Here is a 70,351-nt window from a genome sequence, read left to right as displayed (position 1 = left end):
TTGTGTAAAATACCACAAGTGATCTTTCCATTCACAATAGAAGGGATTTGACTTCTATTCCTTTTTTGGACTTTATGAACATTCTTATGCATGAGTTTTGGTGTATTGGGGTTCGAAACCCTAAGGCATATGATCAATACTGGAATCACTATATCAAAGACTATTAGTATCTTAACAGCTTTAATGGACAAGTCCAAAGGTTGTTTTCCAAAGGGGTTGTGATGTTGTGCTTATTCCTCTCATCCTACTGATGAGGAAACTGAGGCTCAGTTCCTTAGTAACTTAGGGTCACCAGTTCAATCTGATTTCAAAACCTATGCTCTTGACCAACTCACTGTCTACCCTCTTTTAAAAATTAAGTTACATCCAACTGGTATAACTAGGAAGTCAGTAATAACTCAGTAACTTAAATAATAGAAATGCATTTTTCCCCTCACATAATGACCCAAAGAGTGTTTCAGGTCAGCAGGCAGCCCTGTTCCATATGGTCATTAGAAATCAAGGATTCTCTACTGCCTTGTTATAGGGGGCATGGTTGAGGTCAGATTGTTGCCATGTCTGAGATCCAGCTGGGAGAGTGTGGGAGTATGAGCAAGGTTTAATGTATGTGTAAGGTTTTACAGACATAACACTTGTAAATGAAGGCTAAGGGCATGTGGTCAGACACAGTTAGCTTAGAATCAAATCAGTCTCAGCTATCCAGCCATACTCTCCTCAGCAAGGAGATATTCACTTAGCATGCGCAGAGAAGGTTGGATTTGAAGGAGTCTACACAGGGAAGGAATGTGGACCCACAAAGGATGGTGCTATGGGATGGCTTTCCACTGCAAATGATCTCCATTCTACTCAGGATTGTATGTAAGAGCCTGGGGCCTTAACACCAATACATCTTAAGGGACTTGGTCTGTGGAAATTGTGTTTGCTTACATCCCAATAGTTCTATACAGTGGTCTGTAGGTCTCCTAATGCCAGAGGCATCTTCCACTAGAAGAAGCTGTGCCTGTCTGGGAGGTCTGCATAGGTAAAAGACTGGACAAGACGACGTCTAGGTCCTTTCCCAATCTGGGCCTACATTCCAAAGTCAAATGGAAATTGTTCTAAAGTGTCTGGCATTCTGAATCAACTTTTTGACTTTTTTCCTGCCTCATGGTAAAGAAAGTACCTTTCTCTGTCAGGCTTATGATCTATCCTGGAACCCTAGGGGAGAAGCTGGAGGGGGCACTGGTGGGAGAGCAAGGTGGTAGGGATTGGGTAAGGATCACTTGGATAGATCTCTTAACTACTCTCAGCCTCAGTTTTCTCATCTGTAAAGTGTGCCTATGTCTGAGAAAGAAGTAGTAATTATCCCTATTTTACAGATGCAGAATCTGAGGCTTGGAGAAGTGAACTTGCCCAGGAATTTGCTATGGAAAGCAGAATCAGGATTCAGGATTCAAGCCCAGACAGTCTGACTCCAGAGTCAGAATTGATAATTACCAAAGTATCATTGTTGGGGTGCCGGAAAGCGGGTGTGTGTGTCGGGGAGGGGGTAGGGTAAACTACTACATTTAATAGAACAACCATTGTTAGATGTTCTCTGGCTTCCCAGTCTATTAGAACGAGCGTTTTCGAATGAAGGAAACATGGTATTTGGGTACAGTGAGGATGAGGAACACTCCACCCCATCTGTCTCGCTCATGGTTGCTTTCTTGGGAGTAAGGCTGCATTGAAGCTCAATGGTATAGCCTTACCTAGCCCGGGCATGGCCCTGGGTTCAATCCACAGCACCAGGGAAGGCGGCTTGTTCTTTCTAGCGTTGGCAGCCTCTGGCAGGCCCCAAGTAGTGGAACAGCCACATTAACACGGCCTGGGGCGCCTGCCCCCCAGCAAGGAAGCCTTGGAGCAGCCTCTCTGCAGGCACTGAAGCTCCGGCCCCCAGCAGCCAAGGTTTGGAGGAGGGAGGAGGGGTGCAGCGGTTGCTACGGTTTATGCTCCTCCAGAGCTTCAGAGCAAGATTTCCCCAAAAAGCCATATTAAATAAATAAAAGGAAATTCAGCAGATGGGAACATGAATCAATGAAAACTCCCATATGAGTGCAAAGATTTATGTCAAAAAACAAAACATCAACATCTGGGAGCTGCCGCGTCTTCTCTTGGCTGCTCGTTTGGAATGGATTCTCGGTGTCTTTCCGCCTCTTTCTGGCCCTGGGAGAGGACGAAAAGAAATAAAGAATGAAGCCCATTTAAAAAGAGTCGTTTTTAATCAGAAATGAACGCTGTTTTCCCCCTCAACGCTGGAGGAGACGTGAAGCAGGCGCAGGGCTGCGGGCTCAGTCCTGGGAGGGAGCCCTCTGCCGGAGGGCTGCCGGGCGCCCCTCCCTGCCCAACCCGGGTGGCTCCCGGGTGGGATGCCTCCAGATTTCACAGCTGCGGTGGCAGCAGCAGCACCCGTCGCACTGCACCGCGCTGGGCGACAAGGCGGCGCCTGGTTGTCACGTGGACGGGAGCCCAAACCAGGCGACTCTGGCCACCTCTACAGGCGGTCGCCACTGGAGAGCACGGAGAGCACGTCTGACCAGGGCAAAGGTACCTGGGTTCCTCCAGTCTGGAGGATAAGCATCAGCAACAAGTAGCAAAGCTGGAATGTGCACCAAAGATGGAAGCCTGCGCTTAATTCTTAGACCCGGTGCAGGAATTATGAAGGTAGATGTTGGGCCCTAACGTGTGGGTTCAAATCCCAACTACGTTAGCACCATCTGTGTGATCCAGAGCAAGTTTACCTTCCGAGTCAGGATTTTCCTCACCTGTAAAATGGGAATAATAGCACCAAAAAGTGAAAAGTAACTGAGAAAACATGCATGCAAAGTACTTATATACATAAAATTGAGTAAATTTTAACTAGTATCATTCAAAAAAAAAAAAAAAAAAAGGCTCTGCATAACCTGTGCTCCCAGCTCTGCAACCTTCTAGAGGCCACCGAATTCCTCCATTATCGGGTTCTAGTCACATAAGCCTTGTTTTCCATCCAGCAGACTCAGTACCTTCAGCCTCAGGACTTTTGCACACTCCCTCTGCCTGAAATATTTTTTTCACCTTCTGCTTCAACCAAGCCTCTGTGTGTTTGTGTTTTGCTAGGGATTGAACCCAGAGCCTCTTACATGCTAGGCAAGTACTCTAACACTGAGCTACATCCCTAACCTACAGCCTGTCCTTTCTTTGGGCCTACATTACTTGTTACATGGTGTGGCAAATTCCTTCCAATTCTTTCCTCCCCCAAAAATGGTCCTCCTGTTCTATGCTGTCACAGCAGCAGGTTTCTCCTTACTTGCAAATTTCCCAGTTGAAATGTAGCATTGGTTTTGTTATGCGATTAATGTCTTTCACCCTTTGGACAGTTCACCAGGCTAGGAGCTCAGTCTGTTGCATTTGCTGTGGTATCTCCAGCCTCTAGGACAGCGAGGGACCTAGGCCCTCCACTTATGGGGAATAACCAGAGTGGATGATGGGACTCTGAGGCCGAATGAATCCTGGGTCTTCTATATTGTTTCACCACTTCCTTCCAGTAAACAAGTATTAAGATCATCCATATACCAAGTCCTATGCTGGACACAAGGGACATAGACCCATACAGTTCTTTGATTTAATGGAGGGAGCTTATCATCCAAAGGCAACGACAGATATGTAAACAGAGGACTAAACAGATGGAGTAGAGATGGCAGTCAGGGTGTGTGTGTGGAATGGGGGTTGTTACTCCTGCAAGGCCAGGGCCCTAGGGCTCAGATCAGGTAAGTGAATAAAACAGTGCTTTCCCTGCATTATCTTACTAAAATTCAACAATTAGACTAGTTGTTGAATTACCACCCCTTCAGTATCTCCAATTTTTGTTTGTTTATTTTTGTGTTGCTGGGGATTAAACCCATGATCTTGTGCAAATAAGGCAAGCACTCTACCAACTGAACTATATCCCCAGCCCTTCATCATCCCTGCAGTTCAGAGGAGACAGAGAAGTTAACTGACTGACCTAGGACCACAAAGACAGTAATGGCAAAGGCAGGATGCACAGGCACATTCTGACTCAGAGTCAGAGCGCTGAACTATTTGACAGGGCAGCCTCCCTGCCCCACTCCCCATCTCTGTGCTGGTGGGAGGGGAGCACTGCCCTCCAAGATTCCTGCTGCAGAAATATCTCCACCTGGGAGCAGAGAGCAGGCCAGTAGAGCAGGGCTGCTGAGCCCTAGAAAGCTGTACACTCTACATGTGGGGCTTGGTGATGAATGTTCACAAGGGTGCAAAGGGGATCTGTAATAGCTCAGCTAAAAACAGGAGCGCTTCTGGCCTCCAGAAGTGCACCAAAACCCCAGCACTTGAGGGAGGCCCCAGCCTGAGCCTGGCACAATGCCCTGAGGATGTAGCTCACACTTTTCACACACTCTTGAAGCACTGAAGATCCTGCGACATCTCTCACCACCCCAAGCTGTTTTAGATTGGATTCCCATCCTCCATGTGCCTCTAATGGGAGCCCTGCCTGCCCTCCTGAGTCCCAAGAGTCAGCCAGCACAGGACTTGGGGGCTTACAGGAGCACTGCTCTTTGGAGTCTTCTCTCCTGAGGCCTGACTGAGGTCAGGTTCCTTCGAGAATTTGATGAGACCATCCATCTTTTTCAAGCCCTCCACCCTCAGTTCTCTTGGGGGAAGGTGCATCTTCCCCCAGTATCTGGAGAATTCTGATAGGTGGATATGAGATCCCAGCAGAACATCTAAGGGAAAAGGCTAGCAGGGGATCTAGGACTGAAACTCGGGAAAGAGGACAAGGTAAGGCTAATCATTGTTACCACCGATTGAGTCCTTTCTGTGCGCTGGACATTGTGCCAACTAAGCACTTTATATGCACCTCAATTCACAGATGAGGAATTAAGGCTCACAAATTCGAGTAACTTTCCCAAGTTTACACAAACAGAAAGTAATGGAAGATTCAAACACAGGCTCCTAGGATTCTAGAACCTAAGTTCTTAACCACTATATTCTCATTTAGGAGTCAAAAAAACAAAAGGGAGCTTCAGAAAAGAGCAAAGAACTGAAATGTGATGCTTGCGCTAGGGGTCAGAAGAAGGAAGAAGCAATAACAGAGACAGAAAAATGATCAGATGGTTAACAAACAAGCAAGATGCAGTACAAGGGAAACTGCAGAGGAGACAGACTCCAGCCCTGATGCAAAAGGGTGATTTTTAATAGGACCTCGTGACTAGCTGGGTGTGGGAGTATCTAACACCTTTGGGGTGTCTATGTAGATCACAAGAAATCCACAAGGAAGGAAGGAAGGAAGGAAGGAAGGAAGGAAGGAAGGAAGGAAAGGGAAGGGAAGGGAGAGGGAGAGAAAGAGATTGCTCAATTTGTTGACTCCTGAGTCTCTAGTTCTGGTTTTTCCTGGCTGCCAGCTCTATCCTAATCATGGGGTTCATTAGATATCCCCCCTGCCACCCTGTATCCTGGTAAAGCTTTTCAAAAGCTATCCTCAATGAGTTTCTAGCATTTGCAGTGAGAGTCAAAACTAATGTGGGCGTGGGAGGGACAGAGGGGAATTGAGTCACCCCTCTTTCTTGCCTGGATGGCTTAGAGAAATGATACAATAGAAAATGAAGGAGCAGGATGATGAGGTTCTGTATGTAAAATTTAAGGAGTTGAGTCAAGTTCTCTGGATCCAAAGGCCCACTGGGGATTAATGAGGTGAGCTTTGATGATCCTTGTGACCCTGCATCAGAAGAACAAGGATAAAAGCTGGGAGACATGGATGAAGAGCAAGGAAGTTGTATAGAACTGGGAAGCAGAATGTGTGTTGACTAAGAAATCTGGTGGTAGAGAGAAATGAACAGAATAGGAGCAGAAAAGGGCAGGAGGATCAAGTAAACAGCTTTTCACCCAAGATAAGTAAGCTCTGGTCTATTTCATAGGCAGAAAGAAAAAAAAATCTAGTAAAGAGATGTATGCTTTAGCATGAGGAAGAGGATAATAATAGCACAGGGTTCTACAAGAGATAGGAAGGGAATGGACCTGAGAAAAAACAGGGTTTGGCCTTAGAAGAAAGGGAAGACTCAGACCTCTCCAACTGAGTCCACGTCCTTGTCATTTCCTGGAAGCCATAATCGGGCCTTACGTTTATTTATATAGTATATGACTAACATCAGAGTACGCTCACAGCGCCTCTCAAGTTAGTCCTCATCCATCATCATCATCATCATCATCATCACATGCAGCTACTATTCATTGACTGCACTGCTCCATCTTACAGATGAGAAAACTGAGGGAACTATTATAATTAACTTGACCAAGATAACCTGGCTGGTTGGTAGGAGAGCTACGTTGGATGTGAGACATGCCAGTTTCAGAGCCTCTGCTCTTCTGCCTCCTGACACTTCAAAGGGTTGACAATGGTTGCCTCTGGGGAGCAGAACTAGACTGGAGAACAGGGAGCCGAAGTCTGCTGGGTTTGATATAAACCTTTAGTACTATTTGACTTCTTACTGGAGTAGTAGCTCTTTCAATGACCTTCTATGCCCTCCCCTACATTATCTTTTCATTGGTAATGAAAAGATAATTTAAATTTTATATATCTTTTCATCTGAGGGGTCAAATCTACTGAACTTGGCATGCTCCCTGATCCCTACCAGCAGGCTCTTCCTTAACACATTTCACACTTAAATATAAATTGTTTGACCGTCTGACCAAGCCCATGTCCAGATCCCTGCCAGGTAGCAGGCTTTCTACATGTCCTTTTAAAAATAAATGAAACAAAACATTTGTATAAAGGAATTTGCATTCCCATATAAAAAAAAAAATCCCCACTAATAAAAAACATTTAAAGAACCCAAGTCAGTGCTGAGGTGATGACCCAGCCTTCTCAATGATGAAGGTGAGGCCGCTGGCCTAGAAGAGACAGTGAAAATGAAGACTTTCTCCAATCTGTCCCCCACACAGTAGCCAAAGGCCTTTCTTTGTTCCTCTGGCTGGTTACTCCTCGGCTAAAACCCTTCCTAAGTGTTCCTTGCTCTCTGACCAAGTCCAGACAACTCTAGGGCTTTATGACCTGGCCCCATACCTCTTCAGATGAAAGGAGTGTCACTATTCTATGCCCCCAACCCACCCGTGCCAACTCTGACCCCCTATAACCACAGTAATTGTTTTTTTGTTTTTGTTTTTTTTAAATCAGAGATTGAACTCAGGGGCACTTGACCACTGAGCCACATCCCCAGCCCTATTTTGTACTTTATTTTAGAGACAGGATCTCAATGTCTTAGCTCAGCACCTTGCTTTTGCTGAGGCTGGCTTTAAACTTGAGATCCTCCCGTCTCAGCCGCCCTAGCCGCTGGGATTACAGGTGTGTGTCACCACGCCTGGCTCACAGTGATCTTAAGTTGTGCTTTCTTTGCGAAGCTGTGTTTTCTGTGTCTCCCTGAGACTTTGCATCAGCTTTTTCTGTACTGTACCTTCCCTTCATCATCACCTGGCTAGTTCCTAATCCTCACCATTCAGGCTGGTCATTGTAGATGCAGCTGCTTTGGAGTTTTCCCAACTTCCATGCCTAGGTCTGGGTCTCTCCTTGTTCCAATAGTGCTGTGTGTGTGTGTGTGTGTGTGTGTGTGTGTGTAAGAGAGAGAGAGAGAGAGATTATTTTTGGTACTGGGGATTGAACCCAGGGGCACTATACCACTGAGCCACATCCCAGTCTTTTTTGTATTTTATTTTGAGGCAGGGCCTAGCTAAGTTGCTGAGGCTGGCTTTGAATTCAAGATCCTTCTGCCTCAGCCTCCTGAGTTGCTGGGATTACAGGTGTGTGCCACCGTGCCCAACTCCAATAACCTATACATTCCCCACACTGTAGAATTTGGTAGTATCCAAAGAACCAACTTCCCACCTTGTGTCTTTCACTCTCACTTTGATTCTGAACTGGCCTTGTAAACTGCTATAACAACAGAGTACAGAAGTGATGCCATATTGGTTCTAGGCTTAAGCTTTAAGGAGCCTGGCAGTTTCCACTTTGGTAATTTCGGAAGCTCTGAGCCATCCTGTAAGTTCTGCTACCCAGCTGGAGAGGCCATGTAGAGCAGAGAGGCCCTGAGACTACATGGAGAGAAAATGAGGCCCTGTCTTTCCAGGGCACCACTTATCTACATACAACTCCTGCTTCTGCTGCCATCTGACTGCAACCTCTTAAGACCCCAAGAGAGACTAGCAGAATTGCCCAGCTGAGCCCAGTCAACTTGCAGAACTATGAGAGATTAATAAAATGATTGTTGCACTATTTGCTGTGTTGCAATAAATAAATAAAACACCATTCTGTATTTTAATTGCCTACTGACTTTGCCCCACTACACTATTTTCTCTGTGAGGGCAGGGATCACAGTCATTTTTAAAGTTGTTATACATTCAGAACATTCTCTAAAACTGAATTAAGCTCTCATATACTTGATTAATGCAAATTAAGAATGTCTACAAAAAGGAAAGTAATAACAAAAGTCTAGAACATTCACTGAATACACAGTAACACGAGTATTTATCACAAGAGGTGATTAACTGGGTACCTGGACAATAGGTTCCCAGTGTAAGATAGCTTACCTTTGAAGAGGGATTGAATCAACCTGACTCTGTGCCACAATCCAACCACAGTTTGGGGAACAGAAGAGAATGGCTGATGGTTTGGAGCCTGGGCAGTTCAGGCAAATCCAAAGCTCAAGGAAACAAAGTTGCCTTTCCTGACAGTGCACCTGGTATGCCAGTGAGGAGGTCAGCTGCCTTTGACATCTATCCCTTGTTCTCTGGCGTCAAGATGCCATAATGCCATTTTATACACGGCAACAAGCACCTTACACATGTGTCTTCTCAGATCCTCTCCTTCAAAACCTTTTAACTAGCTTCAAACAGAGAAAACACTCAATGAATGTGTGCATGTGGAGTAAAGACATTTCCATTCACATCAGTAAATCCCATAATTGGGCTCTGGTACACATGGCTATATCACCATCAGCACAAGGTATCCGGTCGTCAACAGGCATTGCTTGAACATATTCTGTGGACTTAGTTTATGTCAGCCCCATATAGGACACAAAATGGGAAAATGCTATCTCTGCCCTGGAGAACTGGGGAGACTAGACTTACACAAATGAGGTAATTAAATAACAGGACAACATGTAATTACTGCTAAATCATATAGTAAGAAATTAAGTGCTACAAGAAATGGGAAAAGCAGAAAGCAGGGAGGTCTCAAACAGTTGAGGATTGGGCTGACCCTTGGAAAAGAAAGCCAAGTACAGATAGGTTGAAAGGAAGGGCACCAAAGTCCCAGGAAGAACCAGAGCACTTGTTGAGGCACCAACACAAGGAATATGAAAGGTAACTGCCCTAAATTTCAAATCAAGTTATTTCTGAATAGTTCCCCAATATTCAAACTCCTGGACCTTTATTCACAGTTTTTCTGCTTATAATTATTTTTTCTCATCTCTACCTCATAAATTCTTACTTATATTTAAAGGCCCATCTCAAATGCAACCACTTTTCTGAATCTTTCCATGGTACATCCCACAATCCATTGCTCATGCTTCTATTACAATGTTATCTAATACATTTGCCTACTCACCTCCTCCACAACCATAATAGCAATTTACATTGACTGGGCTCTTACTACATGCCAGGAACTATGCTAAACTTTTATTTTATTTAAGCCTCACAACAAATGCATGAGGTATTACTTTCTCTATTTTATAGATGAAGAAGAAGAGGCTTAGTGTGATTAAGGAACCTGCACAATATAATAAAGCTAGAAAATGAGAAAGCTGGGAATCAAACTCAGATTTGAGAGACTCCATCATCCACTCTAATCCACTGGATCATGTATTCCTGAAGGTCACAGAAGCTCCTTATTCAACTGATTTCTCAGATCCTAGAATGGCAGCTGATTTTTGGCTCAAAAACTGTTTAACAAATGAATATAAATTTTGTACCACATGCCTGGGTTTAAAAGTAGTTACATTCAGTACTCTCTCACCCTAGAGACTTACACTCACCGAAAAGGGGGAAGAGGACAAGAAGTCTAAGTCTGAACATCTTACATTTTAATTTGAGCTCTTTTATTTAATGGATTCAAATATAGTGAAAGGAGAGCTATTTCTCTCAAAAGAACACACTTAACATTGGCTGGGTCTGCAGACATGGGCTCTGATTAACAGGGCGTGTGGCTGGCTGCTCTTGGGATTTTGAAAGGAGCAAATCAGAGTCTCAGCCTGTTACACCATGAAGAACCAGGGGAGACTATTCCACCTGACCCCAACGTGGTACACAGACTGAGGCCTGATAAGGAGTCGGCCTTAGGCTACACAATGCGACAAAGCTGAGCCACAGCTAGAATCTAAGAATTGAAACCCTGCCTGGTGCATTTCTCATGGCCTACGGTGGGGTCGGGGCCTGGCATCGCTAAACGATGGCCTCGAGCGGGAAGCTGGGACTGCTAGCTTCTTCCGTGGGGCCCTAAGGCTCTTCTCCTCCGGCCTAGATCCACTTCGCCTCCTTAAGCCTAAGGGCCTGGGGAGTCTTTTCCTCTTCGGCGGCTCCGCGGTGTCTACAAGGTCCTCTTGCTCCACCGCAATCGTTCCAGCCCTGCCTCAATGGCCACCTGCGATCCCCGGGTCGGCGCGCTGTCCTCTCTCCAGTGGGGGTGGCAAATGACAGCTCTTTCCTGGGCCCACACCCCCGTGCCCTTGTTGCGGTTCACCTCTCGACTGGCCCCAGATACGCCCACATCCTCCACTTCCTCTCGCTGAGGGCCGTCCTTCCGGTGGAGCTCTTTTCTAATTGGCGAGCTCAAGAGTCGCGTGGGGATTTCCCCACTCGGGACACCACTGCGGCCGCTCTATCGGCTGTCCCATGGTTTGGCCTGGCTTTTTCGGCTGCGCTGTCTCTATGGTGCTGGCGACATGTGGCGACTGACGGGTCTCCTGGGCCGAGGTAAGGGGCAGCCCGTCTGCTAGCGCCCAAAGGCCGCAGAGACTCTGAATTGGAGGGAAGGGGCGCAAGGAAACTGCCCAAGCGACAGTGGGCGGGGCTAGACTGGAGGAAGGCGGGGCCTTAAGGAGGCGGGGCTACGTCTAAGAAGTCAGGTGATGTTGGAATTTGAGTTGTGCAGCAAAGTGAGAAGAAGGTGGAGCTTAGACCCAAGGAAATGGGTGGAGCTCTAGGAAGGGGAGGAGTCAATTAAAGAACTAGAGGCTGTGGAGTAGTGAAACCAATGAACAAAGGAGAGATTTAGAGACCGGGCCCGAGTGTGTGGATGTGTGGTCATAGAGCAAAGGTTGTCACCCATAGAGGGTATTAGAATCGCCTGGGTGAACTTTTAGAGAGTGTAGATGCTCATCCTGAGAGCCTTCTTTTTTGGTTCTGGGTTGGCACCTTAGAATCCCCACTAGGCTAAAGAGTTCCATGAGAACCAGTGCAAGGGCAGGGGATGTGGCTAGTGGTACACTGCTTGTTTAATATGGATGAGGTCCTGAATTCAATCACCAGCACTGCAAAAAAAAGAAAAAGAAAAAAGAAAGAAAAGAAAAAAAAGAAAAGGAAAAGAAATAAGAAAACACTGTAGAGGCAGATGCCAGTGATTCCTGTGTTTCCTGAGATAATGCTTTGTTGGGGCCACTTGGCTTCCGTCTTGTTCCTATTGAAGTAACTGATCCTTGTTGCTCTGCACAGCACTTCCCCGTCTGTTGGGACCTGACCTCCGGGGTGTGACCCCCAAGACCAATAGCTCAGATGTGCCTCAAGCGACCTCCTCCACCTTGCTGGTCCCTTTGCCCAACCTTGACAGGTGAGACACTGCCATTCTGTCACCCATCTTCTCCTCTGGCCTTCCTTTGCCCCCATTTTGGACAGAACTTGATAGTTTCTAATTATATCATCTAGGTCAGGCCACGATGGCCCGAGTACAAGCAGGGGCCCAAAGTTCCATGGATGGAAGAATGCCTTCCAGTGGATGTCTGCTCGTGTCTCCCCAAATACCCTGTGGGATGCCATCTCATGGGTAAGGCATCCCCAATCCTGTCCTTTACCTTCAGCATGGATGAGAATAATCCTGCATGGAAGAGTAGCCAGGTCTAGAAAGGAGAGCAAGGCCATCATTGTGTCTACACAATGAGGAACCCATGACACTGGAGTATATTCATGGAGGTAGTGTCACACCCTGTACCCTTGGTGTGGATTTAGCCCTCATTTTATTCAGTAAACATTTATCTAAAACCTCTGAGCCAGGCATTTTTTCTTGGCACTAGGGGACGTAGCAGAGAACAAGGTAGATATAATTCTTGCTTTCATGGAGCTTACAGTAAATAATAATAAATATCATTACGTACTAATGTAAACTATTATACATGTGTTATTTTGTTTAACATCATTGCAAAAATCTTACACAAAGGAAAATGTTGTTTTTTTTTTTTTTTTTTTTTTTGGTATTGGGGATTGAACCCAGGGGCCCTTTACCATCAACCTCCCTTCCCAGCCCTTTTAATTTTTTGTTTTGAGACACTATCTCACTAAGTTGCTGAGACTGCCTTGAACTTACAATTCTCCTGTCTCAGCCTTCCAAGTCACTGTATTTACTCCAGATTTAACTCTGGAGTACAGGCTGTATCACTTCAGCTACTATGACTTGTAAAAGTACCTACTACAGAATCTAGAAAGTTAGGTGCCCTGTAGTAAACACTAAGTATAATAGGGCAGAACCTTTGTCTTTCGGGCAAATTTTCAGGTAGAGGTTCAGCTTATAAGGTATTGTGAATGAAGTTGACACATGTATCACTTGTATCTATCACATCCCATCCCCACTACTTTCATGCTGTGCATTTTAGGCAATTGACTTGACCTCTTTGAGCCTCATTTTTTTTAAATATTTTTTTTTAAATGTTGATGTACCTTTATTTTGTTCTTTATTTATATGTGGTGCTGGTAATTGAACCCAGTGCCTAGGCAAACGCTCTACCTCTGAGCCATAACCCCAGCCCCTCATTTTTTTTTTTTTAACCTGTAAATTGGTGTCATCAGCTGAGTCTGGGATATTTCTATGATGGGATACCCATCTCTGGGTTTTTGAAGACTAGGGGCATATACCCTAAAGAGGGGAACGTTTTTCCATTTTGCCAAAGATCTGAACCCTAGTAAAGTTCCACACCAAGTCCTTTTGTGAACTAGGCCTGGATTCCAGAGGGCCTTATATCATCGCTGGGCTCTGTACTACTGTCCATATGAAAGGGCCTACATACAAGCTGTCCCCAATGCGATGGATACTTGTCCCTTCACAGTACTGCTGCCTTCTCTTTCTTCTGAACTTAGTTCATACATCACCCCCATAGGAAGGCTTTTCGTGGCTCCTTATCAGGCTTTCCTCTTACATTCTTTGTAACCTCAGAATTTGTTTTGTTTTTGGCATCTAGCATAATTGCAAATTATTGTATTTCTTTTTCTTATACAAGATATAAGCTTCCCCATGATAGAGACTGTCTTATTTGCCATCATATGCACAGTACCTATTGCAACAAACAAGTGTTTGAGCATCCCTCCCTGAGCATGACAGGAGTGGAGACAGGGAAAACCAAGCAGGCACTGGGTTAAGAGGTAGCTCAGGTCTTTTGCCGACCTGTCAGAGAAAGAGACACCTTCCACAAGCCTGCAGCTGGAAATGTGCATCATTTCCAACTTACTGCATCATCTTTTTGCTTGCCTAGATTTTCTTTGTTCAGTTACTAGTTGTGCATTTATTTAGTGTGCATTTATTAGGCCCATACTATAGCTTAGCACTGTGCTGGGAACCAGGGATACATTGGTGAGCAAAGCATGTACAGTCCCTGCCTTTGTTATGCTAACAGGAGCAACAGACCTTAGATGAGTAATTGTAGTGATGCTTATTAAGTACAAGAGGAAAAGTTTGCATGTTGTGAGCAGGGGAGCTGCCCAGCGGGAATCGGGAAAGGCTTCCCGAAGAAATGATGGGGGAGCTGAAGGCCAGCTCTGAAGGAGTTGACTGGTGGGGGACCATGTCCTGATGTGCTCTTTCCCAGGGCACTCTGGCCGTGCTGGCACTGCAGCTGGCGAGGCAGATTCACTTCCAGGCATCCCTGCCAGCAGGACCTCAACGAGCAGAACGCTGCTCTTGGCGCAGTCCCCTGGATCGTTTCCTCTCTTCTCCCTGGTGGCACCCGCACTCCTGTGAGTTCCCAGTCCTGGAGCAGGAGGGTTAGGCTGGGAGTTTCTCTAGGCCAGGAAGCTTTCTGGACACACCTCAGGAAAAGAGCCATCGGCAGCTCCTTGCCTTTCCTATCTGAAGTCAAGAGGAAGGGGAATGTGGGGAAGTTCTGTCCACCCAGGGTGTGGGCCACACCTGCCCTTCTGTGTCCCTCCCTGTCCTCCCATCACCTTCCATGGAGCTCCCAAGTCCAGAGTCCTTTAGAATCCTGGGTGTGGCTTCCTGTCTGACCCTCAGCAAGTTAGGTGATTCTCTGGTCAGTCATTCTGTCACTCATCCATGAAGTGAATCTTTATTGAGTATGTATTATGTGCCATGGTACAGAAGCCATATAGCCTAGTGGTTGAGGCTCTGAAGTCAGATTATAAGGGTTCACGCCCCAGTTCTATGCATATAGCCCTGTGTTCCTGAACAAGCCACTTTTTACTTTCCCATGTTTCAGTTTCTTTCTTTAGAAAATGGTGTAATAATAATAAATTCCATTGTAGAGGTTACTTAGGAACACTAAATGAGCTAATATATGTCAAGGACTTAGACCAGTGCCTAGCATATAATAAGTGCCTGGTAATTATCAGTTTAAATTCTTGCTCTTATTATGCTTATAATCATTACCAACATTGCCATTAAACAAAGTGCTAGGTGCTGGGGCTACACTGTGAATAGGTTAATACTTCCGTGATACTGAAATAATTCAAGCAGAGGAGTGATTTGCTCCGGATGGAAGATCAGCATAAATGTGGGTCCTGGAGGGAGTCCAGAAAGGAAATGCAGAAGGAAAAATGGAAAGGAGATGTCCCAGGAGTTTCAGAATTCTTCCTCTGACCCCTAAAACCTCAGGGAGGACTCTGTCAATCTGAACTATCCCCTCTGACCTGACTGTTCTTGCTGACTCTTTCCAGCACTAAGGAGACCCGTTCTCCCTGGCCCTGATGGCCCAGTTCCCAGATGTATTGGCCTCAGGGAACCCAGGCTGGGCCAGGAAGAACTCTCGGCTCAGTTCAGGAACTTTTCCTTGCCTAGCTCCTTGAGAACAACTGGTCTTCAGGAGCTTCCTGAGGAAGGTATATTCTCACCTCCTTGAATGGGTAGGGGGTGGCTTAGGGGGAGCTGGGCAGATGGGTACTTGTTGCTGTATATTGCCAGATAAGGGAATTGTCATTCCTGTGAAGTTTCTTGCTTTCTGGGATGATTCAGTTATTTTTGGACCCTGGATGGGTGCTGGACGGAGAGGCTGGGCAGACTGGGAGGGTAGGGGAAGTAGCAGTCTTCTCCCTCACACTGGCTGGGTATCTTTCCCTTGCAGGTCCCAGTAAGTTTGATTTCCTGTATGACAGCAGTAGCTTTGAGCCCAAGACAAAGCCAGCCCAGCCTCAACCCACTTGTGAAAAGAAGGTATTATCTAATTTTGGCCACCTGGATTCTCACAGCATTCTCAGGGGGAAGGGCCATCCCAATGAGCCATCTTCTGATGCATCTGGATATTTCTTCCCCAGGAACAAGATAAGTCAAAACCTCTCCCCCTTGAGGAGGCCGTGATGTCCATTCAGCAGCTCTTCCAGCTCAGTGTTTCCATCGCTTTCAACTTTCTGGGTAACTGGAGAGACCCTGCAGGAGGGTGGGACAATGGAAGGGGTATTTGGTAGGTGGAATACAGTCAGGGTCGGAAGTGGTTTAGACAAGAGATTTAATTTTCTCCCAGGTAGATAGACCAATCTAGCACCTGCTCAGTGATGTCAGGGACCCATTCATGTTCACATGTGCTCTGACATTCTTAAAACTGCCTCTCATCCTGAGGTTCAGTTTGGCTATTCTGGCTGCTACCCTCTGAACCATGGAAGGTGGGAAAAGCTGAAGGACCACTCCTTCCCTTTAAGGACATGACCTTGTAGGGAGTTGTATGAGCCAGAGTGTAGGCCACACCTGTCAGGCAGCTGAATGACCATGTGCTTCCCTGAAAATCCTTTTAAGTATGAGAAAATAGTTAAAACACAAGGTTAAAGGAAGAGGAAATGAGAAGAGTAGAAGGATCAGGGTTACTGATGAAGCCAGTGTGGGGACTGGTGACAGGGTGGGCTCCTTTGTCCCCTCAAGTCCTCTCCCCAAGGACAGAGGGCTCTGTGAACCTTGGACAGTGAGTTGTCAGGCAGCGGGGAGGCAACCTTAATTCACTGCTGGCTGAATGGAACCTGGTTTCTCCCTCATTAGTTTTTTGTGATCTTGATGGGCAGTCTCAGAATTTTCTTGCCCATTCCTTCATTCATATATTCATTTATTCAGCAAGTGCTAAGCACTGTGGCAGAACACAAAAGCAGCATAAGCTATAATCATATTTTGCATTTGTATAGAGCTTTCACCCTATGCAAAGTTATTTCTCCTACATTCTTTTTTTTTTCCTGCTCTGCCTCTAGGATTTTGCAGTCTAATTGAGGAGACAGGACTTGTATTCTTAAAGCAGTTTATTTTAGGGAAAAGTTTGGTATATTAGTAAAGTGCCAAAAAATTGTGTAAAGCCTGAGTGTGGTCAGAAGATTCTAGAACAGCAATGAGACGGGAGGCCTGATGGTGGAGGTGGAACGAGGGGTCCCAGGCAGGAAGCAGTTTGAACAAAGTTGAGAATTGGCTATTCCCTGCTCCTTTCCTATTTCCTTTTTGTTTGGGTGATGTGTGAGTTTGGGTTTGGATGTACCTGTGTGCAGGTATTGGCTGGCTTCATTACATAAGATAAGAAGTGTCACTTGTGTCAGGTGTGGCTCATTGGTTATAAGCTATTTAAATCCACTCAGGCTCACATAAGGCCAAAAGGAAAATTTTGACCTGCTAAGCCTCAGGACAGGAATCAGGGAAACTCCAAAGACCCAAGGGGCCGCAACCAATAGACAGTATCTCCACAGCTGCTATCAGAATAAACTTACAAGAGCTCTCTCCCCTCCTTGTCCCAACCTGATCAAGATTCAGATTCCTGAGAGGGTCTCATTGGTTAGGAAGAGCACAGGCACATAGACAGCAGTGTTCCTAAAGGGCAATCAGAATGTTATTACCAAGGGGAGGGATGGTTTATGGAAGGGCCGAACCCACTGTTGTCTATGGTAAACCAATGAGAAATTGGAAGATGGAAACATATGCTGATGTGTAGCACAAAGAAGAGCGAGCTTGGGATGTGGTAGGGAGCCGAGTGTGTCTGGTTGAGAATGTAGGACATTTCACAGAGGAAGTTGTGTTTATGCCCTGTGCTTTCTTATAGGGACAGAGAACATGAGGAATGGGGACTACACAGCAGCCTTTTCTTACTTCCAGAAAGCTGCAGACCGTGGCTACAGCAAAGCACAGTACAACATGGGCTTGTGTCATGAGCATGGCAGAGGCACCCCCAGGGACCTCAACAAGGTACTGTCCCTTCTGCCTCCAGACCTGTCCTGTCTCCTGTGCTGAGTTGCCCAGCATGATCTCCAGAAATGAGTAGTTGGCAGGAATGGGGGAAAGTCCAGCTTCTTTTCCTGACTTGGTTGCAGTTCACTGTAAAGAAAAAAAAATAAAAAAAGAAGCTCCTAACTTCCAGGAATTTAGACTCAAAGCTCTGGCAGGACAGGGATCTTGCTTTTCTTCCTTGTACCTATACCCTCAAGAGCCCAAAACGGCCCTTAAAAAATGGGATCATTCTAAAAAAGATAAGTACATAAAAATAAACATAAATGTGTTTCTTTTAATTGTATATGTAGGCAAGAAAGGGGAAGCCATCTTAAAATTCCTTCATTGAGAACTGGCAAATTAAATCTATGGGCCTTACCAATGATGTGATAGATCGATATTTATTGACAGGGAAATATATTCATAGTGTCTTGTTAAGTAAAAGGTTACAAAATGAGTAGTATGATCCTATTTTCTCTCTCTCACTCTCTCTCTCATATCTCTTGTCTCTCTCTCTCTCCCCCTCTCCTTCTGTTTGTGTGTGCATATGTAATACACATCTATGGGAAGAAATCTTCAAACCTATATACTAAAATTTTAACAGAGAGCTGGGTATGGTGGTACACACCTGTAATCCCAGCGGCTCTGGGATTGAGGCAGGATCACAAGTTCAAAGCCAGACTCAGCAAAAGGTAGCAATTCAGACCCTGTCTCTAAATAAAATACAAAATAGGGCTGGGGATGAGGCTCAGTGGTTGAGTGCCCCCTGAGTTCAATCCGTGGTCTGCAAAAAAAAAACCAAAACAATAATTTAACAGAGAATGATCTTTTGGAGGCAGGATTTCTCAGGATTTTAGTTTCTATTTTTAAGTTTTGGCTTATCTGACTAATCTATAATGATTATGTATTATTTAAATGATTTTTTTGAAAATTTCACTCAAAGAATAAGGTGCTTATAGAGTTACCAGCAGACTGGATATTTCTCCCTTTGCCCCCAGGCAATTCTTTATTACCAACTGGCTGCCAGCCAGGGCCATAGCCTGGCTCAATACCGCTATGCCAGGTGCCTACTGCAAGACCCAGCCTCCTCACATGACCCTGAGCGGCAGAGGGCAGTGTCTGTGCTGAAGCAAGCTGCAGATTCGGGCTTGAGAGAGGTGAGTGCCATTGGCAGGGTCTTTCCTAACTGTCTGGTGCATGTGGATCCTCTAAAGTGACCAAGATGTCATCTTCCTTTCTCCTTGTCTGTAGGCCCAGGCTTTCCTCGGGGTGCTTTTCACCAAGGAGCCACACCTGGATGAGCAGAGAGCTGTGAAATATCTTTGGCTTGCAGCCAACAATGGGGTATGAGATCTCTGGAAGCCAGACATGTTGGGATATTGAGCCTGATCAGAGAAGGGGTTTGGGAACTGGTACTGAGTTCTGTGCTTACAAAATTGTTTGCAAGGAGCTTTGGCTTGGCTCTAAGCCTTAGCTCTGGTGTACTTGTTCTGTGACCACTGGGCAGGTCCAGTACTATGCTGGAGGTGAAAATCATCCCTGGGGGAGTATTTACTTACACACCTTGCTGAATGCTGCAAAGTAGAGTTCCTTCCTGCCCATCCAGTTGTTGAACATTTATTAGCACATTACTGAGCCACTCACTTCTCGACTCAAACCTGTTTACCCATCTTTAAAACTGATATAATGGTGCCTTCCTCACCTGTCTACAACTTCACAGGGTTGTTGAAAGAATCAAAATCTAACCACAGTAACAGATATGAGGATGCTTTGTAAGCTATTCCCATGATGAGTGCATCTGTGCAAGTTGTGGTAGTCACTGGGAGTCACTGGTGGACACACTGAGCACTTTGTGGGAAATGGAATTTCTGGTTTTCTATGAACTGGGGGCCTTGGCATTCAGGTGTGCTAGCCCAGAGTTTGTTCAATAGAGCAGTAAGTAGTTCCATGGGATTTTCCGAATATTACAAGGGAATAAATAGTTAGTTGGGTTTGGGAAGTACTGAGTTATAACAGCTATTTTTATTGCAGAAAATCTTAAAGGTTTATGTTTTTATGAAACACCAAATTCTTTTCAATACCCTGATAGCTTTACTGAACTCTTAGACATTAGAATACTTTTTCTTGTTCACTCTGTGTTGTTCAAAGTAAATATAGTAACTATCAAAAGGGGACCAGTGTCCCTAGCCATTGCCTGGCACTATGTCTGCTTTTTCTTGCAAGAGCCCCCCCCCCCCCAACCTTCTTCAAGCTAAGTGGGCCTGCAGTCCATGTGCTGGGCACACCTGGGGGCACCCGGCTGGCTAGAGTCAGCAGACCAAGAAGAAAAGGATGTCTGTCACCCATATGGTCAGTTGGGATACTGACCTCACCCTCTTCCCACCTACAGGGAATGGTGTCTCCTTGGGTTTTCAGTGTTGCTGGGGTGGGTGCTTAGCTTTACTTAAGCCCACGCTGTGTTCTAACCTGGCTTGTAGCCCCAAAGCTACTCTGTTGCCAAGACTTTGGCATGTGTATAACAGAAGTGGGGGCAGAATGTGTAGTAACAAAATGACTGCAGAGGATAAAAGAGAAATGGGACCATAGTTGGGAATCTACAAGATGTCTTATTTTAACTTGGGATATGATGAAAATATTCTAATAGGGAGGGATTAATGATGTGGGCAATTAAAGAGGATGATAATAATAACAGCACTCATCTAAGCACTTTTCACAGAGTAACATAGCAAACTAATAAGGTAGTATAGTTACTAAACTCCACTTTATAGGTGAGGAACCCGAGGCACTGAGATGTAGAGTAACATGTCTTAGGTTACTCAGAGTGGTAGAGTCAAGATTGGAACCCGGCTGCACAGGCCAGGTTTGTAACCACTAATTGTTCTGCCTCTGAGGAGCATTGTCCTCAGGAGAGAGGACTCAGAGCTAAACTCTGTCGTTTCTGCTCCGCAGACCTCTTGGGCAGAGACTCAGGAGGGCACACAGGGCCTTTGGGAAGCTGATCTTCCATCACTGCCTTCTGCTCTTTCAGGAGAATGCAGGAGCCTGACTCCCAGGTTTCCCATAAGGGCTGCAGCCTTCTTTCAGGCAGCCTCAGCAAAAGAAGCCTCCTCACCACTCTGTCTGGAATCTCCTGGGTGGAGGGATCCAGTCTTCTCTGGGCTGGGCAGGCTCTGGGCCTCTGGCATTTCATGGTTGAGATCCCTTGGAATGGGGTGGGCCCGGGCTGGCCCTTGACCCTGCGTGGATGAAGCCCCAGCATGCCTGACTCCACCTCCTGGCTGAGCCTTACAGTTCTTCAGTCCTGCACGTGTGTCTGTATGTCTGTCCATTTTCTCCTTTAGGACTCACAGAGCAGGTACCACTTGGGAATTTGCTATGAGAAGGGCCTTGGTGTGCAGAGGAATCTGGGAGAGGCCGTGAGATGTTACCAGCAGTCAGCGGCTCTGGGAAATAAGCCTGCCCAGGAGAGGCTGCGCACCCTCTTTTCCACAGAGACAACAGGTACCAATGCAAGTCAAAGCCAGATGGTTCCTCCACTGAGCTCAGCACCCACCCTGTGGCAGACAAAAGTCTCCTTGTCATGTCCAGCCTCGGTGGTGGTTAAGAGCACAGCTCTTGGAGTGTTAACCCCTGCTTGTACTGAACTGGGTCTCCATATCTTTCAGCCTGTTTCTTCAGCTCTGAAAATCAGGGTGATAGTACCTCATTCATTAGCTTGTAAGGATTAAATGAGATGATGATAAAGGGCTTAGCACAGCCTGACTCACAGTAGCTATTGAACAAATGGTAGCTGCTCTGAAGGCTTCTCTGGAGAGCCAGTGCCCAGAGGCTATTGAATTACCCTTCTTGGGCTCTGGGAGTCCTGCTCACTCATGAGTCACTAGAGCGGGGCTGGGTTAACAGTGCCAGGGGAACCAAGTCCTTTAAAAAGTTCTTGCTCCAAAATAGGAGTTGGAGAATACTGGAGAATACCACGTGAGTAAGCCTTGCTCTTACCCCTTCTTGTAGCCCCAGGGCCCAGACACCCAGCAGCATCGAAATCATTCTCCAGCCCTTCCCTCTGCAGCCTGAACACTCTGCTGGCAGGTGCCTCAGGCCTCCCTCACGCCTCCAGCACAGGGAACCTTGGCCTCCTCTGCAGAAGTGGGCATTTTGGATCCAGCCATGGAGCCTCCAGTAGGGCTATTCCCTCGTTGGAAAGGAGTCTTGTAAGACTGGGTTTTGGCTAAGGTGAGATCAAACACAGTTACTTAAGGGCCTGGGGGTGGGGAACAGGAGGCTGGATGATAAAAATAGGGTGTCAAAGTCCCTTTCCCCTCACTTGGTAGCCTCATGAATGAGCATTCTGTTCTCAGTCATTTCTGATCCGTTCACCAAAAGGATGCATTCAGTGACTTATGAAAATCCACTGGAGATTCCAGAGACCCTGCTCCTCACCTTAGCCTGTCTCTGAGCCAGTTCCTCACCTTCTCCATCCCATGCCGAATTTTCCTCATACTTACACTGCACCATCTCTGGCCAGAATCTGAATTGTGTGACTCTGGTGATGCACAGGAGGATTTTAGTAGTTATATAGTTAAGGTATAATATAAAAGATGATGTCATATTGATCTCTAGTTTTTGCAGATATTTATAAAGCTAACTTCAAAAGGGGGAGAGGTCAATTTAAAGGAATAGAGATCCAAAGAGCTGGCAAAAATTATGGGGGTGGTGCTATGAGTGGCTAATACTTGGGAAACGACACATCAGGACATCCCTGGGACTAGCTCCAACACTGGTCTTTGTTCATCCCCAGTGGATTTGTCATGGTTCTCCTTTCACATTTGGTTTGGGCAGAAGGAGTTTCTTGCCTGCCTAAATGCCGACGTGGATCTGCTTGGCTTCTTCAGTCCTCACCTCAGCCCTGAAGAGGGAACCTGTGAATGCTCAGAGATATCAAAGCTAGAGTCCCAAAGAAGAGGCCAGTTATTCACTCACCTTCCCCACAACCTTGAGCAGCTCCCAGCACCATAAGAAGAAGAAAGTGTGAAGAACCCACTGGCTCAGCCTGCTTGCCTGGCCATGTCATCTTGAAGTAGTGGACCTGACTGGCTGACATTGTCTCCTGAATTGTAGAGCAACAGCAGCAGTGTGTGCCCTGCCTCCTACCTTACAGGCTGAAGCACAGGTGTTTTACTGTGGAAAGGATCTGGGTTCTTGCTGAGACCCCAGAGGCAAGGTGATGCCCGTGGTTGAGTGGCTTTATGCGTCACTAGGCCAGTATGAGAACTTAGCCTTCTGACTCCCGGCCCAGCCTTACGTTCTACTAGTCTACACTGTCACTTTACGTGAAAGCATTATTAGGGTCCTACCGCTGTGAGGGAATAAATGGAGATTGGGCACTTGGAGCCAGAGAGTGTAGATTGTGAGTCCTCGATTGGGAAAGGTGAGCCAGAAATGTATGGGTGCTTAATAAAGCAGATGGTGGATTATCTCATCAGTCTTTCTCTTGAATGTGTCGGGGAGGGCCAGGGAGACGGTCAGGGGGAGCTGAAAGCCAAGGCTCCATCCTCATCTCTAAACTCTCCATTAACCAATTTAAAGGGTCTTAAAAGCTTCTCCAAGAGAGAGACTTAAGGAAAAAAAATGATTTCTGAGTCAATGCTAATGACTCCAATTACTGAATTTGTGAATAGCTGTTCCCTGGCTTCTGGATGTTAGCCCAAGTTCAATAGCATAGATGTGGTTGAGGGTAAGGGGTGGAGGGAATTAGGACCAGCCTCTGATGACGGCTTGAATGGGAAAGAGCAGGCAGCCTGGCCAGTTTAACTTGGAGGGGGCAGTTGTCTACTTTTCCCTCTGCTGCCTAACCCCACTTCCCCAACCTCTGACTGGTCTGTCACACTTTTCCAATACCACGTTGACTGTTGGAGCCCCAGTGCCTCCCTACCCCTCGATCCCTGCTTGAAGCTGCCCTGCATATTATCCTCATCCCTTCTCACATGGCCACCTCCCCTACACAGTGCTCCTTGGTATTCCAGAACTTAGGGCAGTGCTCTGGGCAGGGTACAGGCTCCACATGCAGAGTTCTAAGCCAAGCAGTGCACTAATCTCTCTGCCAAAAAGAAAGAAAAAAAAGGTTTCTGTGGTCAAATAAGTTTGGGAAACGCTGCACTAGACATCCCCTTTTTATAGATTCACAGTACACATCAGCATATTCCAGGTTCCAAGAAGTCCTGCTGTAAGAATGTGGTTAACCCAGTGTGTTCCTAGCTTACGGGAGCACAGAGCCTGCCTCCCTTAGGTTGTCCTTCCTGAGCACCCTCGAAAATGTCACCATCTACCCTCCCTGCAGCCCTGCTTGCTAGCTTCTTCCCCTCTGGGGCATCTTGGGCTCTCTGACTCCTGCTTCCCCTGACCATGCCTGAGGGCTGTGTGTGGTTCAGACAGTGGACCCCGGTATCCTGTAATGATGGCTAATGCTGCTCTCCTCCCGCCCAGTCACTGCTGAGTTAAACAGACTCGGTTTGCAATGCCTGAGGTGGGGTGGGATGTTTCTGAGCTCGCCAATCTAAGAAGGAAGAGCCTCTCCCTGTGGAGAGGGAAGGGTGGAAGTCATAAGAGATGTTGTCAAGGGACCAAAAACTGTGGCTGTGCAGTGACTGCGGTCTTGATACAGCCCCAGGGGATAGGCTTCATGGGCAGACCCTGGAACGGCTGTGCTTCTGCCATTAAAATTCTGTTATTAATGACTCAGTGCCCTGAGAGGAAATGCAAGAGGAGAACAGGGAGGTGGCCCCATAGCAGGGCCAGCCTGGCTGAGGATGCTAAAGCACCTGATTGGGGTCTGCTGACTTCAGTCATGAGACCTTTGAGCAAAGCTCTACTGCCTCAGTTTCTCTCTCTAGAGATGCTCTTTCCAGGAAGCCCCAACACTGGTGGGAACAAGGCCATTTGCTTCATTAGATCTTCAGTGCTAATACAGTGTAGGCACTTAGTTCAGTAAATGTTTATTCATAAAATGATTATATACACCCACTCTCTACTCAAAGCCCAGCACCAAGCCTACCTTTAGCACATAGTAGATGCTTTAAACAATTGTTGAATATGATGGATGAATGATTTCACATGCCCTTTCACTGTTGATTCTTTGCTACTTACGGCACTTAGAAATTGCTCAATAAATACAAAATGTTTGATGGGTAAATATTTCTAATTGTGCCCTTCCATTACATTAGACTCTATTTAGTAGGGACTAGAAAACACTGTCCTATTTTCTAGGTACGTACTGTGTGCTGAGCTGATCCTGTGCTAAGTCTCCTTCCACCCTGTTCCTATCTTCTTTTGGGGATTTGGTTTTCTCTAGAGTTCCAAGGGAAGTGTTTTTCATCTCTGTTGTTTCAGCTGGAGCAGAGGTAGGGTCAGTGAGCTGCCTAGCTGAAGTTGGGTGACAGACAAGGAGGCTGCCTGTCAATCTCTGAGCTGCCCCCAGGCTCCAAGCGAGCACTGCATTGCATTCCTGATGCTGGAGAAAGGCTGACTATTGATAAAAAGTGTCCCTCTGTGCTTTCCAAATTAAGAAGACATTTAACTGAGTACTAGCTGGCTCGCCTGCTCCCTCTTCCTCCCAGGGGACAGAGCCCATCTTGGTTAAAATTGTTTTGAGCATGTCCAAAATCTCAGCTTTGACATCTTGGCTGATGTCAAGAAGTTTCGGTAACCTTCCTGTTCAGCACACCCAATTCTGTCATCATGTACACTGTCTCACTCTCTGGGTTCTGCAGAGCTAAGGATCAATCTGGAGGATTGCAGTGGTTTTTATTGTTTTTTTATTTTTTTAATTCTTTTTTCTTTTTTTTTTTTTTTTAAATTTGTTCTACTTAACTATACATGACAGTAGAATGCATTTTGACACATTGTACACAAATGGAGCACAACTTCTCATTCCTCTGGCTATACAATCTTTTTTGTTTATTTACTTATTTTTTTTTGTGTGTGTGGTCCTTGCAATGTGCTGTACCTCTTAGCTACATCCTCAGCCCTTTTTATTTTTAATTTGGGATGGAGTCTTGCTAAGTTGTCCAGGTTGGCCTCAAACTTAGGATCCTCCTGCCTCAGCCTTCCAAACTCTAGGATAACTGGCTTGTGCCACCATGCCCAGCCCTTAATCTTTTTTTCAGTCATAGACCCCTTTGGGAATCTAATGAAAGCACCTAGTATTTCCAAAGAAAAATGGATATGCTCCCAATTTTGAGTGCAGTTTATCAGGTTCATGTGTCCTGAAGCCAGCCAAGGACCCCAGGTTAAGAACCCTTGGTATATTAGAAAGAACACTATACAAAGTCCCAGATCCTGATCTCACTCTGCCATGTGGCCTTGGGCAAGTTTTCTTCCATTTCTGTCTTTTTATAACCTTGGATGTAAAATGAAGAGTTGAAATAGCTAAAGTTCAGACTCCTTATGACGACAATGGCCCTTGTCTGGAGGTTTAGACATAACCTTTTATAGATCACAAGCTCCCTTGGGAATCTGATAAGAACTTTATGCCTTTTGCCTAGAAAAATGCCTATATAAAAATTTTTCTGGTATTCAGGGGTCCAAGGACTATAGTTTGAGAGCTTTTGAACTAGAGTGATGGATGCAGTCATCCTGAGTATGCAATGAGCCGGTTGCAGCTGTGGTCCATCTTCCTCCCGAAATCTCCTCTTTTCTCCACCCTCCCAGCTGCAGATCTACTAGGAGTGATTGGTCAATGTGGGCTTCTCTAGTTCTGTCATTTTTGGACTTTGCTTTTACATAATTAAACATTTTTGGATTTTTTTTCCAGTGCAGTTCCACCTAGAGTTCCAGTCTAGATAAGAGAGGACTCTGAAGCATTTGTTTTACCAATTTATTCATTCATTCATGCATCCATTCAACAGGTATTTGTGAAGTATCTCTTTGTGTCAGGCACCTGGCTGGTCAGCAGGAGACCTCCTGGCCTCTTTCAGTGACCTGCAGAACCCATCTACTCCATGAAGCAGCTTGAATATCACAGCTCTCTTAAGGAGATCACTCTGGCCCAGAGAGAGGTGATCAGAGACCCCAGCTTCTCTGTCCCTGAGACACTTAACTTTTGGGGGCCTCATTTTCCTCATCTGTAAAATGGAATAATGACGCCACATGGCATCCCAGATATGGATGGCTTCATTATCCCTAGTTGGGAGTATGATTGGCCCATTTCTGTGTACAATGGACATGAGCACTGAGTTCCAAAAGAGGACAAAAGGAAGAATAGATAGAGAATCTTCTGCCTTTGGGGTCCGAGAGGGCCCCCACGCTATTCACAAACTAGCTGTGACTGTTTAGAAATTTCCTGGAAAATTATAAGGCTGAGCCTTGGGAAAATATTTGCTCTTTCTTCACTCCCTCCTTCCCCAGAAGGTTGGCTGCTGTCAGTGTCAATTTCATAGACCAAGTTCACATACAGTTCTCTGGGGCCTGAATTCATAGGCCGGAACCTGCTATGACAGAGGAAGATTTACCCTCAAACAGGGGTCAGGTAAGAAGACTTCAGCACCTGAAAGGCTACTCACTGGGAAAGGCAGGACCTGTGTCAGTATCAGATCCGATTTCCTTTCCCCCTGTGCTTACTAGTGCAGAGTTGTGTGAGCCTGAGTGACTTTGGAAGTGTCCATTTCAAGAGCATTTTTGCAGGGGGAACCGAGCGAGTCCACTGTCCACCTCTAGGGCTTTTCTTTTTCTTTCCTTTAACTGGCAGTCTAGTGCCAAATTTAAGGGCATGATTTTGGTGTTGGACCAACCTGGGTACAAATCCTGGCTCTGCCTCTACTCCTGGCTTGATGTTGGAAAGACACTCAACCTCTCCAAGTTTTGTATCCTTGTCTATGAAATGGGGATATCATACTTCCCTCCCAGGGTTGTAGGAAAATCCAATTAAATCCTATTGTTAAGCCGGTGCTTGGCTCATATAAGTGCTCTATTTATAGCTGTGCTTTTCTTAGTCTTAGTTTTCCAGCGGAGAAGCAGATTATTTGATAACAGTGAAGCGTGGTCAAGAACACGCACATCCATCATCTGCATACCTGTCACTGTGAACCAAGGTGGCTCACTCCTGTCTAGACCCAATGACTTTTTTGCCAGTGATTGGATGACAAAGAACTCTTGCTCTGTCACCCTTCCCTCCTCCCTCTCAATAGGTGCACACAGGAGAATGAGCAGCTACCTTTCCTTTGTTGGTAGGTCAGAGAGCATTGCCTGGTGCTCCAGGATCCAGCCCTTCTTCCAGTAGCCAACAAGGTCATCTTCCTGCTTGTGATACTCATAGCTTCCGTTCTGCCTGAAGAACCAATCCTTTATATGTGTTTTGCCAGCAAACACCTCAGCCACAAACTGTCCCTGTCCTCCAAAAACTCAAGTCAGAGCCCCTTACAAGGGGTTGCTTTGATCAGACCCCTCTGTGGGGGCCACATCAGTCACCCTAAAGTTCTGGGGCTACCTCTGGTTGGTGAGTTCCAAGATTTTAGAACCAGATCCGTGGCCTGATCCGTAAGGCTTCTGCTCACATCTCCTAAGGGACCTGGTTCTTAGATATGGAGGCCTCCAAGGTGTGTTCCCGGGCACTTGCCGCCCCTGGTCCTGCCCTCGGCCCCTTTCTTTCCACCTGGGCCCCCTGTGTTTCTGTGCCCAAGGCCGCGCTGGTGGCCAGGTCTAGACTGAGGGTCCTTCCACAGACGGAGAGTCGCCGCAGGGCCTCGGAGGCAGCCTCCACTGGCACACTGGAGCGTTGCTCCAGCAGCATCTCCAGCAGCGAGCTCATCTCTGAGAGGAAGGTGCTGGCCAGCCGTGTGCCCGTGGGGCTCAGCTCAGGCCCTGCCTCCTTGCCGAATGTCTGGAAGGTCCTTGGCTCCTCCAGGGCTGCAGCGTCAGGGGAGAACACGTTGTCTCTGTAATTGGTGGTGAGGGGCAAAGACAGCCTCGCCATCCAGGCTGGGTCAGGTGCACTCAGCCGGTCCAGGGCCAGGCCTGTAGGGGGAGGAAGGGAGTCAATGAGAGCCCTGCCCAGGGAAGGGCCAGCAGCTGACGGGGGCTGTGGGCAGGGCAAGGGCAATGGACAAAGGAGGGAAGGGAAATGTCAGGGGACAGACAGGGTGGCGAGAGGGGAACAGGAAGGAAGAGGCCCTGACAGGGAAGCTTGCTGGGCAGGAAGGCTGCTGACTGAAGCACCCGGATGAGCTGTGTGAAAAGGTAGCAGGAGGAAGAGGAGGGCCTAGAGTTAGAAACCAGCCTGTTCCTGAACAACTTCTACTCACTCCTGTGCAACCCAGGATTTCCACCTCCTTGGGGAAACTTTGTCCCCCAGGGCAGGGCCAGCTGAAGATGGGGGAGATCCCTTTTCTTAGCCAAGCCTGGGGTTCCTGACTTGGTGCTGTCCTCTGTTCATATTCATAATAACAGTGGCTACTTGTTAGGTACTTATGTGCCAAACAATTTACAAAATCATCTCATTTAATATCCTTATAGGACTTTAAGGTCAAGAGTATTATCTTCATTTTATGGATGAGGAAACTAAGCCTCAAAGAAGTTAAGTCACACATCTGCTAAGCCACCAAACCCAGATTTGACTTCAGGTCCAATGACTCTGAAGCCCCTGGGATTGCAACACCCTGTGTGCTCCCTCTGAAGAGCAGGCCCTTCCTCTCCCTAGATGCTCCAGGTGCCCTCCTCTAAAATTCCCAGGCCTGCCCAGGGCTGCACTGTCAACACCTGGCCCTGTACTCTGACCTCCTCCTCACACCTTCATCTCTCAAGCTGCAGGAACCCCTGGCCCAGAGTCAGGCTGGAAAGAGGCTGCCTAGCTGAGGGCCATCCCAGGAAAGGGACCAGGTCAGGAGCAGTGATAAGGCAGTCTGGGAATTCAAAGTTTATCCCTGAGACTCCTGATAACACCATCATTCTTCTTTCCCCATTTCTTCAACAGAAAATCTTGTCTCAAAAAACTAGTTACAGACCTGATGGCATATGCCAAACCAGAGGAAAGAAAGCATAAGTCTTATGGTTAAGAAACAGTGTCTGGAAGGACACACATCTACTTTAACATTTATTTAATGTTTGCATCAGGTGAGCTGCTTTAAAATTTGTGCAAAAATAAAAAAATTGGAAAAGGAGATAGGTCAAATTGTTAGCCAAAATTAACCTTGGGTAGAAGTATTTATTCTCTTTTTGTGTATCTGTATTTTCTACATTAACCAAATACTACTTTTGTAATTTGAAAATGTTATTCCAAAGTATAGCTAATCATTTTTCATATTGATAAATGACTCTGTCTTGCATTTGGTTTTGGTCTGTGCAGACTGTGAGATAGGATTGGGTCCCTGCCCTACTGGATCCTGGGGTCTGGCTCCATGCCTGGGACAGTGACAGTCTGTTGAAGTATTAGTGAACATAAACACTGACTCAGGACATTTGACCCTTGTTGCCTGAGACTCTGAGGCTGTCAGGTTGGATGGAGCTCTTAGTGGTAAAAAAATCAGGCCTTTCTTTTTACAAGGTTCAGCATCATAAGAAAATGAGAAATCATTGGGCATTTGAGAACAACTGAAAAGTGGAGTATTCACTCAGTATCATCCTCCAGTTCCAGCTGCATGTAGGCATTGGTCTCACCTGGTTTAATGTTCCAGCTTTGCCACTTCAGGGCAGTGTGACCTTGGGAAAATGGCTCAACCTCTATGATCCTCCTTTCCCTCTTTACAAGTGGTGAGAAAGTAACTTTCATTATTGTGAGAATCCAGTTAGCTCATGTAACCTGTAAAATTTTGTCATTGTCACATCCTCAAGTGGAGCTTTTATCTAAATATCCCAAGACTCCAGTCTCAGGCACCTTCAACAGGAGCCTCAGGGCAGTCCAGCCCTATGAACAGTGAAGGCTTTCCTGTCCCCCCACCCTTACTTCCTATCCCCCACTTCCTGTCCTGGCACCCAGTGCCCTCTCTGCTGTGGTGAGAGTCCCAGAGCTGGCCAATGGAGATAGAATTCAAAGCTTAACTGCTAATCCTCTGTGGGTATGGAGCACTTAAAATGTGGCTGGGATGACTGAGGAACTGAATATTTCATTTTATTTAATTTTAATTCATTTAGATTTAAATAGCCACATGTGGCCAGTGGCTGTCAGACTGAACAGCACAGCTCAAAAATTTAGAGGCATGCTACACAGCCTGTGTTAATAACCATTAGCTGCACACCCTTGACCCTCCATTTTTTTTCCTTTATGAAATGGGGATAATGAATAGCCCCTCTCTCTTAAGAGTCCCTCATGAGGAACTTAGGGACTAGCTGTAAAACTTACTCAGTAAATGTTGGCTTTATTTTCTTAACCAAGGAAAGGACCATCCCCTGTCATACCTTCTGCATGTTTGTACCAGATGGCGCATGTGAGAAATTGTTAACTACAGTGTGGGGATGGGCAGGCCCACACTGAGTTACCTAAAGGAGCCTGATCAGTGTCCACAGCAGGGGTTGGGGCACCTAGCAGATCCTTGAATTAAATTTCACACTATGCATTTATTGTTAAAACTACTTGTTTGACTACCCCCCAGAATTCTTTTTGTTTCAATTAGTAGTGTAAGCACTTAGAGAGTTGGCTCAGTTCCCAGGGTGAAAGGGTATTTAAACACAACAAAGAAATGCAAATGTGTGCTTTAGGAATTAAGAATGGCCCAGGTTTAGGCTCCCCTTCAATTGCTAAGGAGCTTGGTGACCCTGGGTAGGCTATTATCTCTCTCTGAGCCTCAGCTGCTCCTCTGTAAATTGGAGCTAATAAAATCTACCTTGAGAGATTATTTGAAGGTTTAAAAGATGGTACCACCTCAGTGCTGGCACACACCAAGAGCTCAGTAATCGCCACTATTTTCAATGATTTTTACAATTAATAGGCAGTTGTTAAATCCAGGAATACTTTCTGAGGCTCCAGGGGAAGTACAAGGTTGGTGATGTTCTTCCCCAGAAATAGAATGGATGTTTCCAGAACTTAGTAGATTGGAGTAGAACTCCGAAGCCAGAAGGGACCAGAGGGCAGAGGCAACATTGGGCAGTCCCTACCTGTATGGGGATCCAGCAGGCTTGACAGCTCTTCTTCAAGCAGCCGCTTCACAGAGAGGTCCTCTTCAGGATCTAAGGGCCCTTCCTCCTGGTCTGGTTCTGCCTGGCCACCAGCCCTGGCACCTGAGCCATCTGTGTCTGGGATTGCACTCCTGCAAAGGAAACCAACCAGTCTGCGAGTGAGGAAATTTCCACACAGCTTTGCTCATTCATGCCAGTATTTATTCATCTTCATGGGGAACCGGATCCACAGCCTGGCCTTCAGAGGCAGACCAGCCTGAATTCTGGGATCCCTGCCCTTACTTCCTCTGTTTCCTCATCTGTTAAACAGCAGTAGTAAGCAACACCTGCCTCATGGGGTGTTGTCAAATGAGGTGTTGGAGGTAAAGGGCTTAGCGTAGTGCCTGGCAACAGCAAGAACCCAGCAAACAGAAGTGAACATGAATTTACTCGTGACATCACTCACCCTTCTCCCTCCAATGCCTTTATCCTGTGTGGCACAGATCAGGAGCTTAGTAAACTTCTTGAGCTGAGGTAATCAACCTACCCATCGTTAGCCAGGCAGTGATATTTTTCTGTCTCATTCCCTATTCTCTCACCAATGCCCAGAACAGGGCCTGGCACACAGTAGGTGCTTAATAAAGCGTTTTTTGAATGGTCCTTCCTCCCTATTTAAGCCAAATCTTAGAGCAGAGGAGCAGGTCTATGGAGGATAGAGCTGAGATTGGTGTCTTCAAGCTGCTGAAATCTATCATCTCACCCCAGTCTCCTGCTGGCTCACCCTGGCCCCGGTACCTCATGAACCCTCCCTCCCTCTAATAGGACCCTCATCCCAACAGGTGAGAGGGCTCCCTGAGGCTGTAAAGCCTAAGAATCCTTACTGGTAGTTGTTCCCCACCCCTCTAATGGCCATTTTAACTGCTATTAAGAGATTAGTGGGGAGGTGGCCAGTTTGTGGGTAATAATGATCACTGGTATTGATTGAGCAATGACTGAGTTAGGCCTTATCCTGTGCAAGGTACATGCACCTTCTCATTCGAGCCTTTCACACCCTTAAGGGTGCTCTTTTATTCATTCCCATTTTACATATGAGAAAAACCAAGATTTGTGAAGATTTTTCAGCTTGCTCGACATCCCCATGGATTAAGCAATGAAGCAAGAATTCAAATGCAGACCCGTGTGATTCTGGAACGTGTGTACAGTTAGAGCCTGTTAGGGAAGGCCTCAGAAGCAGTATCTCTCTGACCCTGTCTGCCCTACTTGTCTCTCACCTCTCATTTTCACCTGAGGCAAGCCAGAGAAACTAGAATTCTTCTTTCCCAAGGTGGGTCATAGAAACCAGAGCCTCTTTTCCCTCAAGCTAGCCATAAAACCCCAAAATATTACTCTTATTTCCCTCCACCTTTCTGTGTAAGAGTTAGCCATAAAGACATTCTCTGATCTACCTTGTTTAATTATAGGTTATGAGACCCCCATTCCAGAAAGGGTCCTGCCCCATACCTGGAAGGAAAGAATGCTGCATAGAGAGGTGGAGAAGAATCTGGACAGGCCTCTCTGGGTTTTCCCCTCAGTGATTCCCATCAGCTCAGACCCTTTTGGCCACTCATATTTCTCACAGCTGTCTCTGCTTTATCAAACTTGAGCAGGTAGTTCACCCTGGGTCTTTGGGTCTTCCATCCCAGTCTCCCGTGTCATGGTAAACTATGATCAAAAAAATTTGTTATGGCTTTCCTCCTGTTAATCTTGTCTATTGCCAGTTTATTGCAGCAGACTTGAATATTGAAACTTCAGAGAGAAAATCTGAACTTTCCTCTGGTTCTACTCTCTTACCATCCTTGCAAAAAGAAGATACAAGTTATCAGAGCATGAGCATGGATCCAATCAGGATCCCTGAGAGCTGGGCCCAACTTTGCCATTCACTTGCTACATGACCTTGAGCAAAGCCATTTTAAGGGGAAGGGACTTTGCACTGCTTGTGCAATGCCAGGCATTGGGCTATGGACTTAGAATACATTTGATCCTTAAGTGTTTACTCCATCACTACAAGGGAAGTAGTATGGCCTCCATTTTCCAGATAGGGAAACCAAGGTCCTGAGGGATTATCTTATTTGCTCAAGTTTTCATATAGCTAAGTTGGATCAAACTATTGAGAGCCTCAGTTTCCCCCATCTACATGAAGGAATTGGGTTATATTTCTTCTTTTTCCTTTTTTTTTAAAAAATTAATATTTATTTTTTAGTTTTAGGTGAACACAGTATCTATACTTTATTTCTATGTGATGCTGAGGATGGAACCCAGTGCCTCATGCATGGTAGGTGAGCACTCTACCACTGAGCCACAACCCCAGCCCCATTTTTGCCTTTTTTTTTTTTCATTTTTATTTTGAGACAGGATTGCCCATGCTGGCCTTGAACTTGCCATTTTCCTGCCTCAGCCTCCCAAATAGCTGGGATGACTCTGTACCATCACACTCAGCTGCTCGATGTCCTCCTGAGTTCTCTTCAACTCTAGGATTGCCCAAAGGGGCACACCCACACATCCACGGCCTTCCATATCATGTTTGTGAGCCAAGAGAGAAAAAAAAAGGTGAAAGTTATAGATTTAAAGCCGATTTACAGCACCTCTGTCATCAGGGACAGATAATCAGAGGTCAGGATGAAGTCATTTCCTTAGTGACTCTGGGTCCTGTAAATTCTATAAATACAATAGTCCCAGGACATGGCCCCCGGGGTGGGGGTGGATGCTGTCTGCATCACTCACCCAGAGTGTCTAGGATGTGCTCATCCTCTCACCTCACTGAGGCTGCAGGGGTGAGGGGCAGGCAGGGGGACCTTGGGAAGTCCGTGGGGTCTACGTGCTGCTTACCTGCCACTGCCGGGCTTGGCCAAGTACTTATTTCCCCGGTGGTTTGGTTTGGGCTGGAATTGGCCCTGATGCAGTAAGGACAGCAGCTGGGAGATTTGCTACAAGACAGGAAAAATCTGTTGACTCCACACAATTCCAACCCAGCACACTTCCTTGCCGGATGTTTCCCTCAATGCCGGTGCTTTCTTTTTATAGTTTTTCCTCTGGCTTCAGATGTTTGTGTGATCAAATGGGGGATGGTCCCTTGTGACGGAGACAGGGACCTGTTGGGAGGGGGGCAGCTCTCTGCTTTGAGTATATAAGGGAGAGCGTGGGGACCCTCCAGGCTCATCCTCTCCCCATCATTCTTCCAAATGCCCCTCTCCTCGTGGACTCCGTGGGATGGGGTGAAATAGTCATTTCCTGATCATAAAGTCATTATTTGATATGGATTGTCTTCAAGTGTTATTTTCCCTTTTTAGCAGTATTCTAACACTCTGGCCAATTTGTGTGGGCCAGATGTAAGACTGCATTGTAGAGAAGACAAAAATGATAGCATTTAATCATTCATTTCTTCACCCTTTCATTCTCTGAACAAGTCTTTAATAATCACTTGCTCATGCCAGGCACAGGGCCTGCTATGGAATAAGAACAAGGAGACTCTGCTGCCCTTGGGACTCACAGTCTGTCAGGAAGGTAGGAAGAGGGCTCTGAGAGGGGGCTGCATGGCTGGGAAAGGATGGGAGACTGCAGGAGCAGGGGGAGGCCCCCATCTAACTTGGAGCAGGGAAGACATAGGGAGGTGGTACTGGGGGAAGTTTATTATTTTTCAACAAACGTTGAGTTCCTACCGCATTCTAGACAGCTCTGCTGAGACCCAGAGTCTCTGCAGGAGTTCACCATGTGGAAAGAGTGTGAGGGTCTGGGCAAGGCAGGTTTCAAGCAGGAGCACTGTAAGCCCAAAGGCCAGAAAGATGGTAGAGTTTCAGAAAGACTGGAAAAGGGGGCAGCAGGTGGGTGAAATGTCAAGGCCATGGGAGGGAGAGGTCATAAGAACATGTCTTGGGAGACTGAGTTCTAGTTCAAGATCATTGCTAGCTTCTTGCACTGTATCAGGCAGGTTTTTTGACCTACTCAGACCATCTCTGATCTCTAAAGCGGAGCCAGCCTTCTTCAAAGAGCTGTCAGAATTAATTAGAAGGTTTGGAAAACTTAAAAGTCCTTTGCAAATGCAAGAAGTTTGCATTGTTACTCCTAGAAAAGCTGCTTCTGCCTCTGGGTTCACCCCCACTCCTCCCTGGAAAGGCCTAGAAGTGCCAACCTCAGAGGAATGTTGGAAGGAGAGGTGGCCAGGACTGGGATTTCACTGTGACTTGGGAGGATCAGGGTGCCAATGCTTCCTCAGGCAGATCCCACCTCCTTGCTCAGGCCCCAAAGCCCTGGTAAGGCACCTGTACCCTTTGCCCAAATGGCATTTGGCAAACACTCCCTGTGTGCCAAGCCCTGTGCTAAGTGCTGTCATTCAGGGCCACTTCACAGTTACAGCCCAGACTCACACTCTAAAGCTATTACTGCCCTAATTCTCATCTTTGTGGCCTTGAGGAATTACTTAACCATCCTGAGCCTCAGTTTCCTCAATAGTGAAAGGGTAAATAAAAATGAGATGGAGGTCATGTGGTGATTATGAAGTTTAAATGAGAAGGTATTTAAATCACATATTAATAGACCCCCACAATAGCATATAATCTCATTTAATCCTTACAAAAGTCCAAGGGGCAGATAACATTATGCTTAAATTTCTAGACTGAAATTTGAGCTCAGACCTGACTCCACTGTGGTGCTGTGCTCCTGGAAAGACATGAGCACTGGTACCTTACTCGCTTACCCTTAGGTTGCTTCCAAATAGGGACTCCTCCATCTTACCAGTGGGGTCACCCATAGTGCCTGCTCTCTGCCAGCAGACAGCACAGTGTTTGGCACAAAGAGTTCATTCAAAAAGTGGTGCATGGATGGATGGATGGATGGATGAGTAGATGGCTCTGGGCAAACTCTGGGTCTGCAAAGAACCCACAACAAGATTCCTAAGAAAACAGCCAGGCCATCTCCAGGTGGCTTCCCGGGAAAGGGGTGGGGGAAGGAAGCTGTGTCCTTGCTCCACAGGAAACCTGAGCTGATGGCCTGGTCACACAGAAGTGTGCCTGGGGCAGGCAGCCTGGCACAGTGAAAACTCCCTGGAGTACAGAGGAGCAGACAGGGGTGAGATCAGGCACCATTCCTGTGACGATTCCACACATATGCAGTAAATCCTCGGTCACTAGACAGCTTGGTATCATTCCACTTCAACTCACCCTCCTGAGAATAGAAACAGGGCAAGTTTGGTGTTGGACTTCCATTTTACAGATGAAGAAAATGAGGCTCAGTTGTGAAAGATGTGACTTGCTCAAGGTTGCTCAGGTCCTAAGTGGCCATGTTGAAATTTAACTCCAAGATTCTAAGGTGATTTCCTCTTCTTCAGTTAGTAAGTTTTGTTCAGTTAGTAAGTTCAGTTAGTAAGTTTTGGGGTCTCAAGCAAGTCAAATGCAGCCCCTGAACCCAGAGACAATGATAGGCTAGCTTACTTCATAGGGAGGTTGCCCAGATGAGATGAGGGAAAGAGGAAAGCAGAGATGAAATACTTTGCAGAAGTAATAGTAATTGTTTGCTGAGCACCAAGTACACGCTAGATACGTTCTACAAGCACTAAGTGCATCGACTCACTTATCCTTAAGCAAACTTGGGCGATGGGTGCTATTAACATGGACATCTTTAACAGTTAGAAATTGAGTCATTTCTCTGTGGGTCACAGCTGGGATGAGGCAGAGCCAGGATTGGAACCCAGACAAGTTTGCTGTGAAGCAAGATAGATATTCACTATCTTTGCTATGTGTCTGCTTATGCCAGGCACTGTGAATAGGCACCCGATAAGAATTAACTGATCAAATCCTCAGGATGACTCTACAAGGCAGATATTCTTACTATCATTCCTATTTTATCATTAAGGAAACTAAGGCTCAGAGACAGTAAGTAACTTGGCCAGGATCACACAGCAAAGATCTGTTGGCCCCAGAGCTCTTCCCTGAACTATGGCTGCTCAAAGAAAGCATCATAAAGTGCTAAGTGAGCTAAGGAGTGAATGTGAGGAACGGGAGGGAAATGGGGACATCTGATGCTATTTGTAGTGGTCCAAGGGTGACCAAAGAAAGAGCTGCCCATGCCCGAGGTACCTGAACAGGAGGAGAATCCACAGTGAGCTCCTCCACGGGATTCCTCTCTGCAAAGGCAGCCACAGATAATCGGACCAGGCTCCGCAGAATCTGATGGGGGCCCGATTCTTTCTCAGGGGACACTTTGCCATTGAGATTCCGCTGCCGCCTCAGGGTTGCAGAAGAGGTGGGTGGGCTCAGTGGGGCCCCCTCACTGCCCTGGTCTCCAGCCAGCTTCCCCATGGGGCTGCCTGCAACCTTCAGAGGCCTGGCACGTGGCTGGCCTGGGGTAGACGGGGACTCAGGAAGGTTCAGGTTCTCCCGGGAGGCGTTCCTCTGCCTGGGGTGGTTGAAAAGGAGACTGACAGTATCTGGCAGCACCTCTTGGCTCTCTGCCAGTGCCCCCTTGTTGCCTTGGTTACGCAGGGTCCTGTACAGGGTTGGTGTGAGGTGAAAGGGAGCCTGTAGGCAGGGGTCCCAGCCTGCTTCCACCATTGCTTCCTTGCCTGTGTCCTTGTGGGACTGCTCGACTTCACCAGAGTCATCTGCCTGGCCCCTGAGCACGGGTACCAGGTGGATGTCCGCCTTCTGAATGTGTTTCTGGGGCCTCTTGGGCTGGTGGCGATAAGTGGACTCAGCTTCCCGACAGTTGTAGGCCCTGTTGTCCTTCTTCTCTGTTCGGCAGATGGACATGAACAGAGCCAAGATCGACCCGAAGATGGCTAGTAATACAGTCAGGCAAATCACAGTCAGTACCGATGTGCTCAGGACCCCAGGCTCATGGGCAGAGTCCCTTAGGTGGTCCACACTGGTGACAAACATGACCTTCAACAGGGCTCGGGTCTGCAAGGGGGGACTGCCATGGTCTTCTACCAGTATCTCCAGCTCCCACTCGCTCCCAATGAAGCTGCTGGCATTAGTGACATTGATGAATAGATGCCCCAGATTCGGGCTGAGGACAAAGAGATGAGCTTCATTTCCACTTCGGATGCTGTAGAGGAGCTCTCCATTCGCCCCGGAGTCTGCATCTCTTGCCACAATGGTTGCCAAAAGAAATGGCTGGGAGCTGGGAGTGGCCAGAGGTGGTAAGGCAGCACCTGCTGGACCCAAACCTCTGGGAGTCTCGATGGGTACCAGAAGGTGGCCTGTGGAGGCATTTACAAGCACCGAGAGGCTGGCTTTTCCATTGCTGAGCACAGGCTGAATCACTTCCGGGGCATTATCATTGGCATCCAAGAGGCTGACCCACACAGAGATGCTGGATGCAAGCTTGGGTTGGCCTCTGTCCTCTGCTATCACCTGGAATTCAAAGCCAGTCATCTCTTCATAGTCCAGTGACCTCTGAGCAGTGACCTCTCCGGTGTCTGAGTCAATAGCAACTAAGTGAGAAACTGGGGAGTCCTGGATGCGGTATGAGATTTTCCCATTACTGCCCAAGTCTGCGTCATGAGCCTTGATGGTGATGAGGTGAAGGGAGGGCAGGTTGTTCTCCCGAGTGGAGACCTCGTACCGGCTCTTCTCAAATACAGGTGCGTTGTCGTTGGCATCACTGATCTGAATGCTGAGCTGTGTTTTGGTAGACAAGGGCTGGGGTCCTTGGTCCTGTGCTAACAGAGTAAGGGTATACCTGGGCCACTGCTCCCTGTCTAGAGTGGCATTGGTTAGCAGCATGTATGTGTTGCCATTAGTCCTTTTCAGTCTGAAGTGGCCCAGCTCTTGATTCAGCCAACAGTGGACCAGGCCATTGTTTCCTGAGTCTAAGTCATCTGCCATGACAAGAGCAATGAAACTGTCCTTGGGAAGAGCTTCTGACACCAGAGATGGCTGCGAGGCCCACGTGATGTGGATGCTGGGAGCATTGTCATTGACATCCAGGACCTTAATAAGAACTTTGCAGTGGGCTGGGATGGGATTTGGACCCAGGTCCCTTGCCTGGACATCCACCTCATAGGCAGGATTCTTCTCATAGTCCAGGGGTTGGCGCAGAATGACCTGGCCTGTCTTGGCATCAACACTGAAGGTGTGTAGCACCTCTAGAGGCACGTGCTTGCCAAGGAAGAACTCTACCTCCCCATTGGGGCCTTGGTCAGGGTCCGTGGCAGTCAGGTTTATGAGGAGGGTGCCAGGGGCAGCATCTTCACGGATTTCTAGCGCCAGTGAACTCTCAGCAAACACAGGGCTATTGTCATTGGAGTCTAGGACATTGACCTTGACTAAGCTGGTGCCTGACTTGGGAGGGTTCCCACTGTCATAGGCAGTTAAAACCAGATCAAAAAACGAGTGGACTTCCCGGTCCAGCTCCTTCACCACCACAAGTTCAGCGTGTTTGGTCTCATCAGGCCCCATGATGACATCCAGGGCAAAGTGCTCACTGGGAGACAGAGTATAAGAGTACAGAGTGTTAGGGCCAGTGTCTGGGTCAAGAGCTCTGTCCAGGGGGATTCGCGTGTGCAGAGAGGCACTCTCAGAGATTTCCAGCTCCTGCTCTCCTTTGGGAAACTGTGGCTGGTGGTCATTGATGTCCAGCACTTGGATCTCCACGTGGATCAGAGTTAGATCCCCTGTGGCAAACACATCAAAGGAAACCAGGCAGGGATCCCGCTGCCGGCACAGCTGTTCTCTATCTAGCCGCCTCCCAGTGCTGAGCAAGCCATCCTCAGCGTCCACCTGAATGGGGAGCGCCTGGGGCAGTTGCAAGACCTGGAAGGCAGCCCCTGTCTGCCCATGCCTTTCCTCCCGGCCCAGTTCCCGGGACAGCTTCCCTATCACTGTACCAGGCGGCACCTCCTCTGTCACTTGGTATTTCACTGTGAGAGTGGCTACCTCCTGACAATCCCCTGAAAGGAACAAGTAGCCACCTGGCCCGAAAAGCCCCAGCAGAAGTTGCAGAAGTGGCATCATGCTTACCCCCAGGGTGGGCTAGGCTCAGAGGCCACTAGAGCTCTTCAAAGGTTGGACAGGTCCTCCAGTGTTTTCTGGGTGGCTCGATGAGCCCCGTTCTCCTGCCCCCAGATGTGCTGGCACAGCCTCGTCCCATAATTAGAAGACGATGGAACAAGCAGGATTTTCAGGCAAGGTCATTTTCATTGGAAGCAGTCTGAGAGGTCCAAGCACAGATGAAGTAAAATTGCCAAGGGAGAGCCCACAGCAGTAGCAGTTGGTCCACTTCAGCAACCATGGACAAGAGTGCTCTAAGAGGGACTTGACCCAGTAAAGCAGGATGTGGGGAGCAGACTTCCAAACAGTAACTAGGCTAGGGAAACAGAGAAGCAGCTTTTTCCTATGGAAACCCCACCTACAGGAAAAGGGAGGGCTGTGGATTTCAATGCCAATTAGAGAAAGAGCATTTCCTGTGAAGCTGAGTGGCCTGCCACTGAGGAGGATGAGGCCGGGGCTCCCAGGGACAGGCCGGATGGGAAGATGCTGTCAGCACAGCAAGACGGCGAGCCCTGCTGAGGGTCAGGGGGCCCCTGCGTGGCCAAGTGAGCAGAGAACTTGAGCCCCGCCTGCTGCCTCCAGACTGATGCCCCTCCTGGATAGGTCATGCTCACTGTCTCTCCTCCGTTCCTCATTCCCCTCATTCCTCCTTCCGCATCATTCCTCCTTCTGCTTCTGTCTTTTTCCTACACTTGTTTACTTCTCATTCTTGAACCAGCCCCGATCTCTCATGTGTGTCTCACGAGGATGCAACTGAGATGCACAGGGCAGCCCTCAGAACTAAACAGCCTGGGTTCAAGTACGAACTTTGCAACTTACCGGCTGGATCATCTGGGACAAGTCATTTAAACTCTCTGGGCTTTGGAGTAGGAATGGGGATAAGACGAGGAGCCCTCTGAGCAGGAAATTGTGAGGCTCAAATGAAATGATATATGAAGGCCTAGGCCTGGGTCTGTCCCTAAATCACAAGCCATGACAAGCAAGTTATTGCTGGGGAGAAGGTTGTAATCTGCACAACTTGTCTCACTCTGTGGCTGCCTCTGGCTCTTGCCCTGGTCCTGGGGCAGTCCTTGCTCACACTGACCTTTGAGGACTCCCATAGCTTTGGCTCCTGAAGCCCTGAGGACCTGTGTGCCCTTACTGTGTAACTTTCCTCCCCCTTCCCTTCCGGCCCCATCCTTGCGGTCCATTGTTCTCTGCATCTGGTCCAGCCTAAGTCCCTGTCTGGGGAACCCCCAGCCTCCGTTCCCTGTCTCAGACTTTTATGTCTCCCTCTCCCACACCTTCCTCTCCCTTTCATGTGGGTCTTTCCCTCCCTTCCTCCTATTCTTCTCTCCCCCTTTCTGTTGTTTATGACAAAGTCCCATAAACAACAACTCCATTGCTGCCCCCAATGGCCTCTAGACATGTTAAGAGGTGTCCTCTCTCCCATTCACCTCAAGAGGTGAGGCACAAGAAGAAAGAAGTGAGCAGTTTGCTTGGGTGGCCCTTGGTATGGGCTTGTTAACTTCTCACTCAATAGGTTGTCCCTAAAATTCTCCTAGCCTTACACCCTACCTCAAGATTGATTCCAGGGGTTTGTAAAGCATTTGAGGTGATGTGACTTAAGGCCAGTGCCCACTATAGATGTTTGCAACTAAGTCCTTGGAGCCAGAGATGCCCCATTTCAACAGTGATAGAAGCCAGGGCTTGTTGGTTTGTCAGCATGGAGGCCCATGGCTGTCAGGACTGGGTGGCTGAGGGACAGCCATCTGCACTCCCTCCCTTTCCCTGGTTTTTCTTTCTTTTCATTCTGTATCCACTCCTGAAGTCTTCCCCATCATCTCACTAAAACTCATTCATCATAGCAGGGGTCCTGAATCCTTTGGCATGACAGGGACTGACAGGCCCTTGTAAGCTCTGAGACATTGCATAGGTGACCTCTCAGAGCCTTGGTTCATTTCCTTCTCTGAGAGTGTGACTGTCACCCATCTCGTGAGTTGATGGTAAGGATTAAGGAGACCATACACATGAAGAGCTCAGCACAGGGTTTGGCACACAGCACACAGTGGACTATGACTTTACCTTTTGTCATCTCCCAGGTTTTATGCCCCTATGCAAATGGTGAAGGTAGCCTTACATTTGCCCTTTCACTTTTTTCCTTGTTTCCTTGGCCAGGAATCCTGTTTCCCAAGTCTCTCTCAGTTTGGCCTGGGCAAGCTGCCGGCACTAAAGGGGAGTCAAGTGGCCCTTCAGAGATCAGGGACACAGTGGGTCATCTACTGACAATGAGACCACTGAATGGCCTTGTTGTCTGGCCTGCATTCATCCCATTGTGTGCCAGCCAGTGAGCAAGGTAAGCAACCCCCAAGGGGCTTATAGTCTAAGGTGCTGTTGGTGGGGAATGGAAGAAGGCTGGTACAATGGCTCTGGGTCGGGGCCTGGTGGTCATGGAGAGTGGTTGCTGACTCCTGGTGGACATGGAGAAGTTGGCCAGAGAAAGGTGGGTGGGCAGGGGAGAGGCAGAGCAGGCAGAGGGAACTGACCCCCAAAGGGGCCAACTGGCTCCTGTGTACCGCAGTAGGATCCATGTGGTAGAGAGGAGAGGGAAAGGTGGAGCTGGGGATACAGGCACAGGTCATCAGATGATGGAGACTTAGGGCCCATGGTAAAGATTTGAAACTTGTGCTATAGGCCATGGGGAGCTGCTGGAAGGCTCAAAGCAGGATAATGAGAACAGCAGCAATATGCCAAGCTGGGTTGTGGGTGCTTTACCTATGTCCTCTCATGCCAGTCTCACAACCAAGCCGTCAGGTGGAAGAGGCTGAGCACAGGGTTGGGCAACTTGATCAGGGTCATGCAGTTTTGCCTTCTGGAAAGCCGCTTCTACCGCACTTTGGGAAGTGGGTTGGAAGGAAGCAGCGAGGAGGGAGGGAGGCTTCCTGAGAATGCTGCAGGGGAACTTGGATGCAGAAAACTCCAGTGGTGACAGTGTTTCCAGAATGCCATCTGGTGGCCAAAGGCAGGGAGAAAAGTCCAGAGGCACAGACAGGGGACAGCCACCAAGACCAGTCCTGTGCTGCCCAAAAGACCACATGCAAGAAGCTGCACACAGATGACATAAGTATCCATAATGGAGATCCTGATGTGGACCAGTGCCCCAGAGGGAATGAACGAAGTTCAGGATTTTACCTGTGTCATTTATATTCTTGAAAAGACATTGTTTTATATATATTTATTATATGTTTTTTTGTGTATATATGTAATGTAAATATATTTATGATATTATAAACATATATTTATTTGTATGTGTGTGTGTGTTCATGTTGTGTTGTCTTGACTGGATTTAGAAAAAAGTAATGAGAGAGCCTGGCACGGTGCACATACCTATAATCCCAGCAGCTTGGGAGGCTGAGGCAGGAGGATTGAGAGTTCAAAGCCAGCCTCAGCAACTGAGCTAGATGCTAAGCAACTCAGTGAGACCTTGTCTCTAAATAAAATACAAAAAGGGCTGGGGGGTATGGCTCAATGGTAGAGTGCCCTTGAGTTCAATCCCAGGTATAAAAGAGAGAGAGAGAGAGTGAGAGAGAGAGAGAGAGAGAGAGAGAGAGAAGAAAATGGTCATGAGAAAAGTTTGGATTTGGATTTCGCATGTGGTTTTTAACTTGCCATGTGCCTGTTCTATTCACATTAAGGATATAATGCTAATATAAAACTATGATTCCAAAGCTAAATAAATAAATTTTTAAAAATTGTAAAAGATTCCAAAGCTAGCAAAAAGGCATCAGACTTTTTATAGGCCTTTGGGATTGAGGTCCTGTTTAGTCATTTTCTCTCCTTGTGTCTGGCTGAATGGAGTTGTCACTAGTTTGTCTGTAAAAGGTTCATTTCCATGAGTTTTGAAAAGAGGTTTGAAGGGGCAGGAGTAGCAGTCTCAGATTTGAAACAACTAAGGACAGCCTCCCTTAAGTCCAAAATATTTTTAAAAAGAGGGCAGAATTGAGGTTGGTTTCCATAGGCCTTGCTCACCACCAACTTGAAGCTGCTCACACGTGACCCCTTGGTCACAGGGAGGGGCCAAGGGGTGGAGTGGGAATGGTGAAGTTCACAGGATCTTTTCAAAATTCTTGAGTCTTGAGCAACCTCAAGGGGTCAGACTAGTAGTGTGGGACTCTGCCCTTTGGGGCCTCACGAGCCAGCTATGAAGGCTGAGGTCCTGCTGGGCTGGCTGCCCACTCTCAGGGATCGGGTCTTCTGGACAGATTCATGACTCTGCCCAGCAGCTGCCACTGCACCATACAAGGCAGCTCTGATTTAGCCAAGAAGCATTGTCTTCGGGGTCATTCTAGTCCGGTAGGTGGCTGTACCGTCCAAAGTCAGCCTGCTTTTTCAGAAAGATCTTATTAAAGTTAAAGCCAAGAATCTTTCTTTTTTTTTTTTGTATTGGGGATTGAGCCCAGGGGCACTTTACCACTGAGCCACATCCACATCACTTATTATTTTATTTCATTTTTAAAATTTTGAGACAGGGTCTCAATAAATTGCCAAGGCTGTATCGTGGGTGCTTTTACCTAGTCTCACTAAATTGCTGAGGTTGGCCTCAAACTTGTGGTCCTCTTGCCTCAGCCTTCTAAGCCACTGGGATTATAGGCATGCACCATCCTGTGTGGCAGGGCCAGGAATCTTGACACAGGGGACTCAGCTAGATGTTCTGGGTCACCAGCTGGTCACCAGCTCCTGTCACAGCACTTTGTGGATTTTGTTGGGACAGATGATAGATGTTTGCTCACATACAATTACACCTCTTTCTGGGTCCAGTGCAGAAAGAAGTATGCATTTTCCAAGGAGAAACTAGCCAAGCAATAGAAATATTCAAGAAAAGAAAAGGGCTTATGTCTTAAGAGTGGCAGTTCTCTTTTTGCAAAATACCAGGGATAGGACAAGAAAATTCATACTTCTCCCTCTCCCAATCTGCCAGAGTATTCTATAATTTCCAGCCCAATTTAACCTCCTTCTAAAATGCTTCATCTTTCAGATCATTTGGGGCAGGATTGGGGAAGTTGGTTAGATCTTTTTACTGGAAAGAGTGCTTAGTTGGTCTCTATAATAAAATTATAGCTAGATAGGAGGAGGGGGGTTGCTGAAAGTTGAGGAAATTACAAAGAGGACTACACTAGAGAACAAAAGAGACTGGGAAGAACGTTGACTGGAGAAGGCAAGGGCTTTAGAATGAATTGTTGCAAACTACAGACCTCCTTCCTGATTTTCAAGAATGCAAGAAAAGATTGGTGTTATCTTCCAAACTTATTTTGTGCCTTGGTAACTATAACATGACTCCAAAATTGGACCACATGAGTTCTTACCCAATCCTCAGATTTTATTCTGATACATTCCAGGCAATTCAGACATGCAATCAATCTCCTGTCCAACCTCATTGAGAACCTTGATTAGAATTTCTCAGAAGCACCAGCAAACTTGTAAGGACCAAACTCTAAAGCCAACTATTATGATTTGGATCTGAAATGTCCTCCAAGTACTCATGTGTTGAAGGATTGGTTCCCAATGCAACAATGTTCAGAGGTGGGGATTTGGGAAGGTGATTGGATCATGAGGGCTCTAAACTCATCAGTGGATTAATCCATGAATGGATTTACACTTGAATGTACTATGGAAGGTGATCGGCACTGTAAGAAGGGGTGGGTCCTTGAGAGGACCATATCTTGTGCTGAGCCCCTGGCGCCACCCACCTCCTTCCTGGCCACCGTGGTGTGAACAGCCTTGTTCTACCATACCCTTCAGCCATGATATATTGCCTCACCATTGACCCAGAAACAATGGAGCTAGCCAAGCCTCTGAAACTATGAGCCAAAATAAATCTTTCTTCCTTTAAGTTGATTTTCTCACATATTTTGTTACAGTGGCAGAAAGTTGACCAATACACCAATTCTATAGCTCTATAAGGAAGCTGGATGCTTCCTTTCCTAGCCTCCTCCTGGACCCCACCTCTCCCTGACAGCCGTGTCACAGCTCATCACTTACCTGGTTCTGTCTCCATATGTCTGCACATTCTTCTGTCTACTTCTTGGACTCCTTTAGTTTCCCTTTCTTTTGACTCCCAGGTGCAGGCACTTCTCCCAGATACTGACCTCAGCTCTCTCTTCTACTTAGGTTATTGGCCCAGATAGAAGTTGCCAGATTTGGCCAATAAATATTCAGGACACCTAGTTAAATTTGAATTACAGGTAAACAACAAGTACTTTTTTGGTAAAAGTATTTTTATTTGACAACCCTTTTCAGAAATAACCAATGCTCTTAACACAAATTTCTTTCTTTCTTTCTTCTCTCTCTCTCTCTCTCTCTCTCTTTTTTTTTCTTCAGAATTTTGGGTTACACAGTGAATTTGAAAATGTATCAGTAAACACAAAAAAATCAAACATATTGACTGGGTGCATCATCTGTTCATGAATATTCAGAAGCTGACTCTGTTGATTGGCCTTGTTATGTACTCAGCATTTCTGGGTCACTCCAGGATCGAACTGTTCTCACACTGAAAGAACCACCCGGAGGAAGCCAGGATCACACTCAGTCATTAAATCATTCGGTCATCCAGTCACTCATTTATTTGGGGGAATTCAGCATGTTCTTCTCTGTTTACAAGGTCAGTTTTGTTGGCAAGAGAAGTAGCTCAAGTTGACCCATATTTTCCCTTCCTCTACACCACTGGTTTTTGTTTTGTTTTCTTTTCTTCATATAGAATTTAATCAGCCTAATTCTCTCCTTGCTTCCGAAAGGCTCTTACAGGAAGGAAAATGAGTCTTCCCATCGTTACATAAATTCTCACGGGGCTTCCCTTTACAAGTTTATGACAGTCAAGAGTTGAGCCCGGAGCTCTGAGAGAAACAGCCACACACTGATTTATGATGGCAGCTGCTGCTAAATCTCACCTCTCTTTCCTTCTCACAGAGCCATGTTACCTTGGGGTTACAAAACTCTTTTCACTGTTATTCAGGGGAATAATAATAAAATGCCAGGTTGCAAGTATAAACATGATCATTCTGTGCCTATTATTGTAAATCAAATTTTACCTTGCATCAGAGCACAGAAGACATCTTCTACTGTCAGCAACCTCAAGCCTTTGTAAGAGTCTGTCTTTATAGAACCCTGGGATGACCTGTGTTATGTTTGGGCTGCACTGACCAGGGACGCTGGTCACACAGTGATTTGGCTATTTCTCCTTACAGACCCAACTGACCACTTTCCTTGAGAAAGCATTGGCTTGGTTCAAGCATAGCATTGGAGTTAATGATGTGGGCTCAGTACTCCAATTGCCTGGGTTCACAGCTTGGATCTGTAATTGACCATCTGTGTGACAAGGACAGACTGGTTAACTTCTCCATGATTACTTTCCTTAGCTTTAAATTAGGGATGGTGATGATAGTGATGATGATGATGATGATGGTAACTCTGTTATGGGATTGCTGTAAGATTTAGCTTAGTCAATACACAGCACTTAGAGCAGAGCTCTAAGTAGGGCATGGTAGCACTCTGTTATTTACAATTGCACTTGTAGTATAGATAGCTCCCAAGTTTTCTGTTTTTTTTTTTTTTTTTTTTTAGGATAAAGTCTCCATTTAAAAACAACCAACTTTTTAGAATCCCACATGAATGTAGACTTTTAAGATCTAAATGATGAGCAAATAAACAATTATAGTTGATCAGCAAGAATTCAGCAACACTTTGGTACTAGGTGGGGCTCACCACCATCCAGTCCTCCCTAGAAACTGGGCCAGGGCTTCCTCTCCATACTGTTGCTCCTCCATATGTCAAGGGCTTGATTCAGGAGTGCTTGTGCATGGTGGCTCTCAGAAAGGAGGCTGTGCCCACTGGGAAGGTGGGAGGAGCTCAGCAAAGTCCCCGCACAACCTCTGATGGTGGAAAGCTGATGTCCACTTAATGGCCTATGTCTGAACCTTGGTCTAGGTCACACACTCCACCCTCTCCTAGACCTAGGCGCCATCATCTGAGAACAGGAGATAGAGCTGGGTCTCTTCCTCTGCCTCACTATATTCACATTATGTCCTAAACTCTAATACTAACTTCTTCAGGACCTTCCCTTGTAACTCTTAGGCCAGAACTATTTTGTGTTGTCTGTATTTGTTATAGCAAATTGTAACTTCTTAATTGTCTTATAGACTACTGGAGAGAGTCAGACTGATGAGTCATGGGTCCTAACCCTGGTCCACCATTTTGTGACACTGGTCAAATAACTTCATCCTTAGGGCCTCAATTTCCTCTTTTGTATAATAGGAAGACAAAATTACCTAAGATGTGGGGGTCCTAAGCATTTTTTAAATGAGACAATGCATGTAAAGTGTTTAACACAGTCCCAGGTTGGGCATGAGGGAAAAGCTCATTGGAAAAGACTAACCACACCCACAAAACCAAAGTCACTAAAGTCAGTTATTTTCATGGAGTCTAAAGGTAAAACTTATTAAAAGACTCTTTTTATCCAATTCTTTATTCAAAACTAGATTCTAAATATTTAATTGACTTTTAACATCCACCAAACTATTAACCTTACTCTGAAATGCTCTCCTTTTCTTTCTTGTGACCTTTGACATGAGTTCATGACATGATGTCATAATTTACCTTCTGCTACAACTTTGTGAGAATTTCCCAAGCTGGTTCTTGGGCTTCCTCACTTTTTGCATTTCTGGGAGGTGTCTGGTCTCTAGTCTGAGCACCCTGAGGTAGGGTTGCCATGCATTTTGCTCCTATGGCTAAATGTGAATAGTGACATTGGTGAATAGTTTGGAGATTCTTCTTTCTTCCTTTGCATTTTTTTAAGGAATATGTTTTGGTTTGGTTTGGTATAGTCAGGTTTCTGTTTTTTGACAATCAAGATTTGTAGACAGAAAGTTAGGAGTGATTATTGGTATTTCAAGTTTTCTCTAGGTTATAGCCAGTAAGCCCTTTGGGTACTCTGATATACCCACTTGTTTTTCCTTTCTCTTGGGTACAGGAACAACTACATAAATTTCAGATTCCAAGGAAAGATTAAAATGCAGAACTTCTTGTTAAAAAAAATTACTAGGAATTTCAAGATGGCAACATCATAGCATCAAATCAAATGAGAAGCCCTTCTAAGTCTGGGACCCTTCTCAGTGCAGACTTGTGTGACCGCAGGGGTTGTGGCTTGCGAAGCCACTCCTGCCTAGGAGGCAGGTGGATAAGAGCTTTTGAATCTTATGAACTTGGATCAGAGTCCAAGCTCTGCTATTAATTTGGGGGAGCAAGAAATATAGAATGAGGAAGACACAGGAGCTCACTAGATCATCAGAGGCACATTAGTTTGATGGTTCCCAGGAGTAGGAGCTAACAGATCTGTATTCCTTTTAAATACTGAGAACAGTGCTTCAAACCTAAAAGAATTTTTAAATGGGATATAATTCACAGATGATAAAATTAAACCTTCTAAAATGTATAATCCAGATGCTGCCTCAACCATCCAGCTATTTGGGTGGCTGAGGCAGGAGGATCACAAATTTGAGGCCAGCCTGCACAATTTAGAGACTATTGTCTCAAAAAAGATAAAAATGGGGATGTGGAGCTGCCTCTCAGTTGTAAGTGGGATCACCTAGCAAACACTGGGATTCGATCCCCAGTATCTCACACACCACAAGGTGTTCAATCCAGTGATATCTAATACATCCACAAAGTTATGCAACCGTCACTGTTCTCTTAATTCCACAATGTTTTTATCCCTCTTCAAAATACCCATCAATAGTCACTTCCCATTTCCTTCTGTTTTAGCCCATGGCAACTACTAATCTACTTTCTGTCTCCATGAATTTGCCGATTCTGGACAGTTCATATAAATGGAAAAATACAATATGTGGCCTTTTGTGTGACTTATTTCACTTGACAATGTTTTTAAGATTCTATTCATGTTGAAGCATGTGTTGGTCAGCTTTTCAAAATTATGACAGAAAACTTGAGAAAAACCACTTAAAGGAGGAAATATTTATTTTGGCTCACAGTTTCAGAAGTTTTACTCTATGGTGGGTTGGCTCCATTGCTTTGGGCCTGAGACCAGGTAGAACATCATGGCTGGAAGGAGCCGTGGCAGAGGAAAACTGCCGAGCAGGTGGGAAGCAGAGAGAGACCAACTAACTGGCTGGAGATATGATATAGTCCCCTACAGAATGCCCCCAAGGATTCACTTCCTCTAACTAGGTTCCACTTCCTACAGTTTCCATCACCTCCTAATAGTTCATTCAGGTATAAATAACATTAATGAATTGATCCAATAACTCAGGGGCACTCGACCACTGAGCCACATCTCCAGCCCAGGAAGGACAAGGTTAGAGACAGCGTCTCACTGAGTTGCTTAGCGCCTCCCCATTGCTGAGGTTGGCTTTGAACTCATGATTCTCCTGCCTCAGCCTCCCAGAGCCACTGCAATTACAGGTGTTCACCACGGAGCCCGCTTCCATCACTTTCCCAAATCCCCACCTGTGAATATCGCTGCATTGGGGACCAATCCTTCAACACATGAGCCTTTGGAGGACATTCCAAATTCAAACCATAACAAATCAACTATCAGTACTCCTTTTTTATTGCTAAATAGTATTTCACTGAATGGATATACCACATTTTGTTCATCCATTCATTCATTGATGGAAGTTTGGTTGTTTCCACTTTTTCAGTTTTGTGAATATTACTGCTATGAATATTCATGTACAGTATGCATTTTTCATTTTTTTATTGTTGTTGTTTATATGTTTGTTTATTTTAGACCAGAAATTATTCGCAGGAGTGTTTATCTACTGACCCACATTCTCAACCTCTTTTTATATTTTTATGTAGAGACAGAGTCTCGCTGAGTTTCTTAGAACCTCACTAAGTTGCTCAGGCTGGTTTTCAACTCACAATCCTCATGCCTCCTAAGCTTTCTAAATGTAGACTGAGAAGTATCTCAAAGCTATCTGATAGTTTAACTATTTATAGGCCTGAGATTAAATCCCAAATTTCCAGCTCTCTTCACATTCTCAAAGGCAGGGTTCCCTGCTCACCTTGATTCAGTATGCATTTTTCAGTTCTCTTCGGTATATATCTAGGAGTAGAATTGCTGAGTTTCATTTTAACTCTACACTTAATTTCTTGAGGACCTACCAAACTATTTTCCAAAGTGGCTGTACCATTTTACATTCCAATTAACAATAAATGAAAGTTCCAATTCCTCTACATCCTCACCAATTCCTGTTATTTTTATTACAACCATCTTCGTGGGTGTGAAGAGGTTCCTCATGATAATTATCGATGTTGAGCATCTTTCAGGCTTTTACTGACCATGTACATAGCTTCATTAGGAAAGTACCTAATCAGATCCTTTGTCCATTTTTCTATCGTTCAGTTGCTAGAGTTCTTTAGATGTTTTAGATAACTAATTTTTATTAGATATATGATTTGCAAATATTTTCTGTGGTTTGTCTTTTCACTTTCTTGATATTGTCCTTTGAAGCACAAAGTTTTTAATTTTGATAAATCCACTTTATCTATTTTTTTTTTTTCCTTTTATTGCTTGTGCTTTTTGTGTCCTGTAAAAGAAACTACTGCCTGTTGGGAACAGTGGCTCACACCTGATATCCCAACAAGCTGGGAGGCTGAAGCAGAAGGACAAGTTCAAGGACAGCCCCAGAATTTAGCAAGAATCTCTCTCAAAATAAAAAAAAAAATAAAAAATAAAAAAATACAGGTTGGGAGTGTAACTCAGTGGTAAAGCATTTGCCTAGTATGCACAAGACCCTCTGGTCAATCACCGTCACTGCATAAATAAATAAATAAATAAATAAATAAATAAATAAGGCTGGGGATGTAGCTCAGCATAAAAGTTCAATCCTCAGTACTTCAAAGAAGAAAAGGAGAAAAGGAAAGTTTGCTTAATCCAAGTTCATAAAGACTTATTATATTTTTCTAATAATTTTAAATGTCCTCACATTTAGACCTTTGATTCATTTTTATCTTTTATATTATGGAATGCGATAGGAAGCATGCAATTTTAACTCCTGCTCATATCTAAATAATCATGTGGCCTTTGTTAAGTTGTTGTATCTGAATCTCAATTTTCTCCTTTGTAAAGTGAGAATACAAATGATCACTTAAATCAAAAAAGTTTAAATGTGGAGAAAATGTACATAAAACCATACGATGCTTGAAGCATTCAACTGCTTAATAAATGTGGTAGTTAGCACTGTAATGAGCAACAAGTCAATGCTTTCATACTGGAGGTGCGAGAAAGATGGGCAGCGATTCTCAGAAGGTAGTCGGGTGGGTGGGAGGCTTGCCTAGTCCTCCTGGAGGCGCAGGTCTAGAATTGCTATGGGACTCTACCCCAAGTGGACCGCGGACTGGAGTTCATGTCTAGGAACTGGTAAACATTCTAATTCACGGCCCCCAACCACAACTACTGAACGGAGTCCCCGGACCAAGAGGTCCCCCGAATCTGCATTTGTATGGACTCTAGAAGCACACGAGGAGGTGGTGGGAACGGCTGGCTCGCCTGCAGCGCCGCCTATGGCCTGCGGAGGGCGCACAGGAAACCGGGACGGTCCCAGAGGCTGCGCAGAGCAGTCCCCACGCCGGCTGCCGCCCTGCCGTATCCGCCCAGCTCAGCTGACAGCTCTAAAAACGGAAGAGGCGGTGCGCTGGTTGAGCTGGGCGTCTCTAGGCCTGGCCGGCGAGTGGTGGTGCGGGGGCCCCGGGCAAGGGCGGAGAGCGGAACTATCGGGCCCGGCACGGCGGGGCGGCCGGAAGGTACGGAGGGGACCGCGCTCTGGGCGCGCGAGGCAGAGACTGGTGGCCGGGCCGGGCCTGTTCAGCCGGCCCGAGGCTCGCAGACTTGGGACCCGGCAGCGTGGCCCGGCGCCCACTGGGACGCTTAGAGGGAAGAGGAAGGTCCAGGCCCTGCTCCTTCGGGACGCCCTGGGCGGGTCCTCTCCGCGCCCGGCCGCACAGCGCGCTCTTTTTCTGGCCCTGGGCAGGCAGCTCGGCTTGGGCCTGCCTCGGGTAGTTGCTGAGTTGCACAAATAGCTCTGCACGCCGGGTGGCCAGCAGTGGAGACCGGCAGCGACCCGCTGAGCCCGGAGCGGGGCTGACTGCAGGGCTGACTGCAGGGCTGGAGTCTGCACGCTGTGACCTGGAAGAATGAGTAGCATTTTTGAGGCTGTAGGGAAATACGGCGGAGGAGGGGCTTCCCTCACTGCTGTAGCGGTTTCCGGTTTGCCACAACTAGTATTAAACTTTGAATTATTTCTTGTCGGCGCCAGGGTTTCTTGTTGCTCCCGTGTTACAGATGAAGAAACCAGGCGTTGTTAATCCAGATTTAGTTCTTTAGTAACTGTGTGACCTTGGGCCAGAAAGTCAACCTACGCTGTCATTTTTCTTATTTGTGTAATGGATATAGTAATAGGACTTGCTTCATGTGGTTGTGGAACTCAGCATCAGTTAATGCATTGAAAGGGCTTAGCACAACGCCTGACACGGTGAGAGTTCACTAATTGTTACTGTTCTTAATGTTATTGTGACGACTGACCCAACTTCCTGCTTCTAGTGGGATGTGGCAGAGTGGTCACTGAACACCATGCCCCTAGATCCCCTAGTTCCAGTACACTGCGTATCACCCCGATCCATTTATAATTTTCCAGTGTTTAATGCAAAGCACTACTAGATGACGAGAACAATACACAGATGAAAGATTTGGTCTTCTCCCTTTACAGACTAGTAGGAGAGGAAGTGCAAATTCATCAGCTACTGTAACATCAGGTGGTATGTGACAATGTCATAATGTTTGCATTTTAAAGAAAGACATGGTGTCTTGTTTGGAAAGTGCTGAGTGGAATAAGGGCTTTTGGATTGGGCCTCGGATGATGAGGGGGTGGAATCAGTAGAAAATGGAATTTAGGAACAGAATTAGGGAATTAGGGCCCACTGGCAACTTAAGCAGCTGAAGTCTAGTGTGCTAGGTCATGAGAACTGTTGAAGGGAAGTACATCTTAAGAGTACAGGTTTTCAGCCCTGACTGCATATTGGAATCACCTGGACAGCTTGGAGTCCTGATTCAGTTGCCCTTGAGTATAGCCTGGATTTTGGGATTTTCAAAAGTAGCTCCTTAGGAGAGTCTAATGTGCAGACAAGATGGAGAACAGTAACCTAAAACTATAAGCTCATTTTTCATATCATCTATAAATATTTTAATGGAAAGAAACAAAAAGCTTGCTTAATCCTGTTATCACCTGGTAAAATTGTTGAAGATTTAAAAGTCATGCAGAAGGATCCAATATAGTACATAGTAGATGCTCAATAAATGAAAATCGATTCTGAATATTATTCTTGTCCTATCTGGAAGTCACACATCTAAGAATCTGCTTTTTGTTTTTAGTACTGGGGATTGAACCCATGGGGCTCCTTAACCACGGAGCCACATCACCAGCCCTTTTTATATTTAGGGAAAGGTTCTCACTAAGTTGCTTAGGGGCTTCACTAAGTTATTGAAGCTGGCTTTAAAGTCATGGTCCTCCTGCCTCGGTCTCATGCACTGAATTAGAGGCATGCACTACCGAAACTGGCTGAGAATCTGGTTTTAAAATTATGGTTTCATACAGTATTTTTCATATAATTTCAGGGTACTCATTGGATTCTCCATAACCCGTCTGTGGAATACACTTCCCTTCTTGTGGACCCCAGTTTAGAAGTCTGACTCTAAAGCATTTAGAATAAAACTTAAAAAGTGTATGTATGCATGTATGTGTTCTCTTGTTTTAAAATATTATCCTGCCATCAACATTGAGCTAACCTTGAATGTCACTGCCAAGGTTAATTCATGTATAGGAGAAAGGAAAAACTGGAGGGGGATGGGGAGTTAAATGAATAGAAGAAGCAGGAGAGGAAGGAGAGAAAAATAAAAAACAAATGTAGGAAGATGTTTGTTATGGGGCATGTATCTTGTCCTTTCATATGACCTTGTGTTCCTCTCTGGGCTGAGTGCAGTGAGATAAGAAGGCCTCTGTCATTGCTGCAGAACACGCAATTGCCCCTTTAACCACCTGATTCAGTCTGTTGTGGGAGAGTACTATGCAGCTGTAGATTAGGATTGGCCATATGTTAGGTTGTGTTTGACATAAGTAGTCATAATGAAAATTCAGAACTTAAATTTGGACAGAGTCCTAACACATCTTTCATATTTCTTTTCTGCAGATGGCAGGATTTCTATAGTATATCTAATATGAGTCCCACATCTTGGCCTCTTACCCAGCTTCTGCAGTCTCAGCTCCACTGGCTGGAGAATAAATGGGATTTGCACAAATTCCAAACAGAACTGAAATTCAGACTGCAGTGTTAATATCATTTTCTTCTGGTTGTTATTAACAGGTACTAACTGACCTCAAATAGAACATGTCACTGTGCCTTAGACAAGGGATGCAGTTTAAACAGAGCTATTAGCATTTGTTGGAAAAAATACATAACTAGAAAATGGAATATTTTAAATGATTTTGTTTAAATTTTTTGGTGTCACCATTTTGTGTCATGGTGCTGGGATCAAACCCAGGGCCTTCACACATGCTAGGGCGAGTGCTTTATCACTCAGCTACATCCCCAGCCCTTTTTTTTTTTTTTTTTTTTTTTTTTTTGGTACTGGGGATTGAACTAAGGGCTTCACATATGCTAGGTAAGTTCTATTACTGAGTTACATCACCAGCTACAGTGTCAACTTTTATAATCTGTAAAACCAAGACCTAACCTTTCACTTTTGTACATGTTAATGAAACAAGTTTGTAGTTGAGAGGGAACAACTGTAGTTACATACAACATTTTAATTGACAAGATGGTAATATTTTTGTTTTTATTAAAGTAATTTTATAGATTCTCATTGCATATTTTTCCCATTTAATTATCTGGAATTTGGTATTCTTTCAGAAATCTATTATTTTGCTGCTTGCTCAGTTGTCTAACTTTCTTATATAGTATCTATGTCTGTAACATTATCTAGAACAGAGTTTTCTCATTTGGGAGCAATTTTACTCCACATCTGGAGATATTTTTGAGTGTCACAACTTGGAGGGTGGTGCACTATTGGCATCTAGTGGGTACAAGCCAGGGGATGCTGTTAAATATTCTATAATGCACAACACAGTCTCCTCACAATAAAAGTTTAAGATGCATATCAGATATTCTTTCCAGTCCTTTTGGTGAACAAGGTTTTGCTAAGTTCAGTGGATAAGCAAAGTAGATTGCACTTTGTCCTTTATTTTATTTTTTGCAATGCTGAGGATTGAACTCAGGATCTCATTCATAATAGGCTGAAATTCTATCACTAAGCTATATTCCCAGCTTTATTTGTTCTTTTGAAATTTTTTTAAAATTGTGCTTTCCCCCCTGAATCAGTCATGATACCTAACTGATAAGGTCAACAATTGGAAGCACCATAAGCACCCTTTTAAAAAAAGATTTTATTGCAAAGCTAGTAGAATGCTAGATATGGCTGTCATTTTTAGTTTATTAGAAAAGTGAGAGTATTGATTAATCCTTTGCAGTTATTTGTGAGGAATTTTTTGTTTTATGTACTATTAAACTTTCCCCAACTCTGTATAATTTCTATTCTTAACTGATTTGAACAATTATCTTCAATTCTTCAGAACATTAAATGTCGTCAGAAGACCGAGAAGCTCAGGAAGATGAATTGCTGGCCCTGGCAAGTATTTATGATGGAGATGAATTTAGAAAAGCAGAGTCTGTCCAAGGTGGAGAAACCAGGATCTATTTGGATTTGCCACAAAATTTCAAGATATTTGTGAGCGGTTAGTTACTAATATTCTCTTACACAGATTTTTCTAAATAAAGATTACTCTCAAATGTTTAGTGTACTCTAAACTATTTGTCATTGTGTGTTTCTAGGCATTAGTGATAGATGGTAGTAGTACAGATTTAATGCATGTTTCTATTTTTAAAAAATGGGAGATAAGCAGTTTGCAATTTCATTCTGCCTTTTGACCACTGAATTGAGGTATTATCCTGCATATTTCATGCATTCTGTCTTCTAACTAGCAGTTTACAGTGTGAGTCACTGATAGTTTAATAGAGATAATCAAAGAGAAAACGAAAGAATATACACGTAAAACTTGGGAAAGCCTTTAAGTACCATTGTGGTTGTTGATACTATTTGGTTTCCAGAATCATTTCAGCTATCATAAACAAGTGACATATCCTGTTACTCTGTGGCTGTTTGCTTCAAAAAGACAAAACTGCTGCTTTTGATACAAACAGAAGACGGTGATGCATGCTTTCTCAAAATGTTTCTACTCTAGGGATATTGAATAAAGAACAAGTGATCATTTAAATGAAACTTTGGTTGTGAGAGTGTTGTGTGTTTTAACAGGTCCTCAAGCCCAAGATCATTGTGCTGGCACAAACATTCTCAACTGTGATTCGTGGGTATTTGGCACATCCTAGTCTAAGAAAGTCATGGTTGTTTGATAGAAATAAACATCTTTTTCTTTGGATTACATCTTTAATTGTCTACTATAACCAACAACAAAACAAAACATTGATTATTAATGTTAGGAAATGTACTGAGAAGTGTTATGTAATAATGTGTTATATGTCTTCATTACACATTTCATGATGCTTAGTAGATTTCTTGAGGGCTTAGAAGATTTTTTTTTTTTAAGTGGTGGCTATGAAGTTAAAATTAGGGAATAGAAAGTGCTTTGGGGGAGGGTTTTTATTCCCTCAACTAAAGCATTAGTCTTTCTTGAGCACTGCTCAACAGTAATGGACACTCAAGTGTTGATCAACTGATCCTTTCTAATCTTTGTTTTTGGTTCAGGCAATTCAAATGAGTGTCTCCAGACTAGTGGCTTTGAATACACCATTTGCTTTCTGCCTCCACTTGTGCTGAACTTTGAACTGCCACCAGATTATCCATCCTCCTCCCCACCTTCATTCACACTTAGTGGCAAATGGCTGTCACCAACTCAGGTAGACCCAAAACTTAATTTCTCCTATCCATTTTAGAACCTTACAAAATCATCTTTAATTGAAGACTACTTTGATGATCTTGAATTCAGTGCATGAAGAACAAATGGCTTTGATTTTGTAATTTTTTTCCCACTTGCCTTCATGAATCCTAATGTTAATGAATTGAAAATGTTTAGTGTTTTAAAAAGGAATGGCAGTAACTGAAGTGATTAATCATGAATTGCAATGGTAATAAGTTTTAATCAAGTATATTGTTTCTTGTCTTACTATTTTTAAATTTAATCTCTATTGTAATGGAGACTATAAGGTCCTCGTTTTTCATAGATGTTGATATTTTTTTCTTAGTTTTTAAAATCCATTCCTTAAATGAAAGATGTAATTAGGACTGAAAATTGAGCTAAGGTAGCTATAATAAGCGAATTTCTTGAGTAAATATACCAAGCAATTTTCTTCCTAAAAATCTATATATTAATCAATAATTATTGACTAGTATCATTTAGTTGTAAATGTACACAAATAGAAACATGTACAGTTCTTGTAGAGATCTCATTAAAGTTTGAGACCTTTTGTTGAGAGCCTTTATTCCCTCTGGGTTATATATTCTTTTCTAGTAACATCCTCAATTCTTTTTTCTTTTCTTAATTATACATAGTTATAGGCTGCAGTGTGATATTTCAAAAAATGTAAACAGTATGTATTAATTAAATCAGGTAATTAGCATTTTCTTCTCTTTATCATTTATGTTTGAAGCCTTCATGCACTTCTTCAACCTGAACTCTTGATAAACATATATTCTGGGACATAATGGATCAATAACAGCTACTTTTCTCGAGGTCATGATAAAGATTGATATTTATTAAGACAAAACCTGTCAGAGTTGCTTATCTCAAGGAATAGTTCCTTATATTTTTAAATTTTTTAAGTTTTTAAAGTTATAGATGGACACAATGCTTTATTTATTTTTATGTGATGCTGAGGATCAAACTCAGAGCCTCATATGTGCTAGGCAAGCGCTAAACCACTGAGCCATGACCCCAGCCCTAGCTCCTTAGTTTTTAAACATATAATTTTCATTTCCCCACCTACCAGTCTAATCTTTTAGATGAAAGTGCTTTTGCAAAATTGAGATTATGGTTTTGAAAAAATTAACTCTATAAAAGATAATACATGTAGAATAAAAAGGTATATTACTTTGCATTGTAGTATCTGTACCAGAGCTAGTACATGCAAGACAGCTGAGTATTTGCCCAGGAAGATAGAGACTATTGGACATTTAGATCACTGATAGATGACCAGATTATTGTAGATATTTATAGTTTCATTTCTCCAGAGAGCTCTTGATATTTGACTTTCATGCATTTATGCATGTACACACATGAAAACACAATAGGTTAACTGTCTAGTGGTAGTTTCAGATTCTAGCATACTTAATGCTGACCTGTTGGGGGCTGCAGAGGAGGAGGATTGTTCATTTTTTGTTTTACAGCTAAAATTACAGTATGATTCTTTATCAAATTCTTATGCATATAATTGACATTTTAGTTGGTCTCTTAGATTCTTTCATGGTTCATTTCTCATTTGTTGCTGCACCCTGACTCCATGGCATTATGAATTTACCTATTGATAGTGAACAACTATCAATATGACACATGGACCTGTTGTTATTCATTGAATTGGGGTGGGTAGATAGGATTCAAGAAGTGGATTTAGTTTTCTGGTATTTCCATTATTCTTCCTCCAATGTAAACACACATGGTCTCTCTCTTGCTCTTTTCCACTGTCTTCTCCTTTCCCTTTCACATTAACATTAACATGCATCCCTGTTTTTTGAGAAGGGACTGGAGAAGAAAAAGGGATGGCCAAAGAATGGGTTTTTTTATTGGACTTGGTGACTCACACAGCATACAGAGCTTCCCTTTTAAGTATTTATTACATTTTACAGATGTTAGCACATTTCTCAAAAGCATGAGTGATATTATAAGCATCTTCAAGCAAATGTGAAATAGTATTAGTTGTCCAATCTTATCTCACCAATAAGTATATAAGATTTTACCTGTATGAGGTTTAGTCAGTAGCACTGTGCAGAGCAAAGAACAGAAAATGTGGTCCTTTTTGACTTGTTTAAATTTATAACATTTGTTTGCCATCTGGAAGGCTTATTTTTGAGTGTTTACCTAAAAAAGGAAAAGCAGCTTATAATTCCTGAGCTCTACTTACTAATATTTTACGTTTTTAATGGAAAATCCTCTTATATTTGCCTTTCAAATTGAACAGACCATTTTTAAAAGAGAAAAAGACAAAATAGTTTAACTTTGGTTGCTTAGTTTAGAAAGCGTAAGCTTACTCTATGGCAGCCAAACCATATTGAGGGCTTGTAGTTATGTCCAAGGTCAGTATCAGTCACTTCCCTCTATTAATCAGGATCTGATGTAAGCCCAGATTGCTTAATTAAAAGTAGCTTGTAAATCTGAAAAACAAGCTCTAAGGTTGAAGTCTGCTAGTAAATCCTTCAGATGAGTTGACTTTTTGAGAGGACTTAAAGTTAGAATAAACTTTAAAACTTGGGTGGTATTTTTATTTTCTAAATTTATTCTCTATCTGACATATAAAAGCATAAAGATTTAATGTATTTAGTGGATATGTGATATTTTAATGCATGCATTATGTATGTTTACATTACATACCTACATATATAAGTTTAAGTTGAGGTAAATATCTGTCTTCTCAAGTATTTATAATTTCTTTATGATGAAAATATTTAACATCATTCCTTTTTTCTTTATAAATATTTTTGTTATCTGTAGTCACTTTACTGTGCAATAGCACCCAGAATTTTTTTGCTCCTATGTAACTGTAACTTTGTACCTATTAATCAACTTTTCCCCAGTCTTCCTTCTCCTTTTTTCTCCCCAGCTTCTGGTAGCAACCATTATACTCTCCACTTCTATGAGATTAACTTTTCTGTATTCCAAATATGATCGAGATCATGTAGTACTTGTTTTCTGTACCTGTCTTATTTCACTTAATGATTTCCAGTTACATGGTTGGAGATCCTTTTATGTCTGAATAGTATTCTGTTATATAAATGTACTACATTTTCCTTATCCACTCATCCATTGATGATTGTTTAGTCCACTTCTTGGCTATGGTAAATAGTGCTGCAATTAATATGAGAGTGAAGATACTCCCATATCTCTTTGACATACTGATTTTATTTTCTTTGGATATATACCCAGTAGTGGGGTTACTGGATCAGATTATAGTTCTGTGTTTAATTTTTGAGAAACCTCCATACTGTTTTCCATATTGGCTGTACTAGTTTACTTTCTCACCAACAATGTGCAAGGGTTCACTTTTCTCCACATCCTTGTCAACACTTGTTTTTTATAACTGTGCTTGCTGGAATGAGGTGATATCTCATTCTGATTTTGGTTTGCACTTCCCCTGATTAGTCATGTTGAACATTTTTTAATATACTTGTTAGCCATTTGTATTTCTTTTTTTGAGAAATATCTACTTAGGTCTATTCCTCTCTGCTCTTCCACTAGTCTTTTTGTAGTGCTGGGGATTGAAACCAGGGCCTTGTGCATGCTAAATTAGCACTCTTATCCCAGAGCTATACCTCTAGTCTCCTATTGCCCAGATTACTTAAATCAAGTTAGTTGGTGGGGATTTTTTGTTTGTTTTGTTTGTTTTTGCTATTGAGTTTTTGGAGTTTCTTATGTATTCTGGATCAACCCTTGTCAGATGTATACATTACAAATACTTTCTCCATACTATTGGTTGTCTCCTAATTTGATGATTATTTCCTTTGCTGTGCACAAGCTTTTTAGTTTGCAGTAATCTCATTTGTTCATTTTTGCTTTTGTTTCCTAAGCTTTTAGGGTCTTATCCAAAAAGGCCCTGCTCATTCCAGTGGTCTGAAGCATTTCTCGTATGTTTTCTGTAGTAGTTTCATAGTTTTAGGTGTTACATTTATGGTTTTAGTTTTTTAAACTGGTGAGAGATAAGAGTCTGGTTTTATCCTTCTGTATGTAAATATTCAATTTTGCTATCACTATTTTATTTTAATGCATTTTTAGTTGTAGATGGATGCAATATTTTTATTTATTTATTTTATATGGTGCTAAGGATCAAACCCAGTGCTTCACATGTGCTAGGCAAGTGCTCTACCACTGAGCTACAACTTCAATCCCGCCATCATCATTTATTGAAAAGATTATTCTTTCTTGAATGATTTTGTTTTGTGGTGCTGTGAATCAAACCCAGGGCCTCAGGCTTGCTAGGCAAGCCCTCTACCACTGAGCCACATCCCCAGTCCTGGATGATATTTTTTAACTGTTCTTTTTCTAACCATAATTCCAGAATACCTACAGGGCTAGGATTCCCAAAAGAAAAAAAATAGTTTGTTGTAGAACTAGATCTCTTTCTTCTGCATAAAGGTATAAAGTAATACTAAAACCAAAATCAAAGAATAAAAAAAAAATCCTTCATTTCAGCTGTAAAATGTAAATCTTGTTTACATCATATGGAATTTTGCCATTTCTCCTGTTTTCCTGGTACTTAGGACTTGGTATTCTGTTGTGGCTCATGTTGCTGAATATGAGTGCTTCAATAAGAATGTTGATACTGTTCTGTAGGACAGTTTATCATAGCAATAAAAATTATGTTAGGAAGTGTGAGGGCCTAACTTACAAGTTAAAAATATTCCAAGAGAGATCAAAGAATTGATAGCAGCTTCTTCTTTCCAAACTCAACAGCATTTTCATGTGCTTTTTCCTAGCTCTCTGCTCTCTGCAAGCACTTAGACAACCTGTGGGAAGAGCACCGAGGCAGCGTGGTCCTGTTTGCCTGGATGCAGTTTCTTAAGGAAGACACCCTAGCATACCTGAACATTGTCTCTCCTTTTGAGCTCAAGATGGGCTCTCAGAAAAAAGTGCAGAGAAGGACGGTTCAGGCCTCTTCCAACACAGAACTAGAGTTTGGAGGAGCTACTGCATCTGATGTAGACCAAGAGGAAGTTTTGGATGAAAGAGCTGTACAGGATGTGGAATCATTGTCAAGTCTGATCCAGGAAATCTTGGACTTTGATCAAGCTCAGCAGATGAAATGCTTTAATAGTAAATTGTTCCTGTGCAATATTTGTTTCTGTGAGAAGTTGGGTAGTGAGTGCATGTACTTCTTGGAATGTAGGCATGTGTACTGTAAAGCCTGTCTGAAGGACTACTTTGAAATCCAGATAAAAGATGGCCAAGTCCAATGCCTCAATTGCCCAGAACCAAAGTGTCCTTCAGTGGCCACTCCTGGTCAGGTAACTTGACTTTGTTAATGGTTGCCTCCTAATTATCTTTCACAGAAGGAGACTTCTTCTCAGGGACTTCCTTGATAGCTCATGGTGCAATCTAAGGCCTTGGAACAAGCACACAAGTTGTTTCACTGTATCCATTAAGAATGCTATATAGTTTGGCCAGGCACAGTGGCACACACCAGCAACTCAGCTGAGGCAGGCAGATCACAAGTCCAAGGCCAGCCTTAGCAACTTAGCAAGACCCTGTTTTAAAATTTTTAAAAAGGGCTGTGGATGTGGGGATAGAGCTCAGTGGTAAATCACCATTGGGTTCAATCCCTAGCACTTGTGGGGAGCGGAAAAGCTGTTATGGTCTTAATCTATCATTTAAGCAAATGTAAATGCTACCTTTTTTGGCCTTGGAATGGGCAGTCTTAGACAAGGAGAAGTGTTCAAGGAATTATGAAGTAATTCATAATTGCTTACTTTGTGTATCTGCTAGGATTCCATCAACCTTGGAATCACTAGCCTTTACTGGGGTGAGATTGGGATCTGAAGGGGACATCCTTTGGAATCATTCATAGACTTTAGCATAAGTCATCCTACTTGTTTTTATTTTCTTTGTTTTTAAAATAAAATTTTAAGGCATAATTTTATTTACAATAAGAGATACCCATTTAAATTGTATGGTTTGATTAGTTTTGACAAATGTGTAGATCCATGCTACCACCATTCAGTCAAGATAGAGACCATTGCCTATTTGGTTTATTCTGAAGGAGGATAGAGGTTTCAATTTCTGTGCCCATCTAATTTATACAGCATTCTAAGAATCTCCTCAGGATCAGAACTGGTTAAGGAATTATTAAACCTATGGTGTTTTATATTTCCCTTCAGGTCAAAGAGTTAGTGGAAGCAGAGTTATTTGCCCGTTATGACCGCCTTCTCCTCCAGTCCACCTTGGACCTGATGGCAGATGTTGTATACTGTCCCCGCCCATGCTGCCAGCTGCCTGTGATGCAGGAGCCTGGCTGTACCATGGGCATCTGCTCCAGCTGCAATTTTGCCTTCTGTACCTTGTGTAGGTTGACCTATCATGGGGTCTCTCCATGTAAGGTAACTGCAGGTATGTTGTAACTGTGAATTCAGGCCCCATATCCTTTACCCCTTCTCCATCAAGGCTGTATGGCTTCAATTCTTTTATATTTAGAGGTGTTCATCCGATATATCTTTCTGTGTCAGTAACTGCCCTGGGCTCTGGGCATATAGCAGTGACCAGAGAGACAAAATTTCTGCCTTTGTGGAACTTGCATTCTAGTGGGAGTAACAGGCAAACAAAATAAATAAGGATATTAGGTAATGGTAGGTGCTAAGGGCAAAAAAGAAAGCAGAGGCAGGATATGAAATGTTTCAGTCAAAGAGTATGGCCATTTATTTAAAAGATTTTTAGCATTCAAAGTAGTATAAAAGTTTATTCTCTGTTTCACTTTCTAGAGAAATTAATAGATTTACGAAATGAGTACCTGCAAGCAGATGAAGCTAATAAAAGATTTTTGGAACAGAGGTATGGTAAGAGGGTGATTCAGAAGGCCCTGGAAGAAATGGAAAGTAAAGAGTGGCTGGAAAAGAACTCAAAGAGTTGCCCATGTTGTGGGACTCCCATACAGGTGAATGTTTTGTATCAGACTTGGAGGCAAACAGATTTGAAAACATGTCATCATTATTATTAGTCAATTTTATGAGTTATAAACAAATACAATTTAGTATTTACTAAGCTTTCTTACTTAGAAAATGCAAATTTGACTATTAACAATGTTATTGACTTTGTTTTATTATTTTTGCAGTACTGGGTATTAAACCAAAGACCTTGTGTATACTTTTTTTTAAAAATATTTATTTTTTAGTTATAGGTGAACACAATATCTTTATTTTATTTTTATGTGGTGCTGAGGATCGAACCCAGTGTCTCACGTATGGTAGGCGAGCACTCTACCTCTGATCCACAACCCCAGCCCCGACCTTGTGTATACTAAGCAAGTGTTGTATCACTAGGCTACGTTCCCAGCCCTATTTTTTAATTTATTTTGAGACTGGGTATTGCTAAGTTGCTCAGGTTGGCCTTCAGATTTCCCAGTAGCTGCACTTACAGCAATGCACTTGTCCACTGAGTTTGTTATTGACCTGAAACGTATGTAGACTTCTCTTTCACAGTGCTTTCTTGTAGAGACAATTGTTCTCACAGTATATCCACCTTAGAATTGAATGGGCTATGCTTTAGTCCATTTTATCTTGCTAATTTACCCCAGATTGGCTACATTATAAAGAACAAAGTTTATTTTGGCTTAGGTTCTGGTCTAACGTTGAGGGGCCTTCTTTTTGGCAAAGTCCCAAGACAGTTACGGACTATCACATAGCAAGAGATAGGGAGTGTGTGTTTCCTGTAGTCTCTCATCTTATAATTTCATGAGTTTCTAATCAGTCTCCCTGCCATGACTTTAATCCTAATCTTCTCCCAAAGGCCCACCTCTAACACCATAGTCAGATTAAGTTTCCACAATGGGAATTAAACTCCAACATGAGTTTTGGAGGGTACAAACCTTATTCAAACTGTAGCTAGTTAGAGGAGGACATACTGGAGATACAGTCAACTAACTACCTCTGAACTTTTAAAAAATCATATCTGACTGGGTATGGTGCACATGCTTGTAATCCCAGTTATTCAGGAGGCTGAGGCAGGAGGATCTCAAATTTTAGGTCAGCCTTGGAAACTTAGTGAGATGCTGTCTCAATAAAAAATAAATAAATAATAGGTAAAGCATAACTCATTCAATTCTGAGGTGGATAAACTGTGAGAACAATTGTCTTTATAAGAAAGCACTGTGAAAAGGGATAGGGATGCATCTCAGTGGTAGAGGGTCCCTGGGTTCTACCCTCATACTACCCCCCGCCCAAAAAAAAAAATCATCATCTGGCCAGGCACACTGGCACCTGCTACTTGAGGCTCATGCAGGAGGAGTGAAAGTTTTGAGTCCAGCCTGCGCAATTTAGCATTACCTTGTCTCAAAATGAGATAAAGGACCAGGACTATAATGCAGTGGAAGAGCCAGGAGCAGTGGCTCAGGTCTGTAATCCCAACAGCTCAGAACACTGAGGCAGGAGGATTGCAAGTTCAAAGCCAGCCTTAGCAATTTAGCAAGGCCCTTTCTCAAAATAAACAAGGGTGGAGGATGTTGCTCAGTGGTTAAGCACTTCTGGATTCAATCTCTGGTACCAAAAAAATAAAAACATTAAAAAGTCAGAGAGGGCTGGGGATGTGGCTCAAGCGGTAACACGCTTGCCTGGTATGCTCAGGGCGCTGGGTTTGATCCTCAGCACTACATAAAATAAAATAAAGATGTTGTGTCCGCTGAGAACTAAAAAAAAAAAAAAAGTGATAGAGCACTTGCCTGGCATGTGTGCAGCCCTGAGTTCAATCCCCAGTACAAGAGGGAAAAATGTTACATCTTATTCCTCAAAACTACCCAGGAAAGCAGCATACCCATTTAACAAGTATATACTTAGAAAGTAGAGAAATTTTTTTCTATTAATCTGAGTCAAATAATTAGAAAAATCTGTTATTTCTTGCCAAAATTTTAACCTTTTAAAGTCAAAATATAACTACTGTTCCAATCCTTTATATCTGAACTGAACCTAGTGGTGATTCTCTAGTTAATATTGATGGCATTACATATTCTCTAGTTTCAGTTTATGTGTGTGTGTGTGTGTGTGTGTGTGTGTGTGTGTTTACACACACATAGGAACCTGGCATTATATTTGATCTTCTGATATGCCTTAGCCCTAGAATAGTTGGAAGACTTGATACCAAATATTTACTTAGGTTTATGTAAAAATTTAAAACTTAAACATTTAATCCAAACATTTTAATGTTAATCTAACTACATATATCATCATATATATGGTCATATGTAAGTACATATATAGTCATATGTTTGGTTTGTATCTACCGTTTATCAGAAAAGATATGTGAGACACTGGGTTCGATTCTTAGCATCACATATAAATAAATAAAATAAAGATCCATTGACAACTAAAAATATTTTTTAAAAAAACGATTTTGCTAAGTATCTATTTGTAGAATACCTACTAAATATTTTCTATATTTTACTTGTAATGCAAAATTGTAAGCATTAAATAGTTGTGTGTTACCTGTATATTTCAATTCTATGTGAAAACAGGGAGAAAACTAGAATTTTATATGGAATCTTTTTGGCACTTGTTTTTCACTTTTGCTTTTACATCCTTGATAATGTTCTTTTTGTCCTTCCCACCAGAAGTTAGATGGATGTAACAAGATGACATGTACTGGCTGTATGCAATATTTCTGCTGGATTTGCATGGGTTCTCTATCTAGAGCAAACCCTTACAAACATTTTACTGATCCCGATTCCCCATGTTTTAACAGGTATGTATACACAGAATCCATAGACTTAGCAGCATTTTTTGGTACCTGATTTGCAGACTACAAATCGCATCTTTTACTTATGTACTTGGATTTAGAGAATTCTACTACATTTTCCAAATAAATGTTTATATTAGTTTCTTGAAAGTGAGTTTAATAATGAGAATATACACTGTCTGAAAATACTTTACTTTTTTTCCTCTCAATTTTGCTGTTGTTGTTTTCTGTCTGGTGCTCAGGATTGAACCCAGGGCCTTGTACATTATAGGCAAGCACTCTGTCACTAAACCACACCACACCCCCAGCCCTTTTTACTTTATTTTAAGATAGGATAAATTGCTAAGGCTGGCCTTAAACTTGTGATCCTCATGCCTCGGCCTGCTGAGTAGCTGGGATTATAGGTATGTACCACCACAAGTAGCTAAAAGAACTATTCTTATTAACTTTAAGGCAACTTGCTAAGAGGGACCCAGATGTCAGCCCTCCTCTATGGAGTGATTAAAAAGAAGAAAAGATATACACAGATGTTATTAAAACAGTACAGAAAGTGTTTTTGAGAGGAGAAAAAACATTACATTTTAGTTTTATTGAAGTGCTTAAATATGTACCTTATTTTATGCTTCCAGGTTGTTCCATGCTGTGGATGTTAATGGAGATATTTGGGAAGATGAGATTGAAGACTAGTTAACTCTTTCTGCTCATAATATGGAAATGGAATGGTTTGCCCTAATCTTGTCAAGTGTACAAAGTAACTTTGCAGGATATTTAGGGTACCATGCATTCATAGAAGATAAGGAAGAGCAAGGTTTATATTTTCATTTGGTACTACTGATTATGGCACCTTCATACATTTTTCCATGTATCATAAATTGATAAAATTATAAGCCAAAGGTTCAGAAAATGAAAATTACAGAATATTAAATAATATAATATGCCCAAAGCTCTTTTTAATTAAAAAGTAAATATTTATTTTCTTCCCCAAGCTTTAGGTAAGGAGAAGGGTCAGGAATTAAACATATAGACCTGTCTCCAAGAAGCATCCCTCTGAGACATTCTGTTGGAGCCCACTCAGTACTCCTAACAGCTAGGGTGGGTAGAAGCCTTATTAAAATCGTACTGAGAGCCTGATCCCATTCACTCCACATTACTCACATTCCTTCCAACTGAAATTTCTGCTAAGTTCTCTTTGGAGGAAGCTTTTTGCTCTATGACTGGATGGCCCAGTGTTATTTTGATTGATGCTTTTTAAAATAGAAATTTATAATAATTTAAGAAATATTTTTCAGTAACACAAACCCTGTGGGTGGCTTGATATTTATGAGTGATATATATAGTTAACTGATTTTGAGCCAAATCTATAATGTAATGATAGTGATGTGGGAGAATTTCAGCCCTATTCTACTTTCCTAGGCAGTAGAGCTTAGATTTACCTTTTTGTTCTACATTTTCTCCTTTTACCCTCCCCCTGCCTTCTGTTGCAAGGATAGTTTTAATATTAATTCCAGCAGCACACATTTTCCTCTGCAGAAACAAGAGAAAGCCTAATGTATTCTCAAGCTGAACAAGCTGAATGTTATCTGGTTTTTGAACCTATATACATTACTGTAGTTCCAGCCCTAACCTGAGTTCTTTTTAAAGGTCTTCTCTAATGAGCTATGGGAATTTGGCTTTTTTGCAGCAGCAGGGTTTGGGTGATAATTTTGGCTAGATACCTAGATTCCTATTTCTGGATTTTGTTGGCTTTTTGGAAAATTGTTTTTCCTTATGGTTTGGTGAGTGGCTTAGCAAATTAAATTTTTTTTTTTTTTTAAAGAGGGATAGAAGAATTCAGTTGCAGC

At 44.1% G+C, this 70,351-nt stretch overlaps 3 protein-coding genes across 13 annotated transcripts in view; 2 read left to right on the top strand and 1 right to left on the bottom strand.

Annotated features, from left to right (window-relative positions):
• The first annotated feature begins 10,834 nt into the window (after positions 1-10,834).
• On the top strand, positions 10,835-43,935 carry Dele1 (DAP3 binding cell death enhancer 1). Of its 4 annotated transcripts, XR_013091435.2 has the most exons (14): positions 10,835-10,971; positions 11,710-11,824; positions 11,920-12,037; positions 14,067-14,214; positions 15,151-15,312; positions 15,555-15,643; positions 15,745-15,841; positions 17,493-17,635; positions 18,655-18,813; positions 18,908-19,000; positions 20,998-21,157; positions 21,665-21,886; positions 42,913-43,090; positions 43,757-43,933. XR_013091435.2 is itself a non-coding variant. In XM_076856808.2 (13 exons), the coding sequence occupies exons 1-12, from the start codon at positions 10,941-10,943 to the stop codon at positions 21,883-21,885; spliced, it is 1,536 nt and encodes a 511-aa protein (XP_076712923.2). In that variant the 5' UTR covers positions 10,835-10,940; the 3' UTR covers position 21,886; positions 42,913-43,935. The 4 variants fall into 4 exon arrangements, 3 of the variants coding, with proteins under 3 accessions (XP_076712923.2, XP_076712921.2, XP_076712922.2); XM_076856808.2 differs by having other exon boundaries at positions 42,913-43,935; XM_076856806.2 differs by lacking the exons at positions 42,913-43,090; positions 43,757-43,933 and adding an exon at positions 22,493-23,132.
• Positions 25,548-41,053, bottom strand: Pcdh12 (protocadherin 12). Its single transcript, XM_076856805.2, is given in 5 exon segments — positions 25,548-28,304; positions 28,307-28,660; positions 31,733-31,884; positions 34,598-34,695; positions 37,840-41,053. Coding segments are annotated over 5 exon segments (3,567 nt in total). The 5' UTR covers positions 40,720-41,053; the 3' UTR covers positions 25,548-28,221.
• Positions 43,936-53,437: 9,502 nt separating the features above from the next.
• The window catches only part of Rnf14 (ring finger protein 14), a 17,068-nt gene continuing 154 nt past the window's right edge, over positions 53,438-70,351 (top strand). Inside the window, exons 1-10 of one of the 8 annotated variants that reach the window (XM_076856797.1) lie at positions 53,438-53,550; positions 55,418-55,524; positions 55,990-56,163; positions 57,429-57,590; positions 58,619-58,770; positions 63,554-64,081; positions 64,952-65,180; positions 65,549-65,721; positions 68,386-68,516; positions 69,140-70,351. The exon at positions 69,140-70,351 is cut by the window's right edge and continues 154 nt beyond it. In XM_076856797.1, coding sequence (XP_076712912.1) covers positions 57,437-57,590; positions 58,619-58,770; positions 63,554-64,081; positions 64,952-65,180; positions 65,549-65,721; positions 68,386-68,516; positions 69,140-69,197 — 1,425 coding nt within the window. In that variant the 5' untranslated portion in view covers positions 53,438-53,550; positions 55,418-55,524; positions 55,990-56,163; positions 57,429-57,436 and the 3' untranslated portion in view covers positions 69,198-70,351. The other 7 variants (XM_076856796.2, XM_076856798.2, XM_076856799.1 and 4 more) reach the window with 7 other exon arrangements.

The sequence above is a fragment of the Callospermophilus lateralis genome, chromosome 5, assembly GCF_048772815.1.
Source record: "Callospermophilus lateralis isolate mCalLat2 chromosome 5, mCalLat2.hap1, whole genome shotgun sequence".
Classification (NCBI taxonomy): Eukaryota; Metazoa; Chordata; class Mammalia; order Rodentia; family Sciuridae; genus Callospermophilus; species Callospermophilus lateralis.
Note: the sequence above shows the minus strand (reverse complement) of the source record. Positions and strands in the feature narration are given on the sequence as shown.

Bases quoted from the DNA above. Each gene is read 5' to 3' on its own strand.
- Dele1 (XM_076856808.2), top strand. From the start codon at position 10,941: ATGTGGCGACTGACGGGTCTCCTGGGCCGAG. The intron at 15,313-15,554 runs GTATATTCTCAC...TTTCCCTTGCAG, and splicing joins TCAGGAGCTTCCTGAGGAAG to GTCCCAGTAAGTTTGATTTC. The intron at 19,001-20,997 runs GTATGAGATCTC...TTTCTCCTTTAG, and splicing joins GGCTTGCAGCCAACAATGGG to GACTCACAGAGCAGGTACCA.